General features: G+C 38.0%; 1 protein-coding gene across 1 annotated transcript; it reads left to right on the forward strand.

Annotated features, from left to right (window-relative positions):
• Positions 1-6,463: 6,463 nt before the first annotated feature.
• gatm.L (glycine amidinotransferase (L-arginine:glycine amidinotransferase) L homeolog) lies at positions 6,464-28,517 on the forward strand. The gene is given in 9 exon segments (NM_001086230.1): positions 6,464-6,600; positions 16,144-16,359; positions 20,755-20,950; positions 22,385-22,575; positions 25,656-25,793; positions 25,915-26,079; positions 27,117-27,180; positions 27,274-27,390; positions 27,724-28,517. Coding segments are annotated over 9 exon segments (1,269 nt in total). The 5' UTR covers positions 6,464-6,531; the 3' UTR covers positions 27,837-28,517.
• The last annotated feature ends 29,894 nt before the right edge of the window (positions 28,518-58,411 follow it).

The following is a 58,411-nucleotide window of genomic DNA, read 5'->3' on the forward strand; positions in this document are numbered from 1 at the left end:
TTAGGCTGGTATTTGCTTCCTATAGTACCCCTGTAAAAGGGACCTGTTGTAGCAATATAAGCTTGTTATGAGCGAAGGGGACCAAGCCAAAAGGCCAGGTATAGTGATGTTTACTTACTAACAGGGTGAGGGCTACACCATTACTAACTGGCTATATGATGATCTGTTATAGGCGTGACTTAAGATTTCTGGTAATAAGTATTTATTGTTCATACCAAAAGATGTGGTTCATGAGAGGGTCTATGCATCTTGCTTATTCAAAGCCTATGCATGATATTTATTTATCTGTCTCAAAAATAACATGTGAGCATGCCATTTTTCTAACGATTGGTGATGCACTCCCATTATATAGAATGACTGCGTTTTCAATTCATTATTCTATTCATACTTGAGATATGCAGACATTCAATAGAATTAGGTGTAATTGCATTTGCAGTTTCTTAGGACAATGGCAAATTAAAACAATCAGTACATCATGTAGTGTAGCTAGTTGATTCCCATTGTCTTCATTAAAATGGCTGTTGCTTATGGCACATGGCAAAGACTACCTTTTTTTCCACTAAAATCTGAATTTTTGAGATTTATTATACCCTGAGGATGGAAAAAGTCTGAATCTGAAAATCCGGCATCTCAGACCTACTGAGGTTGTATATAACTCAATGGGAGAGGTCCCTATCCTGTTTGAAAGTTTCTGTGGTCTGCGCTGGAGTTAGCCCAAAAAGCCGACTATTTCAGACCTTTCGGGCAAAAATGTGATGGAAAAAGCACAAATAAATGAGCGATTTGGGAAACATATGATTTGGATTTTCACTCGAATTCTTGTGTTTGTCCAAGATCCGATTAAATAGTGATTTTTTAATAATAAACAAGGTCAAATCGTGGATTCTAGTTCGGTCGGACTTTTTTCATTAAAATAATCAGAACATTTCGGACTTTGATAATTAAGGCCCCCCATCTCAGTAAACGTCTGTCACTGCTTAGGCTGCATGACTTGCATGTCTCAAATGCATGTTAAATTGGCCTGACATTTCTCTGCTGATGGAAATACACTGGTGGGACAAATACCTGGTGTGCCATGGGCCTTACACAAGCAAGAGTAATGCAACACAAATAGGCAATACAGCTACATTCAGGTGCTTGTCTGCCTGCCAAAATATACCAGTGGAGAATATGTCTTGTATGATTAGTCCTAGTTGCTAATGTTGACTTGGTGCCCCTAAAAAGTACCCTAGTTTTTGTGCTATGGGGCATATTCACTAAAATGGGAATTTTCTCCTTATGAATCTTAAAAACATTACACCATACCACTCATCTTTGTTTTCAGAACTCACCATCAATTGAACTGATATGTCACAGCATCGATGAATGAAATCCTTTATAGACAGCTATCATTTCTTGGTGAAATATCTTAAAAATAAAATTCTTTATTCCAATTCAATATTCCATTCAAGTTTTGATACGAGATTATCTGAAAAATAAACTGGCTAGACGTCTAAAAATATCCATATAAAAGAACTGCGCTAATTGCATTATTCAAAAGTCGAATTGCTTTGTAAAGGGTGTTAAGAACTATAACCACCCTACTGTTTCAAAAGGGATATCACCGCCACTAGGGAACAAAAGGGAGATCAGTCATGAAAGGAAAGAAATATAAAGTTAGCAAGAATGAAGTCCATCAGAGGTTGGATTCAAGCCAAGCTAATTACAGTGGCAGGTACAAGGATACAATGCAAAGTTTGCTTGAAACACTTGGAGATAATATGGCCATTTGCATTTTAATATACACATGGAGGCAGGATTCTTTTAGCGATGACTGTGATGCAGAAAAATCAAGGGGAACTATGCAATATTATTGCTCATCTATGCAATTGCAGACTTCAGCTGGCTACCGTAGGTAGTTCTGATCCATCACCTCAACAGCAACATGTTAGCTAAGGTGGCAGCTTCTATGTAATTATTTCATGAGCTGCCTTACACCCTTCACAGAATCACACTTGCTCACTGATCCTTCTACACTGTGAAGTCTATTGTTGCACAAGGGGACCTTAGATTGCCCACATATGCAATAAATAATGCAAATAGCATGATATCCCTTCAACTGTTGCAGAATTAAATCAGTTGATTACCTTTGAGGTAACTTTTAGTATGATGTAGAGAGTGATGTTCTGAGATAATTTTGCGGTTGGTTTTCATTTTTTATTATTTGCAGTTTTTGAGTTTTTTTCAGCAGCTCTGGTTTCTGGAGTCCACATTACCCTAGCAACCATGCACTAATTTGAATAAGAGACTGAAAAATGAATAGAAGAGGACCTGAATATAAAGATGAGTTATCAAAAGTTGCAATAACAATACATGTGTAGCTTTATAGAGAATTTGTTTTTTTAGATGGGGTCAGTGACCCCCATTTGTAAGCTGGAAAGATTCAAAAGAAGAAGGCAAATAACTAAAATACTACATAAAAAATAATGAAGACCAATTAAAAAGTTGCTTAGAATTGACCATTCTATAACATACTAAAAGTTAAGCTAAAGGTGAACTACCGCTTTACGTTCCAATGGCCTCCTGTCAGTTTGCTTAGCCCATACCAATATTATGTGCCCCACCATCATGCTTTTAATTAGCTCTGAAAAAATGGAATTTACATTGTCACATTGGATGTCTTCTCTTGCTATACAACAAAATAACTCAAATACATTATGATTACATTAAAATACATTATACATGGGCAGTATCCTGCCAACATACAGATTACATACAAAAAAACCCAGCAAGCGGTAAAGAGGGTCCTACCTAAGTGAGCTTCCTGGGAAGGAGAGGTTTTTGTACTTTTCTTAACAAACAAACTCCTGCCAATGTGTTCCTTCCCTCCCATCAACTTTCTCCCATGTGCCAATCTTATTGCTGCACCTCTTTCTTTAAGACTTCACACACACACAAAGGCAAATTTTGATTTTGTCTGATCTCATACAACTTGGCAACACTGCCCAAACCAGCAGAACCAGGCTGGCTGATTATAACCCCATATCCACAAATGGGAGTCAAGATTGTTTTAGATTTTTAGAAAATTTGATTTATATGTGTCCTCGTCTGATTTTAAGTGATTCTCCAAAACAATGATAGGATCAATTAGCAATGCTTGCAAATGAGTGACTAACTGATTTCCTTAGGGTCAGGGCACACGCTCAGATTCGGGGAGATTAGTCGTCTGCGACAAATCTCCTCTTCTTTAGGGTGACATCTCCCCGAACTGCCTCCCGCCGGCACTTGGAGCACTTCAGTTTCCTGAAGTCACCCGAAATTTCCTTGTGAGGCAACTTTGGGCTACTTCGGAAAACGAAGCGCTCCGAGTGTCATCCCACCGGCGATTTACATTCTAGCCGACGGGAGGCAGTTCGAGCAGATTAGTCGTCCCGATATAGAGGAGATTTGTCGCCGGGTGACTATTATATCCCTGAATCTGAGTGTATGCCCTGACCCTTAATCCTTTTCTATGTGGACAACTATTGCTTTACCCTCAAAATGTTTTCAGTTGCTTTTCTGTCCTTTTTGGTCACCGGTTGAATGTTAGCCCAGGGCTTTCTCTATCCTTGCCAGGTTACAGTAGTTCCGCAGCAGTATATGAGCAAGGGCCACATAGTGCATTGTAGGTGAGGTATGATGAAGGTATAGAGACATGCTAACTGGGCAATGATTTTTATTACAGAGGGCTAAAGCCTTCGACATATTAAATCTGGCAAACAACAGTTTTATTTTGATACAGAAAAGTGGTTTACTTTATTATTTAAACATTGAATTCCCACTAAAATGTACTGTTGACAAAATAAAATAATGAAATAAGAGAAAGTATTGAACATATGGTTCATGTTGTCTACTTTTCTGTCCTGTACATTTAAAAAAAATGTTGCATCCTAATGTTATTAACCCAGGGGGTATGTAGAAGGCCATGAATAACAACTGTTTACAGACAGCAACACTTTACAAGTAACACAATTGTGCATCTTATCAGTTATTTGCATTGCTAACAGAGTCAAGGACTCCTGCTTAACAGTCTTCACAGCTACAAAGTAACTTTATACATACAATATTTAACAATGCAGGGCAGCCCTTTATATGTACACGAGGCCCTTTCGTATGTTGATATTACTATCCATTTTTAAAATTACTTCCGTTTATTTAAATAAATGGTCAGGGGTGCCTATTTAATCTCTGATCCTGTTACACTGTCTATTCTCACCTCTGTTCTGTGTAATGGAAATAAAACAGGAACAGAGACTAGACTGGTACATCACCTAATTTGTGTAAGCAAACACCATTCTATCTCTTGCACTATTGTGCTGTCTTTTGCACACAGGGGTTTTCTCTCAGGTTACAATCCTCCATTGTGGGGAAGTTGGCATGATTGGTACTCCACTTTTTAAATAGGCCCTAAAATCTACAATTGTAACAAATAATAATATAATAGAAAAACATTCTGATCATAAGATGTGTATTACATTCTGCCAACAAGGGTAACTGCAAACAACTGTGCCACATGGTAAAAAATAAAAAAATTAAAAAACATATATTCTAGATTTAATTTTGGGGCATCAGAAGATTGGGAAGACAGAGGAACAATATCTTCCCTTCAGATGTCCCAAGCAGCAGTAAATATCTGCTTCTGTCCTAGGGGTCAGAAAAATAAGCCACTAATTTGTGGATGACTGCTTCAGATGCTAGACAAGGCCAACAGACTCTCTTGTGCTACAATTCCACAGTTAGAGATTTAAATTGGCCGTACACACTGAAACTGTGGTGCAAATCTTCCGTTTTAGCAGCCTGAACATTATTCCGTGGAGAAATGCTTACTTACCAAGAATAAATTGTACTATTTACAGTGGGGATGATAAGATTGTATTCATTTCAAGGTGAATGAATAGTGTTTGCCAAGAGAACAAATTCCCTTCTACTGTAAACTCTTGTTACAGTACACGCTAAGACAGTGGCTATCAAACTGTAGGATATTTCCCCTTGGGGTGGCTTGAATCAGTGGTGGAGTGGCTCAGCCTGAAGTCCTTTTAGGCTAGGGCCACATGGGGGGCCAAAATCAGCTAGCTAATATACTCTGACTGATTTAAGCCCTACTGCAGGCAGTAGCCTCTTCTCTTTACCACATTGAATTAGCTCGGGCGTAAACAGATTTCAGCAGATTTCTGCATAATAAGCAGAGATGCGTGGTTCTTTGCCGATACCCACTGAGTCTGTTTGCGCCGAGCTGATTCAATGCGGAAAAAAAGGCTGCTGCCCACGGTAATGCTGAATTCAGCCAGAGTATTTCAGCTAGCTGATTTTGGTCAATTGGGGGTCCTAGTCTTAGGGTGAGATGTTGGGAGAGGAAACATATCTGATGTCCAAGATATTCTTGGAATTAAGATTAAATTGTTAATATATTAAAGTTATTAGCTAAAGGAGGGCTCTGACCAAAGGTCTTGAACAACCACTGCACTAAGATATCACCTAAATGAAACAAGTGAATGATATAAGTATAGAACTGTCTAAAAGTTAAATATGTACCTATACATGCTAATGCATTTATTTGCATAATGTTCTGCTGGCAGTATCACAGGAATCTGTTGCATGTAATGGTACATATTTTTTGGATACAGCATTGTTGCAGCTTGAGAAAGTCTTAGTTATGTTAGACCAATGATATATTGAACTACAGAGGATATTACCCACAAAAGCCTTCGGTTCCCCATTCCTGTATCATGTAGATAGAGTTTTCAATAGAGCTGCACAGACACCATATGTGTTGTAGGTGGGGAAATTACCCCTTTTATGGTGATCACCTGTGCATCAACGTTTCGTGGGGGTCATCCTGACAAATGGAGGGTTGGTCACAATAAAATATGCTACAAATATGGTGTATGTGCAGCTCTCTTAATAATCATAGGGAATGTGTGGTGTATTCACATACTGAACCATGCCTGTATCAGACACTACAATACATAGGCTTGGCATTACACTGCTCTTTTGTTGTACCTCATTTACAGTAATGATGACGTCTGCACATGCATAAAAAGACAGCAAGAGCCCCATATTAAACCTATGCTTCTACCATAGGGACAACAGGCAAAACAACCCTGCACGGTGTCACCAAGCTCTGCAGCTGCATTGATGAGCTCCATTACTGACACATGTTACTACAACAATAAAATGAGGTTTACATTCAAGTCCTAAATGCTGAATGGATCAGTCAGATGTTACAATGTTGAATTCACGCCATATTGATCCTTTTTCTCTTTTTGCAGCTAAAAAAGGGAAAAGGTATTACATTTCTTGCAAGAGACACTTTCTAATCTGGGAATGTGTGACCTTTAACTCTGCCCCTATCACCACCTGTTATCAGCAGCAGCCAATGGAAAGGGCTAGGAGTTCATATAAAGAACATAGCAGCCCAAGGCTAGTCACCACTTAGCCCTCAGTAGGAGAGAACAGAGCTAGCAAGCTATTAGCCAGCCAGTGAGAACATTCCCTCTAGGTAATCTGATCACCATGCTGCGGGTGAGGTGTCTGAGAGGAGGAAGCAGGGGAGCTGAAGCAGTTCATTACATTGGATCCATGGTTGGTATTCCTGCATTTTCATGCCTTGCCTTGTATGACTACAGCTTTTCACAGCTCACTGCCTTTCTTTATATCGAAGTTTCCCCTTACCACTAGTTACCCAATCTTATGTCCGATCTGGCAGCTGGGAAAAGGATTTATTTTTACATCTCTTCTGGTTTTTTTTTTTTTAATCATTTCCTTTACAGCTTAAAAGATACAATACATGTAATCTGTATTCATTAACAGATGTTTATTTTAACATAGAACTGTGTGAAATATAACAGTGTAAAGTCCAGAGTAAAGTAAAGTACAGTCATTAAATGTACTTTTCAGATTTTCAGATCCTTATCTCTATCAGATGTTTCGAGTTGGAGTGCCCAGTAGGGAAAATGCTACCATATCATGAGATCTCCAAGTGGGTTATCCATTATAATATAACTAGAAGTCTGATTATCTTTGAACTTTACCTAGAGACACTTTCCAGTTTGTCGGTTGAGATATATTTCTTCTGGTACAGCCTCTTATTCTTCAAGCCTGTCCCACAGTTTATTACAATTCTGATCACTGTGTTGAATATTCCCTCTCATTTCTTACAGTCTGTGTGCAATTATATTCCCCTGTTGTGTACACACTTATAACCATGTAAGCAGAGTGATGTGTGTGTCCCAACACGTACTAAACAATGTGAATGTATACAAACTTTGCGTAGTTTCCTCCAGACCTTTTTCAGTTCTCTGGAATTTCTGTGTTGGCCATGAGTGCAGGGTTTAGTATTTCATCAGCTATGTTCTACATAAGTAGTCTTTATTTACTCGCGAGGACACTAACTGCCTGTTCAGATCATTCATTCTTGAGGGTTGCTGCTATATTTTGGGTGTGTGAGGCTTCCTGCCATATACACCACTATGTGATGGCGCACAATTCTATACATTGTTTTATACACTGTTATTGCTTCAGGCATAAACCTCATCATTATGAAGAGAGCTTAAAGTTTTTTTCCTATTTTTGCCCAAGCCTTGCATTCTCAGGAATCCTCTCAGCTTCCTCGTGCAGATCTGGAACTTCTCCACAGTGCTGGACAGCTATACACTGCCTGTTTTTACAATTTCCTGTGTTTCATCTTTCCCTGACAATAGTGTAAAGAAGTGTGCTGATCTCTTTTCTCAGACCTTCAACACACTTTTTTCCATCAAAAACTTAAATGTTTTACCCAGCTGTTTCTTGGAAAGAACATATATACATGATCTATAATTAGGAGTCAATTTAAAGGGGATATCCCCCCTAAAAGCTGTTTTTTTGGAGAGTATCCAATTTTAAGCAACTGTCCAATATATGTTAATTAAACATGTTAGTTTTTAGTTATTTGAAAATGTTATTGCTATTGAAAGCAACTTTTGTCTATTTAGAAATTCTCTGCACTGCTGGTTTCGACTCGAAATAAGAGGAGGAGTAGTGATTCCTGCTACTTTGTTTCAGGAGTCAGAACCAGGAGTAAACAAAAAGACATAAACAAATACAGCTTTCAAATGCAATTACATTTACATATACAAAGCATTCAAATGTAGTAAGAGGTCATCCTGTAGTAAAGCAGTAGCCAATTTTTTTTATAAAAGTGAAAAAATCTTTCTTATGACATATGTAAGCCTGATGCATTTCATGCCTGAGGCGGGCACTTACTCATAGGCTTATTCCCACGTCAGGCTTACATATGTCCTAATAAAGATTTTTTTACTTTTATAAAGACATTTTTGGCTACTGCTTTATTACAGGATGACCTCTTACTACATTTAAATGCTTTGTATTTTGTTTGTAAAATTGGCAAACTCTTGAACTGAGGGTTACCCTGGTCAGAGATCACCTTTTAACAACATTTTGCTTTTTTTGGATTTTGTATATTTCATTATTCATTTGGTTTTTTTTTTGGAGCTACACACCAGCACATACATGGCTTTACATATACATATATCCTTAAAACATTTGCAGTTTTAAAAAGTACTGTATCTTAGAAGGTTGCTTCACTTTACATTAGACAAGTTTTGGGTAGACATCCCTATGAAATGTTTATTAGCATAGAGTCATATATATATATATATATATATATATATATATATATATATATATATATATATATATATATATATTATGGGGTGCCGTTTGTCCCAAATACATTCTGTATAGAAAACTATCCCTAATACACAGAATGAATGTCTCTCATGTTATATAAGTATTTGTGACCACACACAGAGAAAAAAAATATACAAAAGACTTATTTCTATTAAAGAATGAAAGCAAAATCTGGTTAGTGCACAAAAGGATGTCATTATATCACAAACTCCATTCTGTACAGTTTAACAAGCAATCTGTCTCACAAATGTATAACCTCCATGTAACGGACGCACTTATGTGCAAAGTTACTTACAGAATGAATTATGTAAAAACAAAGTTGGACATAATATATAATAGTGTAACTAACTAGTGCTTGTCAAGCTAGATTTGACTGACAAAATAGATATCTGTGACAGAAAGCAAGATTTTATAGTACAGGATCCATTCTTTCCACAAAATGACAGTTTTGTTTCACAAAACAGATAAAATAACCATTCTGTGAAGCAACACTGTCAGTCACATTCCTGAACCAATAAGAACAAAGCTTATTGCCATATACAAACAAGATGAGAAGTGGCCAGCTCTGCTCCACATGGCCAAGGCATAGTATCTGACCTGCTATAGAGGGCGCCCTCTAATGTCCCCTGTGCTGCTGTGCTGCTGTTAAACACTACAGGTTCATAAATGGAAGTTTTTACAAATGTCTGAGAAATATAATGCTGCACTTATAATGAAAGAAAAGTATGCAAAACTTATATAAATATGATCATTTTAGGTGATATGGCTATTCTTATTGTTGTAAACTGCTTGTGTGGCCATTTTGGTTAAGGGCATTCCTGCTGTTTTGCCATTATCTTATGACTCACTCCTGTTCCTCTTCCTGTCTAAGCTGAGAGTAATAATGGGACAGGCCACACCCACCTGCGATGGTTTGTACTGGAAAGTCGCTCTTTTCTCTGCACTGAACAGCCAGAAAAATAAACAAAATTTCTGACTTAATTGGCTTTTGGCAGAGAGGCCAGTACAGCTAACAGGTGCAACTAAGATGCTTTATAACAATTTTGAGATAAGAAAATAAGTAATTTTAACAGTTTAGATAAGGAGAAATATTTTCACATTTTTATAACCTGCCAAACTTTGTAAAATGAACATGGTAATTACGGGGTGTGGCCACAAAAATGGGTGTGGTCAAAAAAATTTGCCGCGCTACATTACAAAAAATTTTTTGCCCCTTTTTACTTCCAAAATGTTGGCAGGTATGACCACGCATTCTGTATAGTATGATGTGTAGGTTATATGAGCAGCTACTCCTGAGTACTGTGTGTAAACAAAAGGGTGTCATTTAGGCAGGGGCAATTTTAGGGGATCATAATCTATTTATATAGAAGCAACAAGCTGCACAATGCTTTATATTTATTTATAAGAAAAGACTCTAATCATGCCGTCCCTTACCTGCCCAGTGCTTAACCCTTTCACATCAGAGTGGGTCAAGGGGGGCACAACACTAGAGCAGAGAGCACAACTGTGCCCATGTCACATGCATGTCCAGGGCCGCCAGCAGGGGGGCCACGTGTTCCGGGCCTGAAGGGGGGCCCAGAAGTGCTGCATTTTTTAAAGAGCAGGGTCCCCTTTACGAGCGCCCGAGCCATGTGGCCATTTTGCATATTACAGAATGCGGAAGTGCCGAAAAGACGAAGCTGAAGTCCTGAAGCGGCGAAAAGACCCGAATTCACGAAAGGAGGTGAAGTTGAAGTCCTGAAGCCTTTTGTTTACACACAGTACTCAAGAGTGGCTGCTCATATAACCAACACATCATACTAAACACAATGTGTGTGCACATGATCAGTCCCAAGTCTCTGGCTAAAGCTACTATGTAGTAGTTGAACTATAGCTAAGCACATTATTAAGAGACTACTACAAGATAATTGGTGCAAGATTACAGCCAGGAGGAGACATTGGAGTCTAACTATCATATACAAAACTTATAACTGTCTCTGAGAGTCAGGCAAAGCAGCCAGACAAGCACAGTAACTTGTGGTACATTTAATACAACATCACAGGTGGGTGTGGCCTGTCCCATAATTACTCTCAGCTTAGACAGGAAGAGGAACAGGAGTGAGTCATAAGATAATGGCAAAACAGCAGGAATGCCCTTAACCAAAATGGCCACACAAGCAGGTTACTACAATAAGAATAGCCATATCACCTAAAATGATCATATTTATATAAGTTTTGCATTATATATTATATATTGCAGCATTATATTTCTCAGCCATTTGTAAAAACTTCCATTTATGAACCTGTAGTGTTTAACAGCAGCTCTTTTAGGAAAGGTTTGTTCATGTTTATTACTATGCAGCACAGGGGACATTAGAGGGCGCCCTCTATAGCAGGTCAGATACTTTGCCTTAGCCATGTGGAGCAGAGCTGGCCACTTCTCATCTTGTTTGTATATGGCAATAAGCTTTGTTCTTATTGGTTCAGGAATGTGACTGACAGTGTTGCTTCACAGAATGGTTATTTTATCTGTTTTGTGAAACAAAACTGTCATTTTGTGGAAAGAATGAATCCTGTACTATAAAATCTTGCTTTCTGTCACAGATATCTATTTTGTCAGTCAAATCTAGCTTGACAAGCACTAGTTACTTACACTATTATATATTATGTCCAACTTTGTTTTTACATAATTCATTCTGTAAGTAACTTTGCACATAAGTGCGTCCGTTACATGGAGGTTATACATTTGTGAGACAGATTGCTTGTTAAACTGTACAGAATGGAGTTTGTGATATAATGACATCCTTTTGTGCACTAACCAGATTTTGTTTTCATTCTTTAATAGAAATAAGTCTTTTGTATATATTTTTTCTCTATGTGTGGTCACAAATACTTATATAACATGAGAGACATTCATTCTCTGTATTAGGGATAGTTTTGTATACAGAATGTATTTGGGACAAACGGCACCCCATAATATATATATATATATATATATATATATATATATATATATATATATATATATATATATATATATATATATATATATATATATATATATATATATATATACCGGTATGTATAGATTCTAGAAAATCACTTGCCAAATGTTTTGTCTCTGTACATTTGGATTCATAGAGGGAACTGTTACACTGCATGACACTGGGTTCTTTGTAAGTTTAAGTAAACAGTACTACAGGTATGGGATCTGTTATCCAGACACTGATTATCCAGTATGTTCCAAATTACAGAGTGGTTGTCTCCCATTTTGTCCAAATAATCCACATTTTTAAAATGATTTTATTTGTAATATAAACTAAAACAGTAGCTTATAATTGATCCACACAAAGACATAATTAATCCTTACTGGAAGCAAAACCAACCTATTGGGTTTATTTAATAACTTTCTAGTAGAAGATCAAGATATGGAAAGATCCGTTTTCTGCAAAACCCCAGGTCACAAGCATTCTGGATAACAGGTCCCATACCTGTATTAACAATAAAAAAGAGTGCACAATTAGAATTTGCAATGTAATTCTACTATGGAAAAAACTACTCTGCAAAATGCACTTTATGTTTTGTATTTTTTATGACTATTATGCCATTTTCCAATAGAGATGATAAATGTATTGCATGCTCAGGCTGAAGATACTAAGACTTTAGCTTTGTCACCGGTTTTCTCTGCTTTATTACAGTTTAAAATTCCTTAGATTTACAGTGACATACAACAGATATAATAGCTGACTAGGGAATATGACACATATAAAAAGCAATTAGTGCTGATGAGGGTGGGAATTGTAACGCTGCAACAACTACAAAGTTGGTTTCCCTTATTGTTAGCTGTATCAGGGCTGCCAATAATTTACAGTAAGCCCTTAGAGAGCCCCAAGATCTTTTTCTTTGAAATGACTCCCATCAAAAGGTAACTTTTCAAGAGTACCCTCATAGTCTCATAGTTAATGCTCTGCCCATAAGAAAGCCACATGTACAGCTCATTGCTCAGAGGCCCCTGATAAGATAGCAGGGATAATTCTGTTTACAAAAGCTGTTACAAGATTTACTGTGACCACTAGTTGACCAGAAGTCAAGAGCTCATTGTAGCGATGAAACAAGTCAAATGTCTACGTGCCGCCTGGCATGAAAGAATGACATAAGTGCAGAGACCATAAATCATCAATCTTTCCTGTGACAACAAGCTCTCAACAAAGATTCCTTATATGTCTAGCTTTCCCAATTAGAATGCATACTAATGTATCTCTACAGGCATTCAGAATAAAATAGTTATAAAGATTAAACATTTGTAATAATTAGGATATACTATAAAGTTATAGCAAACGCTATGAACCATTGATAATGTCAGTCTTTTTTTATTTAAAAGGGTGGTTCACCTCTAAGGTAACTTTTAGTATGTTATAGAATGGCCAATTCTAAGCAACTTTGCTTTCGGGCACAGACCGCTAAAACTTCAAATTGAGATAGGTGTATCTCACATTGACTTATACAGGACCTCCACAGGTCTGAGATGGAGGATTTTTAGATTTGGGCTTTTTTGCAGCATCGGGGTATAATAAATCTTTAAAAATTCATGCTTTTTTTCCCTCTAAGAATTTTTTGAGAATGATTTTAATGAATAATCTCCTAATTGTACCTTAAGCTAGCTAGGCAAATATATAGCAATATGGCTGCCAGTTTAGCTATTCTTGCCATTTGTTGATGAACTGCTGAGCACCCATATGGCTGCACCTTGGGAGGCAGCTTTGAGGGAATTTCTCACAATGCCTTTAATTAGCAGCTAGCCTGTCCTCTGCTAACATCTCCTTTTAGGTCTGAGCAGGTATTGGGGGGTATTAATGTGTAGGCAAAAACAGCACAGTTCTTTTGATTAAGGGCAATTGCACAGGGTTCCATTTTGGTAATCTAACAGATGAAGTGCTAAGAGACCAAATTGTGGAAAAAACAAACTCATCCTCGGCTACCAAAACATAACAAATGGTGACAAGGATGGCTCTTCTACCTCTGCAGCAGCCTGTACCTTTTCTTCCAAACCCTGGTGAGCCTGCCATGCCTTTTACTGTTTGGATCCATATGTTTGAAAATTACATTATTGCTGCTGACCAAGGGGAGATTTCTGCTGCTAGAAAGCGTGCTTTACTTATTCACTGCCTGGGAGCAGAGGCACAGCGTATATTCTATACATTACCATAACCTGATGATACTTATGAAACTGCTCTTACTGCTATAAAGAACTTTTTCTTGCCAAGAGTAAATGTGGTTGCTGAAAGATATAAATTCCGCCAACGTGGACAGCGTAATGGCGAATCCACAGAACAGTTTGTAGCAGCTTTGAGAGAGCTGGTTGTTACTTGTGACTGTGGGAATCTAACAGATGAAATGCTAAGAGACCAAATAGTGGAAAAAACAAACTCATCCTCGGCTACCAAAACATAACAGTTTATTTTTTTTAAATGAAACACATGAGAATGGCTTAGAAAAAAATCAAGAGCAGCAGCTTACTTGTTAGTAGATTCTCATATTGGACAATAGTTATTTCGAGTGTTTTGCTCCTGCATGTTCAGGCTACTAAGCAACACCTGAAACTGACCCATGTGCCATTGCCCTTAACTTTTAGGAAAAAAATGTTCATAGGGAAGAATTCCTTTGTATTGTAGGTTTCCTGTTCTGCATTGCAGGAAGCTGATTGTATCCTCCTATCGAGAAGCTATTTTAGAGAGAGCAAAACACAAAATGGCTAAATTATTAGGGAAAATGGAGAGTTTCTTGCTGAAGCACCCATAGGGACATTACAGTGATCAGTTAAGGATTTACAAAACGCTTTATTTGCATTTTCTGAGTGTAACAGGGGTTAAACTCCTGTCTCCTGTCTGAGATAATGTAAAAAAAAATTGCTGCCTATGCATAAGATTTCCTGTAAACTTGTCAGAGCAAATGATATGAAACACAACATGGATATAACTAAATCTACAGACATAGAAAAAAAGAAGAAAAATTGATCAATGCACATTCCCTGGTCCCCTGTCATATCAGTAATCTATGCAGATGCATGTATTTACAAAGACAGGGGGTTTTTTAGTTACAAAATTATGATCATAAGATTGATAAGCCACCATACCACGTCAAGGTAAAACCCATATGGCGGTCCCTAACTATTTTTTCTATGTCTGTAGTTAATTTGGCCAGATCAGTAGCACTTCCAATGTATTTTAGTACATTTTTATTTAGCCATGGAGTGCTCTCACAATTTTTCCTTTTTGTATTTTATAACTAAATCTATAAGGATTCCTGTGCAGACTAACCTATGCCAAAAATGTTATAAAGACATGTAAAACTTGAAAAACTATAATAACTTATATATATGCATAGTACTGCTATAGTCATTTATCAGGAACATTCAGTGCAGCATATATAATAACTCTTCACAGGGGACATCATCCCCAGTGCTACAATGCATGCGCACACTTGCGCGCAGGGGTGGTGCGAGCGAGGGTGGCGGGCACTAGGACCCAGTGGCCGAAGCACAAAATCCGGCCCTGATTATGCACAGGTCATTGGTTACCCTTAACAGCCCACGGCATTCTGAGAAGGCATTATGAGCAGCATACACTTTTTGATTTTGGTCAGACTACAGACTTACTAGTCCCTGTTTACTCACCCAAGTGCAAGTTTGCAACAGTGCAATGAACCATAGCAACAGGGGAGCTGCGCCAATGAGGCAAGTTGAAAAACTCAGGAGGCAGTGCCAGGGGCAGCATAAGACCTCTCCTGTTAACTTTAAAGGAACAGTAACACCAAAAAAATGAAAGTGTTTTAATTCGATGAAAATATCATGCACTGCTGCCCCACATGGATAAAACTGATGTGTTTGCTTCAGAAACACTACTATAGTTCATATAAACAAGCTGCTGTGTAGCAATGATGGAAATTGAAAAAAGGCTATATGGCACAGGTTAAATAGTGGATAACAGATAACACCATTATGTACTACAGAGATTATCTGCCATCTGCTGTGTAACCTGAGCCTTTTCTCTTTTGAATAGCTGCCCCCATGGCTGCACAACAGCTAATTTATATAAACAAAAGAAGTCTTTCTGAAGCATACATAGCAGTTTTAACAGTGCAGGGCAAAACTGCATTATATTTGCATTACTATAAAACACTTACATTTTTTGTTGTTACTGTTCCTTTAAGATCTAAATTTCTGGGTTTTTTTAAACTGGGAATTTGGCTTTTATTATTACAAGAGAGCTCAATTGTGCTCTCAGCTCTAGTGATGCATCCGCCTCGACATCCCCTCCAGCGCCGGAAAGGTAAGCACTGGGGGCAGTATTGTGGACAGAATCATTGTTGCATAGCAAGACTGAATGCTGATTGCAGTGCAGTGCAGTGATCCTTCAGATGTGTATCACTTCCAACTTGCTATTCTGTTTCAATTTTTAGCTAAGAAAAAGCTTCGTCGGATGGGTGCAGCGAAGTTTCCAGAGCACCCAGGCAGCTGCAGTGTCAGAAAAACCCTGCGCTGCTGACGAGAAGGTCAGGGACACCGCCGCTCAAGAATGTCCTGTCTGTTCTTACAATGAATGGGACCCACTGGAGGAAGTCATCGTGGGCAGACCTGAAAATGCCAATGTCCCTCCATTCTCTGTGGAAGTCAAGGTATCTTTGGAAAAAATGCTTAATCTCATTCTCCTTCTGTATGGGATATTTACACAATTGATGGTCTTTCTTCAAATATCAGGATGAACAGCATGCAGCCCTCCAAAATAAATTACAAAGGCCTGACACATATACTGTAAATCAAGGGGCGCCCATACTTTACTAATGTGATGTCTACTTTTAGTGATGATGTCCCATAACATCCATGAAAGTATTGTTAGCATTCTGTTCCATGGAAAATATTACTTAAATACGGATTCATGAGAAAATGTATAATGTTATATTTAAGAAACACCCATTTCATGTAACCTTATCAAAATCAATTTCTGAATGAAAAGAATGAAATAGGAGGGTGATTTAGACAAGCTGTTTGTTGGCAGTGTCTTGAGATCTACTGATCACCAGCTAAAGGTCTACTGGTAGATCCCGATCTACCTTTTGGGCGCCCCTGCTCTAAATGTTTGTTTAATTGTACTTTACCTCCATAGGGTCCCTGTTTAGTAGGATATGCTTGATTTTTGATCTGGAAAGGAAGGGGCTTATGCAGTAGTGTAACTACCAGGGGTGTGGGGCCTCCTTTATTGATTGCCAAACCCCATAGTATCTGTTTGCAAGGCTCGTGGATTGATCTGTTACATACCTTGCTGGTCATTGACTGAAATGAGCAATGTAGAACCAGATCAGGAGCTGTACTGGCCAGTTTTGGTTGTAACCAAAATGGCAAATGGCCAGGGAACTTACTACCACCTCTGGACCAGGCAGTAGTTCCCGGGTTCCCACAGTGCCCTGCAGCAGGGGGGAGGAGTATGCACAGAGGTGCAGTGGAGACAATGATACTGGGGGAGCAAGGGCTTGAACCAGGAGTAGGTGAAAGAAGAGGTATATGTCGGCACCCCTTATCATTGCACCCTAGACATGGACCATGGTTCCCTGGACATATGTAGTAAATGTCATTCGTACTCCGAATACTGGTTATGGACTCCAGACAGAAAGACAAAATTAGCAATGAAGCGCATGCATGGTTGCATTTATTTTAGCAAATTGGCCAGAGCACAGATTTGACAAATTCAATGCCCCTTTGCCCCTGCAATGACATTGGAATTTCAGGGCTAAAACACAGTATTGTGGGAAAAAACCATGACGGTTCTGAACATAAATGAGCCCTATGGTTTTTGTTGTAATCAACCTTTTACTTATTATTGCATGTCTTCAGGAAAATTATTCTGTATGGGTGGAATTAAAGTTCATTGTAAGACCATTACCACATGTTCTGGACCTTATAAGAGCAATATTCGACCTCAGCATAGAAATCCAAATCTAGAAATAATACTTGCATCATCTTTTTTTTATATCAGTATGGCCTCTTTGTTTGAAACCCCCTTACTGTACTGACACATTTCAGAGAATGTAACAGAGCATAAAGGCACCATGTGTTTCTACTATAAAAAAAGTGTAAATGGTCATCACTCAGTGTGAGGAACGGCACATGAAAAGCATGTGACATGTCAAGGGCTGTTTATGTTAGGGGCCCAGGCAGTGCATCATTGTGAATGGCAGGGCCACTACTGTATAAGAGATTTCCCTGCAGCACTGGAATGAGCATGCAACAGATGAATCAACAGTACAGCAGAGATAATTCCCTCTCATGTGCTCTCTTGCCTTCCTCTGCTTTGCCCTCAGTCCGTTCTGTAATACAATTCATAAAGAGTTTTTTTTTTTAAGCTGGGTTACTATATAATTAGGGGAAGCTTTACATTTTTTTGGATTTTACCTCCCCCCTGTGGGTGTATCATCAGACCTGCAAATTAATTCATTTCAATAGTTTTGACTGATTAAGGTGATTTGGGTGACCTTAACTGGGAGCAAAACTAATGACTGCCTTCAGTGGTGTAACTAAATTTTTTTTGGCACATGAGAAAGACTTAGGCATCCCCTGATGTTGTCCTATCTTGCATGTCATTCACTGCCAGTGGATGCCAGATGCAAAGGATTCCAGCTACATGACCAAGGAGTCTAGTCCCAGTGCATATGCCTGGGTTCCTGATCACACCAGTACCAGCACCCAACCAGTTGATGCAACACAGAATGATTGCCTTGGACCCTGCCATAGCTTTCTGCATTCATTGATACAATGACAGAGTAAGATAATTCAGTGAATGTGAATGTAAGGGGCTACATTTTTGAAAAACAAAGGGTGGGTTACTTTCCCTTTAAAATTAAAACAAAAATAGTATTGAAAATCTAGGTAATTGATAGGCTTCTGCAGCTGGTCTTATTTTTTTTCTTATTTGCTTCTCTCAAAAATGAAAACACTATGAAGGTTGTGGATTCTAAAATCAATGTCCCCAGAGCTGAATTTTGATTTGGTGTGCCCCTAATCTGGCTCCCACTGCTCACCTTGAAATCTGCTCCCCCCACCTACTCATACTGCTAGCAGTCCCACTCTGAGGACTGGGTGAGCAGATTTGAATGTATGACCCATGGGTAGCATGTCACACTATGCTTAACTTTTTGAGACATTCACCCAAATCTGTGCCTCAGTGTCCCTAAGCCCCAAAAAGCTTTTTTTTTTTTTTTTTTTAATTTACCTGTTGGGGTAAGTGATCATCATCCAGATTGCATTTAAAATACCAGAATGGAAAACAGCAGAACAAAAATGTATATAATTCAAAATACAGATAGTTCTTTTAGACAACCCATGTGTATGCCATACTAAAAGTTACAATTATAGGTGAATTCTCATGTGCTAAGTCTGACTGTTAAAAAACATTATACTTCTCTGCCATTCCATACAGAAAAGAGAAGCTAAAACTAAAGGCCTGGAAAAGTCATTAAGCAGAAGACACACTATTTAACGAGCCGGCTGTCCGTAAGATATAGGGTTGCATCTTGTTCCTAAAATATTTTTCTCAGAAAGAGAAGGAGAAATGAATGGATTATGTAACAGATGCAAGCAATCGTACAGTAGGGGATTGAGAGTGAAGGCTTGAAATGAAGCATACATAATAATGCCTTTGAATGTCACACTAAATAATGAAATTTAACAAGATCTCTTCTATTTTCTCACCTGGGGTATATCTATATAGTAATGCCAGGGATGTCAGGTACACACAGCAGAAGTTGCTGAACTATACACATATCAAAACAGCTTAAGACTCCTATGGGGAAATGTAATACAAGTGATAAATAAGAGCAACTTCACATTTCACAATATAATGTTTTTCATTAGACAGTTAGAAAGTTAGAAGAGAGAGGGAGTATTTAATTTATAAGGCACAGACAATGGCAATTGTTGCCTTGGTAGGAAGGTAGCAAATGTTCAATATTCATTCAGTCCATAGACTTTTATTGCAGAAACCCTGCGGGTGCCAACTGGGGTCAGGTGATCAAACTTTCTTTCATCCATTTTGTAAACAGAACAGATAAGGGTAAGGACACACAAGCAGATTTGGGGAGATTAGTCGACCCGGCGACAAATCTCCTCTTCTCGCGGTGCTTCATTTTCTGGAGTCGTCCGAAGTTTTCTCGTGCGACGAAGTGCTGCGAGTGCCGTCCCACAGGCGATTTTTCATTATAGGTAGGGGAAGGCAGTTCGGGGAGATTGTCACCCCAAAGAAGAGACGTCGCCGGGGCGACTAATCTCCCCGAATCTACCTGTGTGTCCTTACCCTAAGAGTGTACAGGCTACTTAGTGTGCCTGTACTCTCTTATCAGAATCTGCTTCTTATGACATATTTTACTGAAATACTGAAACATTTTGTGAAAAACCTGGAAAAACACAGAAAAGCAAGCAGCTTATCTGACATGTACTGTAGAAGTAAAAACATACCTCCCAGCTGTCTCGTTTTTTCGGGACAGTCCGATTTTAACTGCTCAACCCGCAGTCCAAAATTTGTTACTGAAATGTCCTGACGTTTGCTTTGATCTCCTGCACTGAACAGCCAGAAAAATATACAAAGTTTCTAACTTAATTGGCTTATGGCAGAGAGCCCAGAACAGTTACTTAGATACTTTTGTAACAGTTTAAGATAAGCAGGTCTCTTTGGGAAACTGTAAAGCAGCTTAAAGTGCAATTCACCTTCATTAGCAAAACTGTAATAACACATATAAATGTGTTCAAACTTTCATAACCTGCCAAATTTTGTTGCATGAACATGGTAATTAAGGGGTGTGGCCACAAAATGGGTATGGTCAAAAATGGCCATGGCAAATCGTTTTGTCCCTCTTTCTATTTCCAAAATGTATGGAAAAATAATAAGTCCAGTCACATGAAATTACATTTAAAAGAGGATACAAAAAGCCCAGACTGTCCAGACTTACCAGCCAGTACATTTCACCCAGAATTGGACAAATGTATAGCTATTTTTACTCATTATGTATTTTGTTTTATCACAGGCAAACACATATGAAAAATACTGGCCTTTTTACCAGAAGCATGGAGGTCAAAGTTTTCCTGTGGATCATGTCAAGAAGGCCATTGAGGAAATTGAGGAGATGTGCAAAGTTCTGAAACATGAAGGAGTTATCGTGCAAAGGCCTGAGGTCATTGATTGGTCAGTGAAATACAAAACACCTGACTTTGAATCTACAGGTAATTCGCTTATTTACACATATATCTTTATGATGCAGCAAATATTATATTTTATGTTTTGTTATTAAGTGGACGCTATACCTCTAAACATTGAAGGTGTCCATAGAGTAAAGCCGTCTCATGCAAATGATAGTTTTTTAATAATTTATTATAATAACATGTGGCATTAGATTAGGGATGCACCGAATCCCGGATTCAGTTCGGGATTCGGCCTTTTTCAGCAGGATTCGGCCGGATCCTTCTGCCTGGCCAAACCGAATCCGAATCCTAATTTGCATAAGCAAATTAGGGGCGGGAGGGAAATCGTGTGACTTTTTGTCACAAAACAAGGAAGTAATAAAGGTTTTCCTCTTCCCACCACTAATTTGCATATGCAAATTTGGATTCAGATTCGGTTCTGTATTCAGCCGAATCTTTCGCCACATCTCTACATTAGATAATTCAATATTGCCAGTTAAAGGTTCACCTTAATGGTAACACTGAGTATGTTACAGAATGGCTAATTCTAATAAACATTTCAATTAGCCTTCGTTTTTTATTTTTTTATAGTTTTTGAATTATTTGCCTTGTTCTTCTGACTCTTTTCAACTTTCAAAAGGCGGTCACTGACCCCATCTAAAAAATTTTCTGTACTGCTACAAATGTCTTGTTATTGTTAATTTGTATTAATCGTCTTCAGGGCCGGATTTGCCCTGAGGGCACCCGGAGGCCGGCGGCCTTCATTTCCCCCTCCCTCTCAAAATATGGCGGGCATGCGCATCCTGTCAGCTTGATTCCGGGGAACTAGCCATTCGGCACTAGTGCTCCGCCAAGAAAATTGCTCTTTACGTCATACTAAAATTTAATTTAAAGGTGAACAACCCCTTTAACACACCAAAGTCCCTCCCCTTGATTTTATGAAACTTTGTGCTTACACACAAACCAACTGCATGTATACAAGCTAGGTTACATAGGCTATATCAGCCAATGAATGGACAGAGCTGTGTCTTCTACTGTGACACTTTCTCCTGTCAGATGATAAGTGACACAGAGAATATCACAAAATGGAGGCTCATGGAAAACAATGTGCCATTTGTTGTTGGGATGTAGAGCAAATGTTAACTGTTATTCCATTACTCCTTTAATGTCTTGCATCATGACTCCCTCAGACAAGTCTTGCAAACTTTGCACTAAGCTTAGACTGCTCCACTTTGGAAAGAAATGCACAAGATATACAAAACATATAATTTGTTCATTTTGCTTTCTTCAAATTAGAACCATGGCATCAGTATCTGTGCCCATTCAGAATGATCAATAAAACTCTGCAATGTTTCCATGTATAAATAAAAGAATAAGTCCTTCAACAATGCTTGAAGCTACTCATTTGCAAATCAGCAAGCCAACTGGACCTGTATGTTTATGTTCTCCTGACATTGTTGGTGTGCCACATTTCAGGAATGTATGCTGCTATGCCTCGAGACATCCTGCTCATTGTTGGGAATGAGATCATTGAAGCGCCTATGGCCTGGCGAGCTCGTTTCTTTGAATACAGAGCTTACCGTCCTCTCATTAAGGATTATTTCCGCCGTGGGGCAAAGTGGACCACTGCACCGAAACCAACAATGGCTGATGAACTCTATGACCAGGTAAATTCTCCAGGCCATTAAGGTTTTTTGGCAGTTTCGTTGGAATTAAACGTTTGAAAGCTAGGGAACGGCTAATGTATTTTTCAGTTTCTGCCTCTCCACTCGTCCCTTATCTCTTGGATTGTTGGTGGCAGAGACGGTATAACAATTGGGCAGATTGGGCAAAATCAGGAGATGCTGGCTGTGCTCAGCTGTTTAAAGATCCTGATCAAGAGATGGCGCTGAAGAGCACAGGGTCTGGCTCCTTTCTCTGAAGCTTGATGGCAGGTGTGTTTTGTGTGAGTTTAAATGCAAGTACACTGTCTTGTGTCTGTGCACACATCACTTAACAAATTGTGTTTGTCTAACCAATAGTGTATAATATAGTTTACAAGATTTATTTATTGCAAATCATAATGTTTTATATAATTACAAATGATTTGCCCTCAGTTTTAAAGGTTACTATTTCCCCCATATATATATATAACTTAACCTTCCTTTTGCACCTTTTAAAATGAAATAAACACCTTAACACACGGTTAAAATAAATAAATAGAAAATCGTTGCCATCTAATTGGTGGCCTCTTTACATTTACCCGAGGAGCAGCATTGGGATTCAAAACCTTGTTAATGGGTTAAAGGAAAACTATACCCCCCAAACAATGTAGGTCTCTATAAAAAGACATTGCATAAAACAGCTCATATGTAAAACCCTGCTTCATGTAAATAAACCATTTTCATAATAATATACTTTTCTAGTAGTATGTGCCATTGGGTAATCATAAATAGAAAACTGACATTTTAAAATATAAGGGATCCCCTGGGATCGTATGATTCACTGTGCACACAAGCATACCACCAAACCATACTTTTTAAGTCACATGAGCCAATTAACATATAGAGTTCTGTCTTTTGCGTCAACATTTCTTCCTGTTACAGTTAGAGTTGTAGTATTTCTGGTCAGGTGATCTCTGAGGCAGCACACAGACCATCACAAATGGTGGCTCAAGGCAAGAGATGTAACAGGGCAAGATTTACTTAAATATATATTCCAGTTTGGTAAGATTCAAGACTATCTGTTGCTTAAAGGGGTTGTTCACCTTCCAAACACTTTTTTTCAGTTCAGTTGTTTTCAGATTGTTCCCCAGAAATAAAGACTTTTTTAAATTACTTTCCATTATTTATTTTTTACTGTTTTTCCAAAATCCAAGTTTAAAGTTGAATATTTGTGTCTCTGAGTGTGGCAGCTCAGTAATTCAGGCGCAAACTCGGAACTGTTACAATTTTGCAACATTTAGTTGCATCTCTGGAGAATTAGCAACTATTGTATCAATTCTAACAGCTGCCTTTAATGAAACACAGGGATTCTGCTCAGCAGGGGCAAAGATAAGAAATGTATCCATTAAATGTATTAATTTAGAACGGTTTGGGGGGTCGGCGACCCCCCTGCCAGAGCTGCTTTAGAAGGTGAAAAATGACACTTTACACTTTAATATTAGAAAAACCGTCACAAATAAAAAATAGAAAGTAATTGGAAAAAGTCGTAATGTCTGGTGATCTATCTGAAAACAACTAGTTGTATGAAGGTGAACAACCCCTTTAAGTATTCATTTTGAGGGTATAGTTTTCCTTTAAGGCAAATAGTAATCCAGGCTGTTTAGTGAAAACAAATGGTCAAGCTAGAGCAAAATAATTAGCAAAATAAAAATTTTAATGCAAAAGGGTGAACAAGTTCCTAACAGCAGATAAACCAGGTATTATCAAACAGCTGATATAAGACTGGACTCTGCCTCCTTAAGCACAAAATAAATTAATTGAGTTTACAATATCAGATACATCCCTGGAATTGTTTCAATTTTTTTTTTTGATATTGACCTACAACAGCACACCCTACAAGATAACTACTTTGTTGCAACTGCAGCTGGCACAAGAATTATGTACAATGTGCCGCCTCTATTATGATCAGTAAAATAACAAAGCAACACTTGCGTCTGTACATTTATAAGGTATTGCTTTTTCACCTTTTTTCTTCTATATACTTATTTTAACAAGTAAGTTATGTTTTAGCTTACCACTGTAACCACTGCTTGCGATCCTATTATGCATATTAAGCAAAAGATGAAATAGTGCTTACAAAAGTCTCCCGTCACTTGTATGGGATTTTTAGGGACATATTGAAGTGAATAGAGATTGGCAGAAATTCACTCTGACGACTTTAACAAGCTTTAGCTTCTCTCTGCCACAGGGTCCTAGTGTGTGGTATCCAAGTTCTCAACTGGCTGTCAAACAATATTTCTCACCTGCCTCTATTCTTTACTAACCACCCTTTTTATTTAATAAAATTGCACAGCTTAATTTTTTAACCAAATTTAGCGTTTATACCTTTTCGGTACAATGCTCAACTACCTTACTTATATTGGCATCAAGTATCATTTTTACAGGGTCAGCCAGAATATACAGACCATATTTTTTTCCCTATGCTCTATGATAGTTTAAAAGTAAATGGAATAGTACAGTAAAAACATTAAAAAAAATGTTCCCAGAATAATGTAATAAGTACAAAATAAAGACATTTTAAAAAACAAACAAACAAAACATTTTTAATCTATGATCTTACACAACAACAATGTACCTATTAGCTCTGTCCCTGCCCCTGATCAGCCCTAGAGAGGAAACATAGGATTAGTCTCTTGCTTTACCAAATTCCAAATACTCCTAATGCAGTGTAAGATGTATATCCTTTAGACTTGATGTGTGGTACTGGGAGTTTGTGGGCTGCAAGGATATTTTGTGGCCCTATATAAATATGCTGTATCCAGCCTATTAAACTGCTACTTAACACTTTAATACTTTTGTGGATTTTCTATTCTTTTTAGCTTTAAAAAAAAAAAAAAAAGATTGAAGGATGAAGCCAGAGAAAAGCACTAATCTAAATATAAAAATAAATATACATCTATCTATAAGAACTTATTAAAGTACTCTGTGTCATTTGAGTTTGACATGCCTCTTATGTGGTTCTGTGTATACACACATTCACGATTGCACATTTATTTACTAGGATGATGTGCCCAGTGTTAAAACTTCTGCTTTCTTTCCTTTAGGATTATCCCATTCGCACAGTGGAGGACAGACACAAACTGGCTGCTATGGGAAAGTTTGTTACAACAGAATTTGAGCCCTGTTTTGATGCTGCTGACTTTATGAGAGCCGGGAGAGACATCTTTGCACAGAGAAGTCAGGTATACATAAGCAAATAAAGATTAAATACATTTTTCTGCATCATACAATTGCCATAAGGCATTTCAGCACTTTATTATTGAAAAGACAGCCATTGTTTTACTGGCGTTGATCTGTTTGCAGGTTACAAACTACCTCGGCATTGAATGGATGCGAAGGCATCTGGCACCAGACTACAAAGTACACATAATATCATTTAAGGACCCTAACCCAATGCACATTGATGCTACATTCAACATTATTGGGCCTGGCCTTGTACTTTCCAATCCAGATCGCCCTTGCCACCAGGTAAGCCACCTTTATGAAAAATGAACTGTGCATAGAGGAATTGTGATAGAAGTGTAAACTCTCATGCAGAATAATTTAGTGCTAAATCATATACATATAGGGGCAGATTTATCAAGGGTCGAATTTCGAAGTGGAAAATACTTCGAAATTCGACCATCAAATTGAATACTACGAAATTTGAAGTCGAATTTGTAGGATTTTTTGCCTTGTACGAACACATTGCGAAAGATTTTCCTTCGAATACAAAATCTTAGTTGGCGAAGTATTGAAGTCGAAATTTTTTTAAAGAGACAGTACTTCAAATATCGAATAGTCGAACAATTTTACTTTGAATCGAAGGTCGAAGTTGAAGTCATAGTAGCCTATTCGATGGTCGAAGTATCCAAAAATTACTTCGAATTTTTAATTTTTTAACTTCGAAAATTCCCTCGATTTCAATTCAACCCTTGATAAATCTGCCCCATAATATATATACTGGAGGTGTGGGATACTTAGCTCAGCTGCCCAATTAAACATTACATTCAAAGTCCCCTTGGCAGTTATTAGCCACTTCATCGCCACCGTAACAATCCTTTGACCTGCTGCATTGAAAGCTATGGCAGGTTGATGTAACTGGTAGTTGATGGCAGAGGGGCAGTAGGAAAAATCTATAAATGTAACATAACAGAATGAAGGAGATCACCTAGTTGGATTCTGCCAAATCACAGTTCTCACACGGCACAAAGAAAGTATTTATGAATGTGTTTTGGCACAAATGCTTTCTAGAATCAGAAAACTCTGCATTGGTACTGTATGTAGCAAACATGAATGCTTACTTTGTGCTGTGTGATGGCTATAGGAGTATAAATATTTATACCCGGACAAGCTCATTCTTGGTTTGGCAAGTGTATCATTTAACCTTTTACTGTTTTGTTAGCAAACCTATAAGGCATTATCTGGATTTAGTAGTTCACTTTTCCACCTCCTATGTTCCAGACATACATTGTGGTGCAGCAATTTCGTTTTTTTGCAAAACATCTTGCAATTATATTTTATAGATTGAACTATTTAAGAAAGCTGGCTGGACTGTGGTTACTCCCCCAACTCCATTAATCCCAGACAGTAAGTATAATATACAAGTTTTTTTATATAATATAGTCAGGCATCCGTGCTAGTGCAGTTTTCTCTAATTGTTATTGTTTTGTTTTGCCTAAGATCATCCTCTGTGGATGTCCTCAAAATGGCTTTCCATGAATGTCTTAATGCTGGATGAGAAGCGTGTGATGGTGGACGCCAATGAAACCTCTATTCATAAGATGTTTGAAAAATTAGGTAAGACTGAGTAGTTAACAGCAGACTGATATTACCCACATACTATGTTAAATAACTATCTTCAAGAGACATGCTTTTCAAATCTTGATTTGACAGCAGTCATGTTGTCTCCAAGATGAAACTGATTATTATTCAAATATGTAGTCTGTGTTTGGTCCTATTGATTACATAGATAACAGAAATAGGATGTATTAAAGAGGTAAGGAGAGAGACAGAAAAAGGACACAATCTAAAAGACACAACACTTCAACTAAAGGCACTTTGCTTAATTAGAAAATAATGACATAGGTGTGAAGAGACTTACATTGACATGTTATTATTCTTTCTGAACAGGCATTTCTACCATCAAAGTCAATATTCGCCATGCGAATTCATTAGGAGGTGGATTCCATTGCTGGACATGTGATATTCGGCGCCGTGGAACCCTACAGTCTTATTTTAGATAATCTAAGCTAGGAGGTCTATTTTTTTGTGAATAAATAAAGTTCTTTTAAAATATTTCAGCGATTATCATGCCTGCAAAATTTATGAATATCAGATACAATAGCTTAGATTCATTTTTGCTGATTTCTGTTGCCGAATTCAGAAAAATAATAGTTGGCCCCTCATCACACTATACAATGTATGGCAATAAGGCACACTTTGGGACTGCTCACAACTAAAGGAATCCACAAACTTACTCTATCTGTCTACCTCTGTCTTATCAGGAAAGGCAGCTTCAATGCTATTCATGTTTCTATTTTTTACTTAACCATAATCTATGGTTACAGTTACAGTTTACTGCATGAACAAGACACCTACAAGACACTGTTATTGCCCATTTGCACTCTAGCTTGATATAATTTTGTTTGCTTATTTTTTAATACAGTCTTTTTACAATAAAACAATTGCACCATTTGCAAATTCACAGCCCCACAGTTTTTGTGAATTTTATTTCCCAGCAGCCACACTGAGGCTGGCTGTCTTTCCAAAAGCTGGGAGGCTATGACTTTGACATCTTAAATGAATGGGATCCATTTATACAACAGAGCAATAAGTAATAAAACGATACAAAGTGTTCTTCCCGCATACAAAATGTTTCCTTTACTGTGAATCATTGTGTAAATTAATAAACTGTAAGTGCAGTGGTTATTATTCATTTTGCTTTATTTATTTGATATATGAGGTGTAAAATGCTGCCAACCTGCAACATTCTTTCTACACATATTTGTAGTAATGCATGTAGTAAGATATGGAGATTGATTATTTCTTGCTTCATCTATGACATAGATACCAAGAAAAAGGTGCAACATATTGTCTAATATTAGCTGGTTCTGTTACATCTGCTTATGGAGAATATTTTGCCAAGATAAGCAAAATGGCAGCTTTCTCTTATGTATAGTTGCATGGTGGCAGTAACATTTCATCCCCATCAAGGGAAATCTATTAAATTTTTATCATTTGGAATCCTTTAAAATGAAATACAGAAAGCTCCAAATTATGGAAAGGCCATCTCCCACAGAGTCAATTTTAAGCAAATAATTATATTTTGTAAAATGAATCCATGTAAGCAGCAAACAATCCTAATGGTTTTATTTAATGTTTAAATGATTTGCAGCAGACTTAATAGTGATCCAAATTACAGAGAGATCCCGGAAAACCCCAGGTCCCAAGGCCTTTTGGGTAATAGATCCTATACCTGTAGTAAAAAATCAACAAAATACAAAACCCCCAACTGAATTAGCAGGGCTATGTAAACACATAAGGCCATTTTATACATTCTAGTATAAAATTACATGGGATATTAAGTAAGTTAATATAATTACTGGGTGGTGCCTGACTTTTGACACCTCCAGTAATTGTCAGATCCAAATTGGTGTCAAGGCCACAAAGGCCCAGGCCTAGGGTGGCACATTTTTAGGGGCAGCATGCCACCCTGCCACATCTAAATTTCCAGGTTCCTACAGGAACTACAGTGGGAGCAGAGGACTAGAGCCAGCCGGAACAGGTGCGATAGTAACTTGTACATGTGCTCGCATTGGGGGCGCATGGACAGCTAGCCTAGGGGCAAAATCATGTTAATAAAATACTTTTATCCAAACACTCCTTTACATAAATTATTGGCAGCGGATTTTATTTAAAGCTGGCAGCACATGGCCATAAAGACAATTTTCAGCCAAACTAGGTAACATCTCCCTGGTTGGAATCAGGTTTAAAACAATCAGACCAAATCTGCCTGTACATGGCTAACTTTGCTTCCAGGTCTGTAGTTTAAATCTTGTGTAAAGGTGGCCATACACGGAGAGATCCGCTCGTTTGGCAATGTCGCCAAACGAGCGGATCTCTCTCCGATATGGGCAATATCGGGCTGATCCAATCGTGGGCCCTAGGGCCCAACGATTTGATCCTAACGAACGGGAACGGGCGGTCAGATCGCGGGACCGCATCAACGAACCGATGCGGCTGCATTCTGACGGGATTTTTAGTCCCATCTGATCGGGTAAGCCTGTCGGGGGCCCCCATACACCATACATAGACTCGGGCTGTCGGCAACTTTGATCGGCCCGTGTATGGCCACCTTAAGACTTTTCTGTGCTCTACTGGCAGGACAGCTCCTGCCATGAGAACCTTGCCTCAGGCGGCAGTGAGTGGCCAGTTACCAGGGTTGGGGAAAAACCGCCTCTAGCATACCTCCCAACATTTGGAAATAAAAAGAAAGGACAAAAAAGTTAACTACCATGTTCATTTTACAAAATTTCTCAGGTTATAAAAGTTTAAACATATTCCTGTGTTTTTTTCAGTTATTACAGTTTTGCTAATGAGGGTGAATTGCCCTTTAAGCTGTGAGTCTAACTTTTCCCCAGGGACCTGTTATCTTATATTGTTACAATTACTTATTTGCTTATCTAGATTGCTTATCTAGATACATTTGAATTGTTACAAATGTATCTAATCTTCTGTTGTGGCTGTTCTGGGCTCTCTGCCAAAAGCCAATTAAGTTCGAAACTTTTGTTTCTTTTTCTGGCTGTTCAGTGCAGAGAAAAACAGGATTTTCAAGTACAAATGAGGGACTGCAGGTTGAGCTGTCAAAAGAGGGACTGTCCCTCTAAAAATGTGACAGTTGGGAGGTATAGTTACTTTTCGTTTTTAAATAGAAAATTCAGGCCTGCTAGTGCAAAGAGCGATATTGCCATCTATGCACCAGCGATGCGTGCCTCTTATAAGTTTAAAGCAAGGCATGGGAGAGCATTGAGGCTGCTGCCTAAGGCGGCAGTAGACCCAGGTAGGGCTGGGCCCAGGCGTCCTAGGAGACCCAGCTGACCATGTAGCCCCCTCCTCTTGCGCACACACAAACGATTGCGCGCCTAAGAAGCGGTCTTGCGCACATGCGTCCGAACCCGGAAAGCAGGAAATGCTGCTGAAGGTGAAAGAATCAAGGGACTGAACAAGGGGAAGGAGGCAGAAGAGGTACTGTACCTGGCACCCCTCCAACTTTGATCCTTAGGCACTTGCTTCTTCAGCCTACCCCTAGTTCTGGCCCTGGACCCAGGATCCTTGCTGATTGTCGATTGTTGGGAGTGGGACTATCTAAATAAAATACATATCATTTGGTCATATCTCTTACGAAGCTACTCCGTTTTGGGCAAAGTATATAAAGGATCATATCACCCACCTCAAATATGTCAGCATTTATTTATTTAATGTGCAGTGATAGACGAATTTCCCGCAAAATTTGCGAAACGGCGAAAAATTTGTGAAAAATAGTGAAAATCTAAATTGACGTCCGTGTCAAATTTTGGACGCGCGTCTGAAAAGTCGCTTGTGTCAATTTTGATGCTGGTGTTAAAGTCAATGGGTGTCCGAAGAGCGACTTTTAAAACGCATGTCCAAAATTTTTTGATGCATTTTTTGAGTTTCAGGTGTGGCTGGGTGGCATGCTGTCACTTAATTTGTGCCGCCCTAGGCCCAGGCCTTGTGGGAAGGCCACAAATCCGGGCCTGTGCGATGTACTGGTTTAATATATTTTTGTAGGAAAAAGTCAGTACCGTTATTCTTCATAAAAAAGTTATACCTGTCAGAATACCTTGTGTGTCTCTATCCTTTTGTCTGTCTATATATTGTATTGCACATTTTTATAGCAACTGAGGCTCAAAAATATAATGTGGAAACATTAACAAGCATGAAAATGAGGGAATTCAAACTGAAGCTCTAGAATAGATTAAAATTCTAAAAGACAGGGGGCACTGCTGCTTTAGAGAAAGCTCATACGGAGCAATGTATCCAGTTTATTTTAGTGAAATACGACAATGGAGATACGTTAACCCACATGTGACAACTTTCAGAAAGTGTGAGCATAGTTAGGCCGTGTATATTACTTTAATTTACCTAATTTTGTACCTATCCTGAATATGTGTGTGTGTATGCAATTATATAATCAGTTCCACGGAGGAGAATTTTATGAAATATTTCTATTTAGATTAATATACAGGATTTAGGACTATGGCACTATGAACTATGGAAATTTTTGACACCTTACAATTTGAAGAAAAAATTATTTACCTTACTTTTATTGTAAGAAGCACTCTTATGTGTGATACACATAATAAAAAATTGGGGTGTAGCGTAGGAGTGACAGGTGAGTGGGGCTCATTTCCACATTTCTCAACAGGGCCCAGGTTTCTTTAATAATACCTTGGATAAAAATGAACCCAGATGCCTTGAATTTTATAATGAACCAGACTCTGATATTTATGACAAGTGTATTTCATATCATCATGTCTGAAACATATGAAAAAACTAAAATAAAAACTATTCTGACACTCAAAATTTGTCTAAAAACCCTTGCTGCGTGACTCCCTAAGGGCTCTTACAGACGAGCGTTTGAAGCTGAGCTCCCCTTCGTTCCGTTTTTCTGCGTTCAGCCGCACGGGAGTGCAGGAGTAGACGCATTCGGTTTTTTCAATGGGGCTGTACTCACACAGGCGCATGTAGGCACCGAACGCAGCTTGAGATGCAACATGCTGCATTTTTCCTGCGTTCGGCGCCTACATGCGCCGGTGTGAGTACAGCCCCATTGAAAAAACTGAATGCGTCTACTCCTGCCCTCCCCTGCGGCTGAACGCATAAAAACGGAATGCAGGGGAGCGCAACTTCAAACGCTCGTCTGTAACAGCCCTAATAATGCAGGGCAGTCATTTATTCCTGGAATTTCATTTTCACTTTCACCAGGTGAGAACTTAAATTAATTGTTGCAACTAAAAAGCTTAATTCGAATCAGCAGTGCTTGGAGAAGCAGGCAGATTTCAACAGCTCTGAATTCCAAACACGAAGCTTCAATAGCTAAAAAGAGTACTTGAAATATTAATTGCTAATAAATGTGATGATTTTCTATTAGAGATGCACCAAATCCAGGATTCGGTTTGCGATTCGGCCAGGAATTTACCTTTTTCCGCAGGATTCGGTCAAATCCAAGTGCCCGGCCAAACTGAATCCTTAAAATCACGTGACAAACAAGGAAGTTAAAAATTATTTGAACCCTTTGTGATCCTAATTTGCATATGCAAAATAGGGTTTGAATTTTGTTTGGATTCGGTTCGGTATTTGGCTGAATCTTTCATGAAGGATTCGGGATTCAGCCAAATCCCTAAAAAGTATATTCGGAGCATCCTTATTATTATTCACGGGTCCCCATACAACAACATTTTTGGGGCCCCCTGGACCCCGCCACTCCACATCACAGTTAAAAGACCACATAGACATCAGTGCTAACCCCCCCACACACAAGTTATAAAAAGCTATTGGGGACCAGGGCCCCCCGATAAGTTAAAAAGAAATATTGGCGCCAGGGCCCCCACAAAAATGTTATTTAAAAATGCATTTGTGCCAGGGCCTCCCTTACAAGTTAAAAAAAAAAATTGGGGCCCCAAAGAACCTTTTTTGTAAAAAAACATTGGCACCAGGGTCCTCCTTACAAGTAAAAAAAATTGGTGCCCCAAAGAATATTTTTTAAACTAAACATTGGTGGCAGGGGCCTATAAAGTATTAAAATAATGGTGGCCAAGGGATTAAAAAAACACACATTGGTGTTCAGAGGAATTGAAATCGGCTCTTCAGGACTTCAACTTCACCTCCTTTCGCGACTTTGGGTCTTTTCGCTGCTTCAGAACTTCAATTTTGGCTGTCTTCGTGACTTGGGGTCTTTTCGCAGCTTCAGGACTTCAATTCCAGCTGTTTTCGTGGCTTTGGGTCTTTTCGCCGCTTTGGGACTTCAATTACGCTTGTCTTCATGACTTGGGGTCTTTTCGCCGCTTCAGGACTTCAATTCCGGCTGTTTCCGTGGCTTTGGGTCTTTTCTCTGCTTCAGGACTTCGGCTGTCTGGCTTTTTTGGGAAGGAGGCGGCGCAGGCTTCAGCACTGTCAAGTGGGGCCCGGCTCTTTCAAAAAGTTCAGTACACTTGTAACCCCCGTGTCCGCCTGATGGCGGCCCTGCATATATTATACTGTATTACTGTCTCTTTCTGGACTGTGGGATCTGGGGCTGCCATCTTAGGGCCCCCCTGCCCCAACCATGAGGTCTACCCAGTGCCGCGACCCCCCTCAACCCCCTCACCCAAAATATGTACCTGGTCGCAGGCCTTGTTCTCTCTTTTTGCCACTGTGATTGTGGCTTGGGGGAGGTTAGGGGACAGCACCCAGGGTTTCAGCAGGAGCTGGTCTGGGTCCCACTTGGTTTTTTCCCTGACGGGCCAGTCTGACCCTGGTCTCATTAGCTTTGTTAACGACAAAATTATAATTTAAAAAAGAGGAAGCTAACAAGCTGAAAGGCAACCAGGAACATAGGAATAAGTTGGAGACAGGCTCTATATATCTAATACTAATCATCAAATGTTGTAGTCCTAGTCTAGTCTAGTCTAGTCTACACCTGTCATTATGAAATACACTTTAAAGTGCATTGTCAATTAGCAACCAATCAGCAGTTTGTTTTGCTTGATTTAATGCAGTTATCTTGCACCAGCACAGCTATTATTTGTGTATCAGGTCCTGTTAGAGATCTGGCTCTGATCTCACACTCTCCTGCCTCCTGTCCTTGCACAATAGGGAAGTGAAACTGACGCATTCCCATGGACTTTCTCTTCATTATAAATAATGTTTGGTTTCTGGCAGTTTCTGGTGCAAATTATATTTATATGAACACATGGATGGCCAATTGGCCGTAACTAGCACCAAACTTCAAACAAACAGAGAAAAGGATACCTAACAATGATGAGTAGTTTGCTGTAGTATCCGGGCGAGAACATGCAAATCCACCTGTTGCTTTTTTTAAAACTGTGTTTGTATTTGAAAGAGCATACAAATAGATCCATATAAAACTGTTTTAATTCCACTGGAGATCAGATTATTTTATTGAACATTGTTCCTGTCTCGTTGGCTTCGTTACTGCCAAAATAATAATCACAAAAAGAGGAAGTTGACAAGTTCTAAGGAAAGAGGAAGGGAACCAGGAAGAAAGGAACAGGCTGGCATTGTGTCTATATGGCTAATATCAATCATCATTTTTTTTCTAATATCTCATTTTATACATGTGTCTATCACTAGTGTGATTAGAGAGAAAGGATTTTATGTAAATGTGGTCACTAGCCACAAATTAAAGGGGTTGTTCACTTTTAGTATGTTATAGAACTTCCAAGTGGTTTATACTACCGTACTCATCACTACTATACTGGCATTGTATTGGTCCCTCTGTGTAACTTAGAGCTTCAGGTCCAATTTGAGCTGCAACGCCTATTTATGTGCTTCTCTGGATAAACCCAATATGTTGGGGCTTCTGGGGGGCTTTTATATAATTTTCTTGTGTTACCTCTGTCTAGGTGCCAAATCCAGGCACCTCTGGGTTCTCCTGGCTTTTAAGCAGTCATCTAGGAATGTGGTGAAATGGACCAGCAGCAAAGTGGTCCTGGAAATGATTGTAAGCAAATATTCCAAGGTAATTTTTATATTATAATGTGGCAAGTTTTTGAAGAGTAGTGGTTCTATGCTGTTTGTGACTGCCCCATAACAATTCCATAATAACCAAGTACACCCACAGTGTTGACATTTCCCTAAAATTAAAAAAAATAAGTCTTATTCTCTCATAGCACCAAAAAGTATATTAGCGTAATGTAGACCCTTTTTTTAGAATTATTTGTAAATGTATCTGCTACTAAATACAGTCTGTCATTTCTTTTCTCTGCCTGGCATATCCTAACAGTTGAAGCAATACAACAGGAGTCAGTTCTTACTCCAGCTAAGACTTCATTTCCCACAATACTTTTATGTTAAGCAACATGCAGGAGGGGACAGGTATTGCAATTTGCACCTGTGAATCCAGTATTTGCTCCTTTAGACTTCGATCTTCGTCTTTAAATTGCCACACCTTCACGCATTCAAGCATTATAATTGTTGCAGGTGGGGGCATTGATTCATACGATCAGATCTTTGCGTCTGTGGCCAGCTTTAGGTTCCTGGCTCAAAGAGTGATACAACCCTTCCACTTTGCTCCACTGAAAAGAGATGGATTCTGAGACTCAACATTTGTCTGTTTCCAAAGAACGTGTGCACCGGAGCTGACACAAGGCTTCTGGATGCGAAGAGAGAAGGACATTCTGCTATCGGTCGGGGCCTGTGGATTTCAGCCCTGTCTGGCACTAGCCTTACTTTGTAATACTGTATTAAATCTAGACACTAGACAAACGCTCTCTAAGATACACCATTGTTTTATACAGTGCTTCTGAATATGTTGGTGCTTTTTAAACACATGTCAATCATAATACTAATAACTGGTGATATTTCTAGGGAACGTTCTTAGTAATAAATTGCATCTCATTACATTTCATAAGTGCTGTAAGTTGTGTATTGTGTACTACTATCACGTTTCAATTCAGGGCTAGTCCATTTATACAGTATAAAGTGTCAGCAGCACTGCTATTCCCCTAGGTACACTTCTCATCTCATTCTCCACCGAGGACTCCAGGCTCAGAGTCCAACATGTGAAACACTCCCCTCCAGCAGCCATAAATATGACAGGCTTCACCCAGGAGGCACAAAGATAGACTGTTCTTGCACATGTACATTTTCCAGGCAGATAAGAAGCCTGCAGTCTCTCTGCTTATTTCCCTCTACTCTCCAATAACAAGGCAGGTTAGAAGTTGAATGGAAGTTGACTTTATTACCTCTAGTGACGTAAAAATCTGGTTGCTTGGTGACCTTGCCTCTGATTTTTATGATCTAGCCAAGCTATGAGAGAAGAGGGAGTGGTGAAAAAATGAATTAGCACTAGTCTGTCAAGTTTCCACAGTGGATAGCAGCTTGTCTTGGGGAGGATTGTTAGAGATATGGTTGATGTGCCAGGCTCCATGTGTGTGCCCTCTGCAATTAAGATCTGCTTCCCAACTGCTGGCTAGAGGATTAGTGCTGTGCAGCATGGCACATTGCTAGCCTCCCTTTCACATCAGCAGGCTGTAATTTTGGATGTATCATCGGATGAATTCCTCAGTTGTGCCACAAAGAACATTCAACAGTGTGGGCTACTGCCCGCTGCTTTTATTCTCATTATTATTATTGTTGCTACTGTTTTCTCATGGTTTTATTTGGCACTTCTGCACACATGCCACTGGAATAACCACTCTCCAGCTACAAGCAAATGTGATGGAGTGGAAGAAGGTTAAAACTTTAGGAGGCAGCAGCAAGGGACACAACGGCCCTTTGAGTAAGGTAAGCACAGCATTAATTGTCACAGCCGTATATTTACAGTATAGAATGTGGCAGCTGGGCTACTTATTTAGGAACAATGAAGGAAAATTATGCTAGCAGGTGCACTGCCCAAATCTACTAACCTTTAGGGACCAGCAAGTGCAGAAGATAGGTTCATTCTGGCCCCTAATAAATGAACCAGTCCTGTTGCTTTGGGTGCATGTTTTTGTCCCTATACAGCTCTGCAGCAATGTACTAAGAATGTTTAACGAGTATGAATGTTCCAGATGTACTGCTAATGCCTGTAAATTGTGATAGAAATTAATAGGGACGTATTTATGAAAGGGTGAAAATCAAGTTCACCAACGTTTGCCAGTGTGAGAATAACTATTAGGGATACATCAAATACATGAATCCTTCATGAACGATTTGGCAGAATCCCAAACGGGTATTTGAACCCTAATTTGCACATGCAAATCAAAGCACAGTAAAAAAAAATTCAATGTGTGTGAAATTCAAAGTGTGATGAAAAATCATGTTTTCAAGGATTCTGATTTGTTTTGGCCAGGTATGTGGGTTCCGTCAAATCCAAATCGTGTTGAGAAAAGACAGAATCCTGGCCAAAGCCCAAACAGAATCCTGGATTCAGTGCATACCTTTGCCCCCAAAAATCCTATGCAATAGAGCTGTGTAGTTCTAATACTAGCGCTTTAATTGCATATCTGTTCAACTATATTAATTATAATAAACCAGTAACAAGAACAATTCTTTAGTTTCTTCAGTTCTAATGGTATTATGCTAAACACACCGACTTGCATTTATTTACAAATTCTCATTGCTGAATTCAAATCCAATCAGGGTCAAAAGACATTTTGTGATTCACATTGTGAACATCAGACTATGAGGCTCTGAATAGATTTAACAGGGAATCGAAGCTCAGTGTAAATACATATAACTTTGGTTTATTATTATTAGTGCCCTATACATTACAGCCACTAGATTAAATGAAAAGTATACCCACAAAATGAATATTTAAGATACATTTTCTATCAAATTAAGAAGCATATTAAAGAATCTTACCAAACTGGAATATATATTTAAGTAAATTTTGCTCTTTTACATCTTTTGCCTTGAACCACCATTTTGTGATGGTCTGTGTGCTGCCTCAGAGATCACCTGACCAGAAATACTACAACTGTAACTGTAACAGGAAGAAGTGTGGAAGCAAAAGACAGAACTCTGTCTGTTAATTGGCTCATATGACATAACATGTATAGTTTGTCTGGTTAGTTTGTGTGCACCATGAATCATAGGATCCCAGGGGGTGGCCCTTATTTTTTAAAATGGCAATTTTTTATTTATGATTACCCAATGGCACATACTACTTAAAAAGTCTATTATTATGAAAATGGTTTATGTACATGAAGCAGGGTTCTACATATGAGCTGTTTTATGCAATATATTTTTATAGAGACCTACATTGTTCTGGGGTATAGTTTTCCTTTAAACCCCTCATTCCTTTTGGGATCCTTCACCAAGCTGGCCATAGATGTGCAGGTTTTATTATTTCCGCAACAAACTTGTTCGGTTCAGACTAACAATCTACTATTAACCATTCGGATTAAAATAAGTAGGAAAAATAACAAACCAGACAATGTTCTGGCCATTAATTGGCAGACAGCAATCGCATGAAAGTTAAGTCTGACAAATAGTAGTGACAGTCACCCATTGATATCATCAGATAGGGAATACATGCAGAGATATTATCATTATTACCGATATAAATCTTTTAACCTAACTGATCTTTGCATCTATGGCCAGCTGAAGGCTGGAGCCTAGTGCACGCGCACAATAAAAATCTTTTTATTGATAACCTGCAACCAATAACAATGTAGACATAAACTACAGTTCACACTATCAGTGTGTAATATAGAAATAAAAGTTATATATACATAGTTATACTGTACTATTTAAAAACTTACAGTAAAACATTTCAACTTTTAGACAAACAATCCAAGGGCACATGTTGTGCTCTGAAAAATGTTGTGTGATATGACACAATAAAGGTTCACTTACAAGGGATTTTATCCTGCTTTCCAGTTTGCTTCTGTCCTTGGATTGTTTATATATATATATATATATATATATATATATATATATATATATATATATATATATATATATATATATATTTAATTAAGCAGCCATGTCATCCTTGGGTAAGACAGACTTAACTTAGAACTGTGTACTCCAACATACCAACATATTTATACTCTACATATTAAAATTAGTATTTTAAATCCCCACAAAATGAAAATGAAACCTCACACTATACTTACTACAATGCAATCAAAAAGGAAGTTATCTTTCTTTAATTCAAGGTGGATAAAAAGCCCTACTTCAAAAAAGTTTTTAATAGAGGACTCCATCCTCGTATTAGCCTATTAGCCAGTTCATGGGGGCTTACAATTCAAAGCATGTGTATTGCTGCCCTGGGTTGTAGAGTACAGGTATAGGATTCGTTATCCAGAAAACCGGAAATCTCCAAAATCTGGGAAGGCTCCCATAGACTCCATTATTATCAAATTATTACATTTTTGTAAAAAAGTATTTTCTTTATCTTTCTCTTTTTATTTTCTTTATAAAAATGAAACAGTACTTTGTACTTGATCCCAGATAAAATATTATTAATCCTTGAGGGAGGCAAAACAATTCTATTGTGTTTAATGAATGTTTAAATCAGTTGCGTAATTACAGAGGAAGCAACCCCTGTGGCTACAGGGGAGGTACTAGGAGGTATAGGGACCCCATGAGGCTATAATTGATGAGTCGTTTTAATATATAAATATATATAATATATATTGGTAAAACAGGACAACCACTGGGAAGTTTGGGGGCCCCTAACATTATTTTGCTGTTGGGCCCATTAACATCTAGTTATGCCACTGGCTTAAATGACTTTTTAGTAGACTAAGGGCATTGGAAATAACTGAAATCGTTGGTGGTAAAACCAACACACGTTCTTCACAATACGTTGGTTTTACCACCAGAGATTTCAATTATTTCCAATGGATATACATTTTCTGGAGATTCATCTCCCTCGTCATGCATAAATAATCGCGGGTGACAAATCTCCCTGTCAACCACTGCCCTTAAGGTATGGTGATCCAAATTATAGACCCCTATTCAGAAAAACCCAGGTTCTGAGCATTCTCTATAACAGGTCCCATACCTGTACTACAATGCATGTACAGCTAGTACACTGCATACTGTATCAAGGCTATATTTACACTGAGCTTTACTTGCTCTTAAAGGAAAACTTTACCCCCAAAATGAATATTTTAGCAACAGATAGTTTATATCATATTAAGTGGCATATTAAAGAATTTTACCAAACTGGAATATATATTTAAGTAAATGTTGCCCTTTTACATCTCTTGCCTTGAACCATCATTTCGTGAGAATCTCTGTGCTGCCTCAGAGATCACCTGACCAGAAATACTATAGCCATAACTGTAACAGGAAGAAGTGTGGAAGCAAAAGACAGAACTCTGTCCTTTAATTGGCCCATGTGACCTAACATGTATGGTTTGTTTGTGTGCACCGTGAATACTACGATCCCAGGGGGCGGCCCTTATTTTCCAAAATGGCAATTTTCTATTTAGGATTACCCAATGGCACATACTACTAAAAAGTATACTACACTTGTATTATATGCACTTGTGTAAGGCATTTCAGACTGTGAGGAGGGCAAAACAAAATGCAGACTCAAAAGTGCCTATTTACTAACAATTGAATTTCTATTTTTTCCATGAATCTTTAAAAATTTTTGTTTTTTCTATATTCTGTAAAACTCTAAGGGGCAGATTCACTAACTTCGAGTGAAGGATTCGAATGAAAAAAATTCGAATTTCGAAGTATTTTTTGGGTACTTCGACCATCGAATTGGTTAAATTCGTTCGAATTCGAACGAAATCGAACGATTCGAAGTAAAAATCGTTCGACTATTCGACCATTCGATAGTCGAAGTACTTTCCCTTTAAAAAAAACTTCGACCCCCTACTTCGGCAGATAAAACCTACCGAAGTCAATGTTAGCCTATGGGGAAGGTCCCCATAGGCTTGCTAACCTTTTTTTGATCGAAGGATTTTCCTTCGATCGTTGGATTAAAATCGTTCGAATCGTTCGATTCGAAGGATTTAATCGTTCGATCGCAGGATTAGCGCTAAATCCTTCGACTTCGATATTCGAAGTCGAAGGATTTCAATTCGAGGGTCGAATTTCGAAGTATTTTTAACTTCGAAATTCGACCCTTAGTGAATCTGCCCCTAAATATTTGAGACTTAAGTGTAAAAACCATGAAAAATTCTAATTCAAAAATTTTCCAGGTAAAAGTTGTTGAGGTCCTATAGAAGTCAGTGGGAGCTGCTCTGATCCTATTGGACCATTTTTAATCAGTTAGGGCTTTTAGAGGTTTTCTCATTTTTATTCGCTATTGTATTTTTGGGGGGATCTCTCAGCCTTGCCCCAGCGGAAGGCAAAATTTTTTTGCTGTAGCTCAGTTATGTATATGTGTGTAAAAGTATGCGTTAAAATTATGAGATGGACAAGAGGACCTTGTCAATGTTCTCTTCTTTATGGCTATGAAAATAAATATTATGTTATGTGCAACAGTAAATGATTTATTGGGGGCATTAGGGCGCTTAATAAAATGTAAAGTTCCATATGAGTGTTGTTGCATGAGTATTACTTGTGCTATTAAAACCTCTAGGGCCTTATGCAAAAGCACTATGTGTTGAGAAAAGGTTGTAGTTATGCTTACAAAGGGAAATGTAATTATATGGCTAAGGTTCTCCCTTTCCCTATTTTACTCCTCCTTTACTTTCACAAAATAACAGTTCTGTTAAACTTTATGGATGGTTTTCTTCTTGTCGTCAAAACAAATTTTCAGCCCACTATTAAGAACTCTCCAGGTACATCCCTGCAGGATTATTATAATGCATATATATATATATATATATATATATATATATATATATATATATATATATATATATATATATATATATATAGAAGTGTACGTTCATTTTTAAAGTAATGCTTATATGTTATAGAGGGACCTAACTAAGAAACTTTTCAATTAATCTTCATTACTTATATATTTTTAAATTATTGCTTTCTACATCATACTACAATCCGTTTTAATGTAAACTACCCTCTTCATCCCCGATATTAGTCAGCTTGAGTATACATTTTATGTTTGGTTTATAAACTCTCCTACTGAGAGCTGTGGAATTTGTTGGCACATTATAAAGACGTGTTAATAATAACAAATGACTACTTAATACAAATTATCTTTAAATACCTATGTTTACATATTACAGTACGGATATTTTTTATAATGTACCTCATCTGTCCCTTTAATTCTACTATCACAGAACAAAGACCTGAAAAGTAATTGCCTGAGTTGACTCTCTTGTGACTGGCCCTAGAGATTAATTATATACACTTGACTGTTATTGGCCAGAGCACTCTTTCCCTCTACAATTTAAAAAAGCAAGGAAAGATAGTACAAATTGTCTTGGATTACAAGAGATGGGAGTATGTTAGTGTATTGTTTTATTGTATTAGTGAATATGGACTTTATCTGCATTAAAGGGCGCCTAACAATGCACTCGCACAAAAATTAATTACACTTTGGACCAAAACCACAATATAATATATATCCTGCTTGTGACCCATCTCTACTTTTATTCTGCCATCTTTGTGTATTAGTGTATTCAGGCACAAGAAGAACTTATTGATGATATTATACCTTTCAATATCCATACAATGTGTATAAGAGAACAATATGGGAGGAGTGAAACCGGAGAGCTCATTGATTTGGCATTATCTTGGTGATTTAAGCAAGGCCTTCAATGAAAAAGATGTCATCTGGATGGCAGCATACTGTCTGTAGCTCCAAAAACTGTATATATTGTTCAACATTAATGGCTCCTTCCCAGATATAAAAGCTACCCAGGCCATAAGCACAAATGCACCCCCATACCATCATGAATGCAGACTTTTCAACTGAGCTCTGATAACAAGGATGCAGCATGATTTCCAAAAAGAATTTCACATTTTCAGACCACAGGAGAGTTTTTCATTTCTCCCCAGTCCATCTTAAATGAGCTTGGGCCCAGAGATGGTGGCAGTGCTTCTGGATCATGTTTATAAATGTTTTTTGCTTTGCATGGTTGAATTTTAACCAATTTGTGGAAGCAGCAACGAACTGTGTTCACAGACAATGGTTTTGGGAAATATTCCTGAGCCCATGCAGTGATTTCCATTACAGAATCATATCAGTTTTTTTAACGCAGTGCTGCCTGAGGGCCCCAATATCACAGACATGCAATATTGCCTTTCTGTCTTGTCTCTTCAGATTCTCTAAACTTTGTATTGATATTTTGTACTGTAGATGAGGAAATCCCCAAATGCTATACAATATTTGCCCCATGCAGTGTTTAAATGATTTGCAAATGATCCCATTCTCTTTTTATTTACATTTTACACAATTTTCTTTTACAATTTTTTCTTAAAAGCAGTTGCACATCACCTTACAAGTGCACTTTAGCAATTACTTATTTATACATTTAGGAATCTTGATATATACAGGTATGGAACCTGTTATCCAGAATGCTCGGGACCTGGGGTTTTCTGGATAAGGAATCTTTCCGTAATTTGGATCTTCATACCTATTAGAATATAATTTAAACATTAAATAAACCCAAATAGGCCGTTTTTGCTTCCAATAAGGATTAATTATATCTTAGTTTGGGTCAAATACAAGCAACTGTTTTGTTATTACAGAGAAAAATAACATAATTTTTAAAAATCTGAATTATTTGGATAAAAGGAAGTCTATGAGAGGCGGCATTTCCGTAATTTGGAGCTTTCTGGATAACGGGTTTTCGGATAACGGATCCCATACCTGTATGTGTGTGTGTGTGTATATATATATATATATATATATATATATATATATATATATATATATATATATATATATATATATATATATATATATATATATATACATTTTGCATTGGTTTAAATCAACATCAGATTATTACAGAAAAACACTGGGCCAGATTTCAATTCAATAAAAAAAAATTATCAATTCCAATTCAGTTCCAGATTTCCCCACAGACTTTAATTGAGTTTTCATGTGTGTCATCATGAGATCATTTTTCTCGTCAAATTGAATCTAGCCCATTGTAGGCTATAGTGCTTAGATTGCAAGCTCTTCCTGGGCACCAACTAATGTAAATGATGCAAAATTAGTGCTATAGAATATATATAAATTATGATAGTAAACAGATCACCATGTATTATATGATAGAATTATTTTACCTCAATAAACCTGTTACATCTTCAGTGGGGTACCTAAATTGGGAATTTAAATAGAAATTTCTTCTATGTGAAATAAAATCTAAGCATTTTAAATCCTTGCCAGGAAGGAGATACTATTCTTAGTACTAACTAGAAGACCCATATATAAACAGGCCCGGATTTGTGGAAAGGACACCTAGGCCCGGGCCTAGGGCGGCAGAATTTTAAGGGGGCGGCATGCTGCCCAACCACACCCATATTGGTTCAAAAACACTGGGGATGCGCTGGAGATACAATCATTTTTTAAATTTCCCATGCGCCAATCCCCATTGCTCCAGTCCAGATGATGAAAGGGTAGGTGACAGGGACGACCAATGGCAGTGGGCCTAGGGGCGCCCACTATGTAAATCCAGCCCTGTATATAAACCATAGTAGAGCATGGAAGAATTATCTCCACCATGGTTACCACAGGGCATAGGATGAGTTGTGTTAACCTATGAACTATGTGTCATATACATGTGATTGGGAAAAGCTTACAGAGAGCACATTATCATGTTTATGACATTTTTAGTGATCATTTTTATGAACACCACGGGTAATTCAGTATTAATGGCAGCAAATAATATTAAGTGCTGGCAAACCAAGATATCACAGTAGTCCCAAAGTCCAGGGCAAGATTCATCAGTATAGTCCTGGAGACAAAACATGTTGCATCATGCCACAAAGTATAATTCACAACAAAATAGTGCTCATTTAGTTGGGCTTCATATGCACCTATGTAGTCTGTATGAGCACAGACTACTTTTATCTTTAGTTTAAAGTGATGCTGTCATGATCTGTGTAGTAGGAACCCTGGGCTGCTTGGTAAATCACACTGTCTGGTGAGCAGAAGAGCCCTGCCAGGACTGGTCTTCACTAACACCCTTTAGGAGCCCTGGAACTTTCTGCTATGGATCAATACAGAGAACCTGAGCATGGGTTAAATGTAATAGTGGTCAAGGCAGCCAAGGAGTCAGGGCAGGCAGTGAACAATCAGAGTCAATAAACAGGCACTGAGTCAACAACCAGGAGATTAGGAACAAGGGCTTAGGTAGGAACTGTAATAAACAGAACCAGCTTGAGCATTGGAAAGAGACCAGAACATGCTTTTGTGTCAACAACTGGCACCAAACGTGACGTGCTGATGTCACAACACAGTACTGTACAATTCAGTGCCATACATCAAACCACATGAGGTCACATTGAGCTATACCCAGTCATTCCATCGATCTGCCAAGACCTGGAAAAAATCGAGTTTTGGAAATGTCTCATTCAGCTACATTGACGATCAGATGTAGATGCATGAAAAAAAACACACCACCTGACTTTATCCGATAACACCTGAATTTATCTGATATTACTGCAGTGGGAATCGGATTATGTGGTATCCCACAAAATCTCATGCTGTTGCACAACCAGATTTTGTGGGTCAAATCATGATTGTCCCACAGAATATGATCAAAATCTTTTGTGTAGTTTAGCCCTCAGGTGTGCTCATAAAACACCTCTACATTTAATTTTTATATTGCTCAATCTACTTTGCAAAATGCATGTAAGAGACCAGGAACCAATAATTGCAGACTAAACTATATATATATATATATATATATATATATATATATATATATATATATATATATATATATATATATATATATATATATATATATATATATAAACATTTACATGGTTTTCAATAGGTTTTAAGACAGGTCTCAAGAGCAGATTTTCATTTCAGTTGCGTTGGCAAAGTTATCAAAGCCTTAAGCAACTTAGGTAGGATTTTAACTGTACTCTTTTAGAAACTATTCTTGATATGCAGCAGAATACATGTGATTTTTTTTTAAGTAGCTGTGTTATAGAGCCTTTAAACTAAATCTGAATAGAAAATTAAACTTGCCCAAGCTCTCAATGACCTTATCTAGCCAAAAAAAAGCAAAGGGAAAAACTTACATGTTTTATTCTTAGGTCTGTGGGGCAGATAATCAGATCATTAGAGAGGACTGGTGGCTTCTGACCAAGGTTTGAAGAGAAGCCCCATATGTGTGATTATTAGGATCTTAGCCCACCAGTATTCAGTTCGGAGATCTGCTTGAATATGAGCATATCAGTATTTGATCCTCAGTGGAAACTCCCACATACTAACCAATTATGTAAAAAAAAATTAAGAATTTGATCTTCTATTTCCTTCATTTGTGACCAGCTTTAGGACAGATACACATGTGGAGGCTGTAGCAAGCAATGCCAGTCAGCAGCATCAAGGGCAATAAGGTCTTGAGCTGTATTAACAGGGGCATAGAGTCACGGGAGGAGGGGGTCATTCTTCCACTGTATAGAGCAACTAGAATATGCTGTACAGTTTTGGTCTCCATCACTCAAACAGGACATTATTGTATTAGAGAGGGTACAGAGAAGGGCAACTAAGCTGGTGAAAGGTATGGAAAATCTTAGCTATGAAGAAAGACTGGCCAAATTGGGGATGTTCACGCTGGAGAAGAGGCGCTTAAGGGGAGATATAACTATGTATAAATATATAAGGGGATCGTATAATAATCTCTCTAATGCTTTATTTACCAGTAGATCTTTCCAGCTGACACAAGGTCACCCATTCCAATTAAAAGAAAAGAGTTTCCGCCTAAATATTCGGAAGGGGTTTTTTACAGTGAGAGCTGTGAAGATGTGGAATTCTCTCCCTGAATCAGTTGTACAGGCTGATACATTAGATAGCTTTAAGAAGGGGTTGGATGGCTTTTCAGCAAGTGAGGGAATACAGGGTTATGGGAGATAGCTCATAGTACAAGTTGATCCAGGGGCTGGTCTGATTGCCATTTTGGTGTCGGGAAGGTATTTTTTCCCCCTCTGAGGCAAATTGGAGAGGCTTCAGATGGGGTTTTTTTGCCTTCCTCTGGATCAACTGGCAGTTAGGCAGGTTAAAAGAAAAGTAAAAAGGTTGAACTTGATGGATGTGTCTTTTTTCAACCTAACTTACTATGTAACTATGTTACTAATTAATCAGGGCCTTGTCAGGCAGGCTTGTTACAACAGAGAGGGTGCACCACTCAAAACAGAATTCTAATCCAAACCATCCCTCTAGTTACAGGTTTCCAGATATGTATTCTATGAGCTACAACAGCATACAGATTACCATGTAATTATTTTCCTAGTCAGCATACTATGTAGTGGTACATTAAATATTCATGGCAACAGTTTTACATAGAACAGAACATTCCAGAGGAATGAGTCACCGTAAAGAGAGACACGGACCTTCAAAAAGTCAGAAGTTGAACAAAACCTTTAGGGTTTTACAAGCTTTAGTTTCCAGTTTGAATGCAGGCGGAGTACCAGTATTCAAATAGTGCTGAGAATTGTGAAAGAGAGAGAGAGAGATTGTTGCTCCATCTGGGCCAACTGTAATATTTTAAGACAACTACAGTATATTGTTCATGATAGTGTTCCAATCTTTTTGCATAATATATATATATATATCTTCATTTCTCCTTTTAATTAATTTAAATTTTAATACATTTAATTAACATTTTTAACATCAAGATATAGGCAGCAATATTTTTTGCTTCTTTTTGGAATTTCCAAAAATTGCTATTTTTTGGAAAGGCCTAAATCAACATCAGATTGCAAAATGACATTGCTGCTGCACAGTGTTACTGTCTCATTTAAAGATTCGACTTATACAAACTGCTTGAGTGCACATGTGGCCTTTAGTCCAATGCTTTTGGATATTGTTTAACAGATCTTACTCAGCATAAATTTGTACTTGCACTCAACCAACATTTTACTGTACTACCCTTCCAGTAAAGGGCTTAATATGAACACCATGTTGCTGACGTCAAGTCCACCGAGCTAAACAGAAAACCAGACATGCAAAAAAACATTTTGTTTGAGGAACTTTTGGGAAAAAAGGGGAAGTATAAAAAGAAAAAAAATGTGCAAAATATATTGAAAATAGGGGAGGAAAAAGATAGTTTTGGATTTGGAAGTGAAGTGCACTGGTTAATTTCACACTGTGTCTTTGTGCATGAATCTTCTTTCATGTTCTTTGGTTTATTCACAAGCAAATGTTGCTTTCATCAGGGGAAAAGCGCTTACTGCAGACTGCACATAAAAAGCTTTGTGTGAACAGTCAGGGGATTTCTTCATCACTTATGTAACATTGTTCAAATATTTTAAGAACTCACGAAATGTAAAAAAGAAACGAGATAATCTGGCTGCAGAGACAAAAAGTGATCATTTCGTGCTTATAATGTAAGGACTTGGGCTGCACAGCGGGCAAATGCCTATATACTGTATGTATTCATTAACATAGCTGTAACCCTGGCACAAAATCTGCAGAAGTTTGGCAACGCTCTAAATATTCTTTGTCTACATTGTTACAGGTTTTATTTTTCATTTATTTCTCTCCAGATCAAAACCGTGGCAGGAAGGAAGCAAAGCTGCATGAGTTGTTTCTCTGGTATTTCTGTCTGCTGCATCCCATGAAAGTAAATTCTATTGATATGGTATAAAATTAGGCTACAGATTGGATTGTTGATATAATTATACTGTAAGACAAGGTTCATATTTATTGTATTGTATTTATTTTTACTTGCATCAGTATTAGGTCAAGGCCTAAGCCCCGGTGTTATTTTTCTCAGAACTCAGTTAAGTGATGTGAGTCATTTGTCTAGGCCTGCTTATAAATTAGGCTAAACTACTATAAGGCAAATGCCAAATCAGGCTGTTTATCCACCTAAGGCATAGAAGCGGAGCTGGCAATATATGATTGATTTTAAATATATTCATAACAGCTATGTATATTTTAATTAAAAAACAAAGAATTTGGGTTTAGTGCTTAACTTGCAAAGGACTTTCATAATTCAGCTGTTTATGTGTGGGTGACATGTCCCCTTTAAGATGACCACATATGGTCCAACTAGGTCATTCATTTAAAGGGGACCAGTCATCCTCAGAAATAATTCCAAATTATTTTTTTTCATGTTAGTTGAGCAAAATAAAACTTACTTACACTACATTTAGGGGCAGATGTATTAAGGGTCGAATATCGAGGGTTAATTAACCCTCGATATTCGACTGGCGAATTAAAATCCTTCGACTTCGCTTTTAGGTGGCGAACTAGTGGGTCGAAGTTTTTTCTTAAAGAGACAGTACTTTGACTATCGAATGGTCAAATAGTCGAACAATTTTTAGTTCAAATCGTTCAATTCGAAGTCGAAGGTCGTAGTCGAAGGTCGAAGTAGCCAATTCGATGGTCGAAGTAGCCAAAAAAAACATTTGAAAATCAAACTATTTTTCCTCTATTCCTTCACTCGAACTTAGTGAATGGGCCCCTTAGTGGCAGATTTGAATTTTGAGCTATTTTTTTGTGTACTTCGACTAGGGAATAGTCCAAATTTGATTTGAATTTGAAAAAATTTTGTACTGACTTCGACCATATGTCATCTGAAACCTGCTGAATTGTTGTTTTAGCCTATGGGGGACCTCCTAGAACTATTGAGAGTCAATTGGATGGCATATTTATTGAATTTCTTTGCTAGCCTCTTTAAATTCCCGTAACGGACAGCTTTGTCATTATATGTAACAGGATGGTTTCCACTGAGGTCAGAAATCTAAAACTGATCAGTTACACAGTGGCTACAAACAAGCAGATTTTCTTTCATAGAGGGTGTAGCTATGGCAGGAGATGATGTGAATGATGTACAATCTCTGTAATTGTGTAGAATATGTTTTTACTGTTTAACACAGAGAGGTGAATAGCCATGGTTTCCAAGTAAAAATTAAATGTTTTTATAAGACCAATTGAATTCCATTCATTCCATTATTTATAGTATGTATAACCATTTAAATCAGAAATATAATTTTGCTCACCTGCTAGACAAATTTGCAAGTGAAAAATCCCAAAAACTCTTTTAAGTAATAACTCTAATAGTTTGCCCCCTATTTATTGTATATCTATGCCCTGAACACAAAAACATAGTAGATCAGTACTATTACATTGTGTGCCCTCTAATGATACTTATATCTCAGTATCTAGTATTCCTTACCAGTTGGGCCTTTTTAAAAATGGGCAAAAGGGGCAAATGTCCATGGCTCATCAGAAATGGGGAACACAAAAAGCAACCCTGCCTGTACAGCCTACAAAATTCTTACTATATTTTTCAGCAAGTAAATGTAGGCTCTGTGATGATGAACATCCTGCAAGTGGGTACAACCATAGAAGAACCATTTTTAATAGGTGGAAAGGAGAAGGTGCAGCAAGCTAAAGGGGCCCTGTACTTAACTCCTTCCTAATGTAAACAATAAGTACAGTGCTGGGTTTAAATTTTCTTTAAAACCTACAATAGAAAGATTGTAAGAACAGGGCTTCATTGTACCCCTCAACACTCACCAGCTTGTACCTTTTGACAGACACTGACACACAAACTAGGGATATTTCAGGGAATGCCTATATGCTGCCTATCTGCTTCCCCTGCATAAAGAAAGTGCAACTCTCCAAACTGGCCTCAAGGTGCAAGAAGAAGATTAAGAAAAAAAAGATTGTGCTATGTGATCATTTTTTTTTTAACTTTGCACCTTACCTCAATTTTGTAAATGAGTCCTTTATTCTGTCAAAGCAAATACATTTTTTTGCTGTTTTTCCTGATTTGTAATCTCTACACTACTCCTCTCCTCAACTCTTTATGTGCATGTATTTAATATGACTTTCTACCAATTCTGTAATATTTGGAGGGAATAAAAACATCCATGAAACCTTCTAATTTTTTGTTTAAAGAGATAGGGGATGCTATTAGGCTGAGGGACAGGTACCACAATGACTTGGGTCCTTTACAACTGATCCAGGATCCTCAAACTCAGTGGTCTTCAGTGACACCTCTTTGGGGCTCTGGGCTTTCTGCTACAATTTAAGGGAATAGCTGCACACCCAAAAATGCTCAGTCTAAAGGGCATCAGGTACTAGTAGCCAAAGCCACAGACCGGAAGGACTTTTCAGGATAATTCTGAAGCAGTCATATACCAAAGTCAAATGCTCACAATTTTGTAAAAAAAAAAAAAATACCACTACGACTGGAGCACACCATAGACGTGTATGCCTAGCTCAAGGAGATACAGTGTAAAAGAAATCAAATAGTTTTGTTTCTTAAAATAAAGGGAAACCAACCACAGAGCAGGTATATCATGAGCAGAAATTTACAACCTCTCTTCACGACCAGTTTTCTGCAGTCTCGTAATTTACAATACAACAGAATCTTAAAAAGGAAGGCCCAGTCATACACTCCTGTCAAATTTAACCATACCTCCCAAATGTCCCGTTTGAGCAGGACAATCCCGCTTTTGACAGATTAACCCCCAGTCCTGGATTTGTACTATGTCCTTAGTTTCTATTTTCATCTCCTGAACTGAACAGCCAGAAAAAGATACAAAGTTTCTAACTTAATTGGCAGAGAGCACAGAATAGATACTTAAGATACTTTTGAAACAGTTTTAAGAACTAAGCACAGCTTAAAGGGCAATTCACCTTCATTAGCAAAACTGTAATAACACATAAAAACCACAGAAATGTGTTCCAATTTTCATAACTTGAAAAATTGCGTAAAATGGACTTGGTAATTAGGGGGTGTGGTCACAAAATGGGCATGGTGCGGCAAATCTTTTTGTCCCTCTTTCTGTTTCCAAAATGTTGGGAGGTATGTCTTACATCCCTTGTCATATGCATTTTTTGTTTCTTGTCCTTAAATGTAACTTATTACAAGCATGACCTTTTTTATCTCATGCATTTGTGTGTAAGGCTGAATACAGTATATCATACTCCAGTACATGTGCTGGTATCCAAACTGCAATTGGTTTTCCTTCACAGAAAGATAGGCCCGACATTACCTTTAGTGGCCTTTTCCATTTCTTTTCCATGGAACATGTAGAAGCCTCAATCTATCAATACAATGTAATAATAATGTTTAAAATAACACTTAACCAGCATATATGGCAGAACAGTATGAAGATGAGTTAACGCATCAATCATACAGATTAAATATAAATACTGACCAATGAAGGATGCAAAGCAGCACTTACTCTTTAGAGCTTACATTTTAAAAGGAGAAGGGTATATGAAACACATTTAGTAGGCAATTTATAGACCTTCAAGGTTATTTTGTGACCCAGCCTGCACAAGGTTAATCTGACTCTCCAGCATGTGCTATGCCACTGGTCCACTATGTCATCAAAAACAATGCATGGTATGAACTCAGAAAGGTACATATACTGATTAGGCACAATTTAATTTTTTGATGCTACTGGTCCTTTAATGGAGTGTTCTACAAAAACACAAATGTGTTTGGAGGCACTGTGCTTTTAATTGCCTCCAAGAGCTCTGGGAAATTCCCATATATTTACACTACATATATAGGTTGTGGAAATCCCATGTACAACCATACACAGCTTACTATTTATCCATGGCTGGCTCCAAAGTGATTATTGTAAATGAAGTGCACTAGTTATCTGGGGAAGTCCAAAGCTTTTCACATATAGGCAGATAAAAGCTGCAGGTTCAGTCAGTAGTTTATAAGCCTGTGCATAGGACACTCAGCCTGACCAATATCTGCCCATGAATGACACAGATATCAGGCAAGATTGAAGATTGTGCATTAATGCTGTTCTTTAACCAACCAGGTCAACCTGGTTTTGCCCAGTATGTTGGTTGCCACATCGGGTAGAGATTCACTAATTTTGGAAACATCACAGTCTATACCCAGCGTAACTTTTCTTGACACAGTAGTGATTTACAGAAGACTATTTTTAGGCAGCTAATAACTATGTTGACATTTTAAGTGACTTGGTGCATTTAAAGGGGGTCATTAACTGATGTAGTGAGTGAAATTCTGAGACAATTTGCAATCGTTTTTCATTTTTTATTATTCATGTTTTTTGGGTTATTTCGCTTTATATTCAGCAGCTCTTCAGTTTGCAATATCAGCAATCATATATACTGGACCCTAGCAACCATATATTTATTTGAATGAGAGACTGGAATATGAACAGGGGAGGGCCTGAACAAAAATATGAATAATAAAAAGCAGCAATATCAATAAATATGTAACGTCATGGGGTATTCGTTTTTTAGATGGGGGTCAGTGACCCCTATATGAAAGCTGTGAAGAGTCAGAAGAAAACAAATAATTTAAAAAACTATTACAAATAAATACCAATTGAAAAGTTGCCATACTAAACATACTAAAAGTTAATTTAAAGGCAAACTACCCCTTTAATGGCACAGGCTTTATTTCTGATATATTGTATACTGCATAGCAGTGAATAGAGAATTTAGTTCCTCATCATTACTCAAAGAACTGGAAGCAGTTCTCCTTTGCATAAGGACAGGTCAGGATTTCAATCTATTATAGGTTGTTTCAATTGTATATAGAAGTCTACTGCCATAATAATAGGCTGGAAAGTTCATTATTATTCAATGTATCAACATTGTTCGCTTTGTTTTAGCCAGTAGACTTTTAAACAAAGAATGGCTTTTCTCACAAGCTGTGGCACACTCTGCTATCCACCTATGACAATGTCCTATCCGTGTACTGAAAATGGACATTAGCAAATTAATTGATCAATTTGGATAGATCACTGGGCAATCTTTTAAAATGCACCCCCATCAAGTCCTGAAAGTCTAAAGGTAGAGCAAAACACTGATGCAACATTGCTATATCTGCTGTCCCTCTCTCTTCCTATGTAGAACTGATATTGAATATCCCTACATATGTGGCTTGAGTTGTCTCATTGTATTTGAATACCTTACAGATATCTCTGGCTCCCAGTTTTCCTCACTAATATTTTTTACCTGCTACATGCCATAAATGGTAAGGAGAAACCAATGACAAGTAGATGAATAATGAAGGTTTTAGGCAAAGTAAGTTACAAAATGAAAGGGTTTAAGTTTAGAGTGAGAGGACCTGGAAGAAAGTAGTTATCCTGAAAATACTGATTTCCAGCCTTAGTTGTCACTTGTTTTCCAGTAATGCTGTTCCTCTAGAACCAACTATTATCACTGCTACTGCTACTGGACTTTGAACTCCATTGTTTTGGGAAATAGTTTCAGAATTGTGACTACTAAGTGCTTGTTTGTTTTGTTTTCTAAATAACCGTCACCAGGAGTAGGCATATCATCTATACACGTCCCTTATTTATGGATAAAGGCTATGTCTTTTGTTTGTATCTTTCCATAACCTATAGTACTACCTCTCAATGTCAGCGAGTGGCAGGCGGTTAGTAGCAGGAGTTATGATCAAAACTGCACATATAACAATCCCCTAATACTTTTTTAAGTCTTGCAAAGAATAGTGCTTTATTCTGCATTAGAGAAATGTTATAGTTAATTCACAAAAATAAACTGACCGGCTGATATATAGAATGTATGATATATGACTATATTGAAGAATTAAATAATTCTGTTTTTATGTGATGCATTTGTTCTACTCAACAAACAAGAGCATAATCTGAGGTTTCTTATCAATTTCCTCCCAAGACATAAATTAAAGGGGTTGTTCACCTTTGAATTAACTTTTAGTATGACATAGACATTGATATTCTGAGACAATTTGCAATTGATTTTCTTTTTTCTTTTTTTGGTGTTTTCAGAGTTATTAAGTTCAGCAGCTGTCCAGTTTGAATCTGAGCTGCTATCTGGTTGCTAGGGTCTTGTTTACCTTACTAACCAGGCAATCATTTAAATAAGAGACATGAATATGAAAAGGAGAGGGACTGAATAGAAAGATAAGGCATGTAGGGATGCACCCAATCCACTATTTGGGATTCGGCCGAATCCTTGGTGAAAGATTTGGCCGAATACCGAACCAAATCTTAATTTGCATATGTAAATTAGGGGAAGGAAAGGAAAAAGTGGAAAAAAAATCTTCTTTTGTGACAAAAAGTCATGTGATTTCCCTACCCGCCCCTAATTTACATATGCAAATTAGGATTCAGATTCGGTTAGGCCAGGCACAAGGATTTGGTCGATTCTGAATCCTGCTCAATAAGGCCGAATCCTGGCCGAATCCCGAACCGAATCCTGGATTCGGTACATCCTTAAAGGCATGAGGCATGAAAAGTAACAATAATAATACAGTTGTAAGAACACAGAGCAATCGTTTTTTGGCTGCTATAAAAAAAAGAAATAATGAAGACAAATTGCAAAGTTGCTAGGTATAGGACATTATATAAAATACAAAAAGTTAACTTAAAGATGAACCACCTCTTTGAGTCTGGGAGACAGTATAATGACACAAAACAAGGTTTCAGAGGAATAATTTGCCTTATTCTATTTAGTATAGTAGAAATAGGTTTATTGAATTATAAGGAGAAATGCCCTAAACAGTTTGGGCACCCCTTTTCAGGTGTTTACCAGCAATGTATTCAGAGATGGGGGGGGGGGTAGTGGGTGTTGAGTCCGGGTTGTAGAGGGTGTGACATCAAGTGCATTCTCAGTACATTGTGACATCACTTCCGCTGACGGCCCACGCAGGTCCAGTGCCTAGGGACCCAACACCCCACTACCCCCCAACTCTGCCATCGGAATTCATATATTCATATATATTCATATATTCATATAAATATGTTCAGCGCCAGATAAAAGGTATCTTTTAAATTAATTTTTTTTTATTTTTTACCATATAGCCATCAGAGGGTCACCCACTATAATAATATGACAGGTAGGGGGTATTTACCATATTGGCCCTTGAGTGCCTATATGGTAAATATCCCCTACCTGTCATAATATTATAGTGCTTCCTATACATTATACCCTATAAACCAGTATGTTTAAGAACAGTGGTATAACTACCATAAAGCAGACCCAACAGCTATGAGGGACATGGGGGGGGGCTAAACTGTTCACTGGGTCTGCTATACAGTTCCACTGTCCCTCTGGCTTCCCGTCCATCAGCAAGTGAGAATGTGCATGCAAATATGAAGTAGGTGAGCAAAAAAGCAGCTGTTTAAGAAAAAAATGTGAACATATAATTAAGCACATTTTCCCTTTAACCGAGTGACAAGTACAGTGTGCTACTCACCCATTTAACATTGGCATATAAAAATGATTCTACATTTATAACAGTTTTCAGTGCACATACTCCTGCTCAGTCTTGACAGGTTATGTGGAAGGCAAACATGTTGGTTGTCTACCCCTCTGGCAACTTTGCATTCAGGTCCGGATTTGTGGAAAGGCCACCTAGGCCCGGGCCTAGGGCGGCAGGATTTTAGGGGGTGGCATTCTGCCCAACCACACCCACATTGGTTCAAAAACACTGGGGAAGCGCAGAAGATACAATAAATTGCCTGTGCCCAATCCACATTGCACCGGTCCCGATTATGAAAATCTACATGAATGAAGAGGGGGGGACACGGGCGACGAACGACAGTGGGCCTAGGGGCACCCGATATGTAAATCCGGCCCTGTTTGCATTGGGAGATCAGATACACAGTTTAGTATTACAGGTTTGGGACCTGTTATTTAGAATGCTCCAGGTTCAGGAGCTGACCGAGGAATCAAACTCAGGTATCTCAGAGTCAGAACTCTTTATTTTTTTCTTCTAAAAAAAACCCCCTGGACTTTAATTTGTCTGCGTTCATAACAGACATCTACTGATGGGACAACTCTACATACACTTCCAATAAGGAATCATGCCAATTGTTTACAGATTTCTTATTTTCTTTGATCGCAGTGTAAACGGGGCTCTTTTTATGAAGCATCAAAGTAATAAGCTTGTTGAAAGTCACAGATTTTTTTCATCCTTACATCATTATTTTTTATACGCAAAAGTTCCGATTATACCTCAACTTTTTTTCTTTTTATTTCCACGCTCCCAGTGCATTTCTGCTTCCTCTGTTCTCCTATTTATAATGAACTTCAACATCTTTTTCTACAATAAAAAATGTGTGAATTTTCGCACCTTATATAAACAAATGTAAAAAAAAAACCTCACTATAGTGTACTGATCCATACCCATTAAGCACTCTTACACAAGGCCTTAACTAACTGATTCCATTACGTTTTTTTAGACATAACTTGCTGCATTCTTTTTGCATTTGCCGAACAGAATAAAAGGTTGAGTTTGGAACATATAAAAATATACTTACTGTACCAGATATAAACATATACACATATAAACAATATACATGTGTTTTTTGTTCTCAGCATGCATTTGCAACTACGTTTGTAAGTCCTTTGCTGAGCCAAGAACACTAACAACTATAATCTTCTTCATCCTATATTTGGACTTTGATTAACAGCCTGTATAATGAACATAATTAAACTACAAACAATAGCAGGTATTAACTCTTTGAGAGCTGGCCATGGAAATTGCCACCATCACCATGTCTCCACATGGAAAAATAGAACCCAGGAACATAGAATGTATGATGCCGGCACACCAGCAATTAATTAGTTAAAGGGGAAATAAAGAAAGTGGCCACATTTTCTCTCTGCCAGGTACTGGCAATAATAAATTGTTCTGCAGAAAGCAATGTGCCAGAGCTGACCAACTTCCCTAGTTTTTGATCTTCTTAGGTTTTGTTCATTAGGGGCCCTTACATACGGCATTTTTACCTGCGCTCCCCTCTGTTGAGCTTTCTTCCGTTTAGCCGCAGGGGGTCGCAGGAGTAGACGCACTCAATTATTTTAAAGGGGCTGTACTCACACAGACGCATGTATGCTCTGAAGGCAGGTGAAATGCAACATGCTGCGTCCCAAACTGTGTTCGGCACATACATACGTCTGTGTGAGTGCAGCCCCCTTCAAAATAATTGAGTGCGTCTACTCCTGCGCTCCCCTGCGGCTGAACAGAATGAAGCACAACGCAGGGGAGCACAGGTAAAAAATACCTGTGTGTAAGGGCCC

Source organism: Xenopus laevis, chromosome 3L (assembly GCF_017654675.1).
Source record: "Xenopus laevis strain J_2021 chromosome 3L, Xenopus_laevis_v10.1, whole genome shotgun sequence".
In the NCBI taxonomy this organism is placed as follows: Eukaryota; Metazoa; Chordata; class Amphibia; order Anura; family Pipidae; genus Xenopus; species Xenopus laevis.